The 70602-nt window shown below is 43.8% G+C and overlaps 5 protein-coding genes across 12 annotated transcripts in view; 3 read left to right on the forward strand and 2 right to left on the reverse strand.

Annotated features, from left to right (window-relative positions):
• Nucleotides 1–2158, forward strand: part of lfng (LFNG O-fucosylpeptide 3-beta-N-acetylglucosaminyltransferase) — an 8041-nt gene extending 5883 nt beyond the window's left edge. The window contains exons 6-8 of the mRNA XM_084678515.1: nt 28–193; nt 317–402; nt 543–2158. Of these exons, the coding sequence (XP_084534641.1) occupies nt 28–193; nt 317–402; nt 543–609 (319 nt within the window). The 3' untranslated portion in view covers nt 610–2158. The remainder of the gene's footprint in view (nt 1–27; nt 194–316; nt 403–542) is intronic.
• A 7802-nt stretch (nt 2159–9960) lies between these two features.
• On the reverse strand, nt 9961–38098 carry ttyh3a (tweety family member 3a). Of its 4 annotated transcripts, none has more exons than XM_084678190.1 (14): nt 37146–38098; nt 32577–32746; nt 25829–25940; nt 25446–25666; nt 24884–24979; nt 24183–24255; nt 23834–23909; nt 20576–20631; nt 19381–19473; nt 18587–18679; nt 15913–16049; nt 14276–14449; nt 13633–13708; nt 9961–10756 (listed from the first exon to the last, which is right to left on the reverse strand). In XM_084678190.1, exons 1-14 carry the CDS (start codon nt 37269–37271, stop codon nt 10670–10672), a joined length of 1590 nt encoding a protein of 529 aa, XP_084534316.1. In that variant the 5' UTR covers nt 37272–38098; the 3' UTR covers nt 9961–10669. The 4 variants fall into 4 exon arrangements, with proteins under 4 accessions (XP_084534316.1, XP_084534317.1, XP_084534315.1 ...); XM_084678191.1 differs by lacking the exon at nt 9961–10756 and adding an exon at nt 12399–12503; XM_084678189.1 differs by lacking the exon at nt 9961–10756 and having other exon boundaries at nt 12730–13708; nt 37146–37301; nt 37682–38098.
• Nucleotides 38099–38543: 445 nt separating this feature from the next.
• Nucleotides 38544–44720, forward strand: snx8a (sorting nexin 8a). 2 transcript variants are annotated; one of them, XM_084677921.1, is made up of 13 exons: nt 38544–38608; nt 39310–39437; nt 39920–40049; nt 41007–41197; nt 41586–41706; nt 41908–42044; nt 42162–42242; nt 42387–42547; nt 42731–42860; nt 42938–43006; nt 43116–43265; nt 43511–43660; nt 43776–44720. In XM_084677921.1, the coding sequence occupies exons 1-13, from the start codon at nt 38587–38589 to the stop codon at nt 43866–43868; spliced, it is 1563 nt and encodes a 520-aa protein (XP_084534047.1). In that variant the 5' UTR covers nt 38544–38586; the 3' UTR covers nt 43869–44720. The 2 variants fall into 2 exon arrangements, with proteins under 2 accessions (XP_084534047.1, XP_084534048.1); XM_084677922.1 differs by lacking the exon at nt 39310–39437 and having other exon boundaries at nt 38590–38608.
• A 580-nt stretch (nt 44721–45300) lies between these two features.
• Nucleotides 45301–46510, reverse strand: nudt1 (nudix (nucleoside diphosphate linked moiety X)-type motif 1). Of its 4 annotated transcripts, none has more exons than XM_084678867.1 (4): nt 46492–46510; nt 46030–46189; nt 45804–45949; nt 45301–45712 (listed from the first exon to the last, which is right to left on the reverse strand). In XM_084678867.1, exons 2-4 carry the CDS (start codon nt 46179–46181, stop codon nt 45540–45542), a joined length of 471 nt encoding a protein of 156 aa, XP_084534993.1. In that variant the 5' UTR covers nt 46182–46189; nt 46492–46510; the 3' UTR covers nt 45301–45539. The 4 variants fall into 4 exon arrangements, with proteins under 4 accessions (XP_084534993.1, XP_084534990.1, XP_084534991.1 ...); XM_084678864.1 differs by lacking the exon at nt 46492–46510 and adding an exon at nt 46339–46484; XM_084678865.1 differs by lacking the exon at nt 46492–46510 and adding an exon at nt 46331–46463.
• A 184-nt stretch (nt 46511–46694) lies between these two features.
• On the forward strand, nt 46695–48738 carry mrm2 (mitochondrial rRNA methyltransferase 2). Its single transcript, XM_084678862.1, has 2 exons — nt 46695–47071; nt 47264–48738. Exons 1-2 carry the CDS (start codon nt 46771–46773, stop codon nt 47692–47694), a joined length of 732 nt encoding a protein of 243 aa, XP_084534988.1. The 5' UTR covers nt 46695–46770; the 3' UTR covers nt 47695–48738.
• The last annotated feature ends 21864 nt before the right edge of the window (nt 48739–70602 follow it).

Consider the following 70602-nt stretch of genomic DNA (forward strand, 5'->3'; position numbering starts at 1 on the left):
ATTGACCGTGCGCTCTCATGTGCTCAGTGGTGGTCACTTCATGAACACTGCAGAGAAGATCCGTCTGCCGGACGACTGCACCATCGGCTACATCATCGAGTCTGTGCTGGGGGTTCCTCTCACCCGCAGCAGCCTGTTCCACTCGCACCTCGAGAACCTCCAACAGGTGTCCAAAACGGAACTTCACAAACAGGTGTGTGTGTGTTTTCGTTCGTAGATGTGTGTGTGTGTGTGTGTGTCCTTGACCTTACTTTGAAGAAGCATTGTCGTTTTTTTACCGATGGTGCTGAATTGCTTTTTCTGCTCTCCCTTTCAGATTACATTGAGTTATGGAATGTTTGAGAACAAAAGGAACATCATTAATATGAAAGGGGCATTTCCTGTCGAAGAGGACCCATCAAGGTGAGAGATGACATCATTTTACAGGATCACAATGGCGCTCCAGAGTATGGAACAGTGTATAGCTTGATAGCAAAAACTCATGCCAACCTTTCCAACAGCGAATCTGACCTTTCTTCTTCTTCTTCTCTGTTTTCTTTCAGGTTTAAGTCAGTGCACTGTTTGCTGTACCCTGACACTCCCTGGTGCCCGACCCAGGTTGCCTACTAGGGTGACCGGCTCCTTTCGTATCCTCGTCCCCATTATGCCTCGGTATCTGAAAGGCTCATGGGGACCATTGTTTGGTATTAGACCGTCGCGCCACTGTGTTGTTGCTGCAGTGGCACACGGCCTTTTCTAGTTTTACTGGGCTGCTGTGCGGCCCGCTTTGGGACACTTCCTTCCTGTCTGGTGACTGAGCTTCCTGTCCCGTTATACGGACTGAGGAGCCAGCCAATCAGAGGGCAAGGAGCTTTCAGCATTGAGCTTTGCAGGCAATCAGTTGTGCTTTGTGTTGTAAATGTTGCTTGTAAATGTATTTGCAATTCTCATAGAATGTACACTTATATATCAAGCCTTTTGCCAGCTTTACACAAATGATTAGAATTGTATGATTAATTGTTGGTTCTTTTTGTTCAATTTCTTTTTTAGAGTCTTGAAAGCCATGCAGGATTTTATAGACTGTATGAGTAAACACATATGTTCAGGATTGTAGAGATTGGGGAGTAACATTTTCATTGTGACTTTTTTGTTGTATTCCTTTTGATTATTTTCCTTAAAAGACTCCGGACAAAATTACCAATATGAAGATATTAATGTGCTTTTCGTTATGGTTATGTCAGTGTTATTACTACTATGATTTGAGCTGGCAGTTGGTTTACCGAATGTACCCTCAGGTCAGGTTATCTAACCTGAAGTATATCGGGATTAAGCACTTTTCCCTTTTTGATAGTTTAAATGAGTGATATGACAGATTTTATGACCACTGATATGTTTCACAGCTGTGTCCATGCCAACTGATGTAACAGTATAACCCCCCAAAAATGTCAATATCTCTAGATTTAATTGTATTTAAAAACATTCCTTGCATTTGATACAATCAGGGAAACTAATATATAGTGGAGATATTGAATTAATGTTACAATCAAATGCTGATTTGCATGTAGATTCAATTGTTCGTTTTTTTTTCTTTGCACAGCTGGGTTTCAAATAAGCTGTCGCTTGCTCTGGTAAAGTAGTTCAATGATCTGCAACCATTTGGACTTCCTCCACCTTGAATGATAAACCAACAGAACCAATAGAATCAGCCTTATTTAGAATCACAAGTGTCAATTGACTCATCTCCTTGCAGTACACGCTACAGTGTAAATGGTTGCTTTGTTGAGAACCTTACCAGAGCAATAGCAGTGTTTTCACAGAGAAGTGTTACCTCTCTGTTTCTGTCCCATATTGGGTACAACTGTATATCCCTATTATAAAGCAGTATTTCTGTACTGTGCTGTTGTTAAAATGCTGTCTTGGTATAACTATTTTTAGAATGTAAAAAAGATGCACGTCCCCTTGTGGTTTAAACATGCTTTTGATGACCTGGACATGATTTTGTACTTGTTTTAACTGTTCTAATTGCTGTAATTTATCCTCCAGTATCTGGATGGTTTTAATAGTCTATTCAAATATTTGCTTCTCAGGAATTATGTTCTATTCCTGATATTATCATCACAGGAAACACTGTGGTGCCCCAACTTCAGCTTTTGAATAAAGTTGCATAACCACTGAGAAACTTCCTTTTTGTATTTTTTTGTAATATCATTCATTTGGTATGGTAATCTTAGATTGCAGTTCATCTACCACAACATCATGGTTTAAATGGGATAAGTGAACGTAATCCTATTTACATAAACACTGACATTATGGCCATTTACAGTAGATTGGTATCCCACAGAACACTATGCATCACATTCAACATCAGTGTGAAGAGAAGGGGTTAAATAGAAATGCTAATGCCCAAACACTTGTGTCCACTACTCTCCTCATGCTTTCAACAGTGCATTTTGGCATACACAGTCTCCACATGAGGCAGGCTGAGATATTGGCCTGGGTCCAGGAGCTAAATTGTAATGCTAATAGCGCACACTTAAAACCGTCAGCTCAGTCAGACTGTATTTATTATTCTACAACATTGGGTATGGGAAAGGACATTGTTGCAATAGCAAATCGTTAGAGAAAATAAATAGTCAGGAACCACAGCATGCAACAGAAATAGCTTGTGTAACAATCCTCATTCAATTGAAGTTGTTATCTCTGTGTGACATGTCATTAGTCTGACGGAAATGCCCACCCATCCACACCCACACTCTTACACACACTAACAAACACAGGACCAGTGGAAGATGATATTGGCTGTACTGTATGTGCTATAGACCACGATACTGCACTTGAGTTTGGTCCTATCTGAGATACTAGGCCCAGTCATCCAGAACATCTGTCTCTCTGACAGTTAAATCCTAGACTCGTCTGGATTGAGTCACAGACAAGTCCAAGCCAGATTAGATCTCATTACCCAACACACTCATGGTTTATCATGCATGTAAAACCTTTGTTGTCCATGAGAAGATATCAAAGTGGTCTTGATCCTAATGTATCACTGGTATGATGTGGGTACATCCGTGTCTTACCACAAAATTGTTCAAGAGTTTATATACTTAAAACCTTGTATTCGTTTTCCCATGGGTGCAGTGCCAAAGAGGAATACTGTTCTTCCTCTGGTTTGCAGGTTGAGTAAAAACTGAGACCGCTAAACCATCAGTCGTCAGTGACATGGATTAGGTTTCCATTTGGATTGTTTGAACAGGTCTGTGTAACATTTCCCGTCCATTTCAAGTCTGTAGAAAGATTTTGGACGCAAGTTGCCATTTCTCTACACATGCCACAACATAACAGGACATAAAAAGGTTATGATGACTGATGTGTGTGTTTCAGACTAAACTTCTGGCACATTGCTGACTGTAAGTTTTCCCACAACATCTTACCAGTCAAAAACTATGATTATGGTTTGTGGTTTCGATGTTTTTTTTACTAATTTGTTTCAGCTGCTAAGAAGCTTCAGTGACAGTCCCCCAGCTCAGATAATCAGCCTCCCACACAAATCTTATCGAAATAAACTTTGAATTACGACAGGAAATAGCAACAGACAAAAGTGTGAAAATGTGGAGCAGGTGACAGATAACAGTCAAACATCTAACTGGTGAGATGGTTATCAGTGAGCAACAACAGGATGCCACGCCACGTAAACCGCCCTGTGTCACTATCTCCAGACAGCAGCAGGACATGTTGTAGTATAAACTGCAGGGGGCTGTTGTGTGTCGAATGACCAACTAGAAAGACTTCATAAGGAGCCAACATTTTTCAAATGTGATGATCACCATCCTTTTTTTTTCACACCGTTGCCAGTCTTTGATTCCAGCTGTCTACGGAATGACCATTCTTACCAGACTTGTGGTTATATATAATGAAGTATCTTGCTTGCCACCCTTTTAATGACAGTCAGCAGTACAAACTCCCATGAAGTTGACATAAATTCATGAGTACTTTAAACACACACATAGTTGGAGCTTTTATATGTTTTGACTGGTTCTCCTCCACTTCAGAGGGACAAGAGAGTGCATGTTTAGTCGTTTCCCAGACAGTCCTTCCTGTCATACATGCGGTAAGATCCTACTTGAGGATGTGTATGATAGGGCCACCAAAACATAAACATTAAGTTATGCTAAAAGAGTTCATGAATCAACTAAATCTAAATCATATGAAAGATATACAAATTTCTTCCAAAGGCAATTTTAAGGCACAAATTTCAACTAAAACCTCCAGTTGTTTTTATCTGGTAGGGTAGGCCATTGTTTCCATTCGCTGATGAAACTTCCAGGCCATAGAAAGGGTTTCCATGCTGTCACAGACAAAGGAAACTCTTCTGATTGGTGATGTACCAGGTCTGTGTCCTGCTGATAAGAAAAACCAACATCGAGGTGTTTCTTCGTCCACCTCACTTCACACTGCTAGCTCAAACGTGTCAAATTCCACACTGGAACTAGAATAGGGGCTTCCTGACCAATCTTAGGCCCTGAAAATCCTGAATGGAGCTCTGTGTCTGTATCTGTATCTGTAACATGATGATGCTCTGCTGAAGGAATGCATGGAGCAGGAAGGGAGGTGGTGGGGATTAAGAGACTTTCAGTGAAGATGAATCCCGGCACAATCTGGTGAGGTATGGCCGGCTCCCAACGAGGACCGATTGCCAGAGACGAACATTCCACAGAGCGCGGGGGGATTACAGAGATGGCGGTGACTTGCACGCTGTCACTATGGCTTTCCTTGCCATATCAGCCAGTCTCCAATTAACAGGCCATGTTGTCTGTGGGATTAGCAGCGGCGAGACAATCCTGCAGCCCCAGTGGGAGCTTTCACAGCAACTGGCTGAAACTCCTAATCCTCAACATGTGCTCTAAAGGGGTTGAGAAGAGAGAGTTTAGCATAATCCAGGTATCATATATCGGAACAATAGAGAGTTGAACTTCAGTGTTACCATATTTGCTCAGGCTTTGTCCTGGCTTTTACATCTCTCGTCTTGGAGAAGTGCCACAGCGAGTTTGAGAGAGCACCAGTCCACTTCATCTAAACTGAACATGTCTCTTCAACTTCTTCATTTTCCAGCCCTGTATCACAGTAAGCACTCCCAATAGGAGTCAAGTGGCTGAGCGGTTAGGGAATCGGGCTAGTTATCTGAACGTTGCCGGTACGATTCCGACAGTGCAAAATGACGCTGTGTCCCTGGGCAAGGCACTTTGCCCTACTTGCCTCAGGGAATGTCCCTGTACTTACTGTAAGTCGCCCTGGATAAGAGCGTCTGCTAAATGTAAATGTAATAGTGAAAAGAAAACTCTGCAAATACCTTCAGTTAATTTGTGTATCTAGCATGTGATCTTATTCATCCTCTCATTCTTCCACCAGATGCTGCTGGTGTTGCATGGCCCCTCAATAATAGGCCCAGTTACAGTAGAGATCGGTATCTGGATGCTATCATTGCTGTAGGGTTCATATGCCATGGATTTATGGGAGAGGAAACCTTTTGACAGGTGTCCTGGATGGCCTATGGTGCTAACGTGCACAAAACTGCCTCCAGATAAACTGGTTTCCATTAAAAAAAAGAATGGCAAGTGAGACGTAAGTCAGTTCATGGGATGCAAAGCATATGCAAATGATGGCTTTTTTGGCCTCACTTTTGCCAGTCTGCTAGATGTTGATCCACAAAACAGGTGCTGTATTTAATTGACAGTCTGTTCAAAACCCATGCAAATCTCTTGGCAATGACACGTCATCATATGTGCATCAAAATATAAACACATTGCGCAATTCAGTTTAACCTAGTACATTGATTTATACCAGTTACCATTTAAGTGGTCGCTGTTACTGTACATGTGCAATGTGGAAACATGATTGGGTTTTTGAAATGCCTCTGAGTTCTACCTTTCACGCTGTTACCATGGAGGTGGTGAGCAACCAGTGGATCATGACATTGGGTTGCCAAGGATGTAAGAAGCCCCTAACTGGAGCAAAGAAAAGGGATGTGCTTTCTATCATTGTGAAAAGTCTGAATAGTGCAGGCAGGAACTGTGGGAGGAGATGGGGGGGGGGGGGGGGGGGCTCTGGAAAAGTTAACAGCCCCACATCAATGTGGATGCTTGTTCTGAAATGACTGGTTTTCGATATAACCATGAAGTAAAAAAAAAAAAAAGAAGAAAATAGGTGAGGGCGGGGGTGTTCCCCCCCCTGACTGGTGTGAGTAAAGGAGCTGCTGGGGTGTGAATAACACGGACACACACCCAGGATACAGCTGCCTCTCCTTTGAGCCCTACCACAAAGGAGACAAGCTACATGTCCTGTCTCCTTGACACCCCCCCCCCCTCCCCTTCCCCCCCCCCCCCCCCTTACACAAAAGCCTTGCAGGACAATGTGCCTGGCAGGAGTCTCCAAAGACCTGGAAAACAATGACGACCGCAAGCCTGCGTTCACTGCTCACTTCAAGAAATCAGTCACCACGCGCTGACGGACTGAACGAAAGATAAGAGGAGCCGCGGTGTGAGCGCACGCCGACATTGATTTGCAATTTCCTCCCTCACTTTTCATGGATCAAGCGAGTAACCTCCATCGCCGGAGCTTCTGTTCTTCTGTCATGCAGCTGCTTAGAATTCAAGAGAGAATCCAGGGTCAGCGTCCTCCAGGGTCCGGCCATGGCACCAGGGCTTGGCAGCGTGCCCGGCCAGACTCAGGAAGTGTCTGCTGGGGGTCAGAGGGCCCTGGCACCGTCTCACCCGGCTATTCAGCCTTCCACCTCAAAGAATTAGCAATGCATTCCTTCAGACCAAGAATGGGGAGTAATTCATTTCCTCAGGAGTAAGACTGTGAAATTGTATTAGCACCCTGTTTTGCGGAATACATGTCCGGTCCATTTATAAAAACCTGTCTGCCTCATTGGGTGAAACAGGAGTCTGTTTATCCACAGTAAAAACGTTTAAATTGTTTAGTAGTTAACTATACCTGATAGCTAGGGAGTCAGGTGGCTGAGCGGGTAGAGCATCGGGCTAGTAATCTGAAGGTGGCCAGTTTGATTCTCGGTGCATGATATTGTACCCTTGGGCAAGGCACTTCACCCTACTTGCCTCTGGAAGAATGTCCCTGTACTTACTGTAAGTCACTCTGGATAAGAGCGTCTGCTAAATGTAGGAGACCATATCAATTGGATCTAAAAGGGTATATTCATTGGTTTAGATGTTATGTAGTTATAATGGAATGGCATACCATATTGTATGAACACACAGCTATGTTGTGCAAAGGAAGACAGGGTCATGCTCCAACCCATCCTTCCAATTCCCTTGAGCAGACGGCCAGTCTTGGCAGCAGCAGCTGGCCGGCGGTCCACAAGAGCGAGACAATATGAGACTTCTGGCCTGATGGTGACACTGACCTCTCTCCTGCAGTGAACCCAGTGAGGTCAAACACAACACAAGCCTTCTCCTCCAGAACCCATCCTAGCCTAAGGTCCTAGCAGACTCCAAGCAAAGTGATTTTTCGGTAAAAGTATATGTAAAAATGTGCAATTACAAAATGTAATCTTCAAAAATGCTGTCAGTCATCTATAGTTACACAACCATGATGACCGCATAGATAAGAGCAGCATGTAGGGCAGAGCGGTGTAGCTGTGCTGCTACCTAGTGTTCCTCAGCAGCACGTCAGCTAACTGTGCAGCCCGCTTGTTGAAATACCTCTGAACCCTGTCCACTGTACTTACCCCATAACAGTAATCTTTGAATTAACTACTCAGAAGAAAATGTAAACAAGTTTTCAACAGTTAAGATTGGTTTATTTCAAAACAATGAGTTCAAGCTCAATAAAACCACAGGTTTAACATGTACAATATTTTAGTTATTGCCAAAAATAATATATATAAAAACAATGAGCAAACCTATAATTAGATTTTATCAAAACAAAGCAATGAAAGACCAAAACTATTTACTTGTATTCACATAAAGTAAACAACATTGTGCTTGCTAGAAAGTCTATAAGCAATAAAAGATGCAATGAAACTTCAAGACAAATCAATGAAAAGTATTTAAAACGTAAGCAAAATGTAATTGCAATGTGATTGCAAAAAGGAAAAGTCAAAAACGCCTTTTGTTTTAGTCTACATTGGTCTTGCATAACAGTATTAACAGAGAAAATATGACTACTAAAAAACAGTAAATTGCATCACTATAATAAATGGTCTTTTACACAGAGCATAAAACAAGTATCATTTAAAAAAAATGTTGGGCTCATTTCCTCGTTTGATTGCTCAGGCAACCCAGTGCTGTGAACTGTACAAACAGGCCTAAGTGAAGACATTGAAAAAGTAGATCTAGTGAAAGGTATGGTGTTGTTTGGTTATTGGCACAGTCTGAAAACACACCTCTCGTACGGATCACGAAACAGGACTAAGAGAAGCCAAGAGAAGCGGCAGTAGTACAGACAACAAGAGATCACTCCACGTATGAAGGGTCGTCATCCTTTAGGAGGAGGGAGACGAAACGCCCCCCTGAGAGCACGTCGCTCTCACAGGAGAAAAGTGGTCAAAATCAGTCTGGCATCACCGTCCTCTGCTTCAAGCCTGCTAGAACCCACTCTCCATGGGCCTCCTATGGACAGCTCTGACACGTGTCATCTTCTTTAGAGGAGAATTTCCCAGACGAACATTGTCTGGGCGGGCAAACGCACCGAAAAACTGGTACACCTGGCAAATGGAGAACAGAACAGCAACTGATCTCCAACAGGGCAAGAAATGGGCTCACCACAGAAACACCGAGCTTATTCTTCTCTTCGTCTGTGGTTTAACGTCGAAGTAATCAGGAACCATACCTCGCTCGTATATAGAAAGGTTTGTGCTTCCATTGGTAAAAAAAAACTCAAATAAAGAAAGTGTCCTTTGTCCCCCAAAAAACAAACAAGTCTCGAAATGAGAGGAATTGGTCCATCATATAAGCCCCGTGTCTAAATTAATCTTGGAAGGGAAGTTCCCAGTCCTGACAGCTTGTGGTATTCAGCAGGGGGCCAGTGAGTCACCATGGAGGCCACCTTCTCTCTTCACTTCACATCATCCAAAAGCAGACACTAGAATTGCAAACCAGCTCCAGTTTCACCGCAATCGCTCCAGTTAAAAATCCATGCAGTAAATCATGTGGAATGGTGGCGTAACAACTGCAACAGTAAAAGGCCTCTCAGAGGAGAGACCGCCACAGGGACAGATCTAACTAGTACATGGGTTAAGAGGTCCCAGACACTACAAGTCACAACCCTGTAAGGCTTTGCTATGCTAAAAGATTAGTGGTCCCACATACAGTCAGACTGACTGAAGACAAAAACATGATGACAAGCAAACATCTGTCAAGGTAGATGACAGACCGGTGTGCGATGTAGAAAGGATTATCCAAGTGATATGGTACAATTCAGACACGATGCAATACAAGAGAGTGGAGGAGGCTACTCATAGCCGTGTTGTTGTCACCGAGCGGGTACTCTACCGGCTGGTACTCTACCGGCTGGTACTCTACCGGCTGGTACTCTACCGGCTGTGTCCCAGGTCCTCCAGAGACCAGGAGGACGTGAGGAACCGCAATGCTGCAGCAGTCAACACACGGAACGCTTCGTAAACACTGGATGAGGTCGGATAGACCACATCTGATAGTTTTGTTGCGGTACAACCATCACCTGAGGAACAGTGCTTGGAGCTTACCTTACTATTCCAGTTGGTTTTAAAGTGATAGGGAACAATAGGTTCCTAGGCCTTTCCCTAGCTTTGTGTAAGGCTTTGTCTTACACCATCCCCACAGCAATAGAAGAGTACAGTACTTTGCAACATATTTCATCTGACCCCAACCTATACTAATCAGTGCTAGTCTAGTTGATCTAAGGGGCACTTCCATGGTCATCATCTCAACCATGGCAGTTTAAATGACACGTTCACCGTCTGTTGAATAAGACTCAGAATTAATCAACTCGGAAAGAAAACAGGTCATTAATTGGAATTTGAGTCCAGGGTACGTACAATAAACCCAGTGAGTAGTCTCCTTCACTACTTTCACTGCATCCAAAACAGTGGTTTGCAGGCATGAACATTGACAAGATCAAACCATGTCAAACTGAACAAGACCCCAGAGTTGGCAGACGATAAGAAGAATAAAAAATGATGTTGTTATAAAGAATAGTGACACATGCAACGTTACAATGTTCAAAATGAATGTTTGTGTACTGAGGAAGAAGACCTAGATTCCATTAGGCTTCTTCACTGTTCCCAGCACCAGAGAGTGGATGTCCTTGCTAGGAGGCCAGGCGGTGATGGTAGCCAGCCAGTCTCCCAGCCTCACGTCAGAGGACAGCCTCACGCAGAGAGACGAGCTGCTCAGGTCTGAGGCGGAGGCCCGTCATCTGAACACGCTTATGACGACAGCGCTATTTACAGTACATGAAAATGTTCTGTTTCAACTCTGCTATCACTCACACACAAAAACGACAGATTTGGTTGTCTGGTTGAAGCTGGTGGGGGGGGTTAGGGTGGGGGGGGGGCAGTGGTATAGAGAGAAGCAGATCTAGGCAGTGGATTGGAGGAGGGATGCTGTGATGTCACAAAGGCGGGGTTTTAAAGGGGGGGGGGGGGTCCAGTGGTTCCATGTTGCTGGTCTGTGGGTGGCTGAAGCTGCCCAGGGTCTCAGTGTGTGGAGGGGTTGCTGGGGTCAGGGCGGCTGGGGTCAGGCCGGCTGTTGGCCAGGTACTTTGCCCTCATGCTGGAAGTGTACTGTTGAGACAAAACAAGAAAGGAGCTTTAACGACCCACGATGGAATCAAGTTCAGAGTCATATCAGTTCCATATCGACACACTAAAACGTTCCTAATGCACGTAGGTTCAAGTGCAAACTAAATCTCAGAAAAACACACAGACAAAAGCAAGAGTCGAGCTGTGAGGACTGGAAAAGCTCCTCACGGCTAGACTGCCGCCACAGACGGAACACACCCCTTTAGGACGGTGTCAAATTAAGCAGTGCTAGTTTCAAAAGCTCCAACAGGACTTTTGAATCTTGAACTTTGCAGTGCAGTGTGCATTCAGGGTGGCAGTCATTCATGCCGAGTTGCAACATACTGTATGCTAGCATGTTTCTAATGTACATAGGATGGATACAGTTCCAGTTTGATCATGGCACTTGCATCACTGTGTTGCGATCCAAGTCACCCTCAGTCATTTGGCCAGCCTGTTGTGGACAGTAAGGATCAACTTGTTCTATGATTATCTTTAGAAAACTTTACTCACCTCAGGTTGGCTTTAAATGCAACTTGAAGAATAATATGATGCTCAAGCCAACATAATTTTGGATTAACAATGGAAGAAAAACAAATGATGGCTAATGTCGGATTGTATAAAATAATAAAATCTTCGATGTATATAAAAGTGGCTTAAAATGTTTCAATGAAACAAAATATGTAATACTTACCAGTAATGATTAAATGATTACTGATGATGGTTATGCCTAGTGCTGTGCTATGCAGGCCTGGTTTGGGATTTTGCTAGGAATACATACAATCCAGTCCCAGTGGTCTAAGAATGAACCTGGTCTTCAGACATAGACCTACTGGGCTTGGCTGTCCAGTCACATCTGTGTACAGCACCATATAGTTGTTGCAAGGGGAGGAGCACACACACAAACCCACGTGCATTTACAGTCCATGTGCTGTGAGAGGATATGTGAGCAAAATGACTACAACGCTAACACTAAAGCACTAAAACACGACTAGCCAATATGTGGTGTGGACTCCTTGCCAGAGATCATAATCCAGATCGGTAAAAGTTTAGGCTGCCGATTCCATATTACTGATGACAGGCCTCGTACTAAGGGGTTGTGGACACGCTCCAACTGGTCTACAGTACCGTCTGACTGACTACAGTACACTCTCAAAGCCAAGAGATGAGGAAAGCGATCGGCCCATGACAGAGCTAGCCCTGGTAAACACACAAACTACACAATGGTCTGTACAAACTGGCCCGAGAACTAATCTCTGACCACCTAAAGAGGTCACCTGCTACCATGTCCATCCACGCCAGAACTTTTGGAGTATTATTTTTGCATATTACACTCTTTTCGAGAGCATGTTCATTACAAATGGATACCACCAAAACCGTGGCGAGGTTGAAGGCTTTACAGAGTCAGTAATCATGGAGCAGAAGGCAAGACTACATCTTCCAGCTGAAACATCTGCAGTGCTAGGGGGGGACGGGGGAGGAGAGCATGCTGGCCTGGGCTTCAGGGACAAACGAGAGAGAGAAGGGGAATTGGGAGGAAGCGTTGGTTTGCTGTGGGTGGGTGGGAGGCAGGGAGGGAGGGGGGGAGCAGAGTCGGTTCAGGGGTTTACACAAGCCAGTAGGTGGAGGTGTGGGGCATGTTCTGTACCTGTTAGCATAGCGGACGAGGTTACCAAAACGATCTTGAACTCTCCGAGGGCTTTAACTGCCAGCTGTGATGGCCGTGACTGTCCGTGGCAGTCAAATACAACTGTGTGGGTTTGGCAGAGAAGAACACAACGACAAGAGAGAGTATAGAGAAGATACACAGAGCAGCGTCTAGGTCCAGGCAGACACACGGACACCAGGGGAGGGTGGGGAGCAGGGGGGGAAGGGGTGGGGGCGGGAGGAAGGGGGGCTCTAAGTTGGGCCTGAGGATGGAACAGGATCCACGCACAGAGGAACTGGGTCATGGAGGAACTGAGGTCCAACACGCAGCCTGCCTGCTTATTGTTATACAGCTACCTAGCCCTTCTACAGCTACCTCGCGCTTCTACAGCTACCTAGCGCTTCTACAGCTACCTAGGGCTTCTACAGCTACCGAGGGCTTCTACAGCTACCTAGCGCCTCTACAGCTACCTAGCGCCTCTACAGCTTCCTAGCGCTTCTACAGCTACCTAGCGCCTCTACAGCTACCTAGGGCTTCTACAGCTACCTAGCGCTTCTACAGCTACCTAGCGCTTCTACAGCTACCTAGCGCTTCTACAGCTAAATAGCGCTTCTACAGCTACCTAGCGCTTCCACGCAACCACACTTGACTTGCAAACGGTCATACCAATTCTATGCGCGCTGACATAGAATTTCATCAAACATCCTTTTCTCCACATCAATCACTTTGCGTCGAGGAATACTAAGAACCCGGCTAACATACCTAACACTACAATAAAGACACAAGTCTGGTTTAAGATGGCCGACTGTTTACTTGAGAACAACAAGCAGTCATAGAACGCAGGTTTCCAAGAGGAAGGACGGCTCCTTATCAACCCATAGTGAGGTGAAACTCAACAAAACAATGAAAGAAAAGAAAATGGACAGTGTCTGTACTCTGAGGTAAAACAATGACAGTGCTCTTCCTCAACGATAAAAAGACAAAGAAGAGTCCGTGAAAGACGCATTGGCAGACATTCCAGGTTTACGCCTGGCCTTGTTGACAGATAACACCGCACGAAACATACAGGAGCGGATTCCCAACGACACATAGCGTTTAGCACAGCCAAGCTGGACTCGCGGCGTCAGTCATGACCCCTTCCTCACGAGAGGTTGACATATGACTCCTCAGGGGAGGAGATCGGTGGATCAGAGTGTGTACTGAGTCTGTGCTCTGTCGAGTTGAAACCTACCGAGGGAGGAGGAGACTCCCGCCCAATCAGGGGAGTGTTCTCACAGCGGGGGTTCTGGAAGTTGGCATTCTGGGTCCTGTCAAAACAAACAGGGAAAGTGAGGTCAGGCGATGGAGGTGGTCCTCGTTCCAAACACACCCCTCACCGAGAGACGATCAGAGCTGCTCACCGCATGAGCGCATCAAAACCCCGACATCCACTTCTCTTCTGAGAGTGTCTAAAAACCCTTGAGGGCTCATGCAAAAACACTGATCCCACCATTCATGGCTGCCCCCCCCCCCCCCCCAAATCTGAGTTGCTACCACCCCCTCCCCTGCCCTCTCCCCTAATCCCGAGAGGTCCATTCATAAGGCTGAGGTCCTTGGGTTTCAAAGGAGCCACAGCTGGACGGGAACAGCTGCAGTTGTCCGGCAGAACTCAACCCTCTCTGGGAGAGCACGGCTCGCCCCCCCCCCTACCCCCCCCCCCTCCCTGGTGGAGCGCGGCGCCTTGGTCACATGGTCTCTCGCATTCCTCTCTCCGCAGCACTGGCCTCGCTCTGTCAACACCATCTCAGGCACTGGGTGGTGGCACTAACAGAGCGCCCCGCATCTCCGCCTGTCTCCTCCCCACGGGAGGAGGTGAGATGTTAGTGCTGACGTACATGTACTCGGTGACGGGGGCATTGCTGACGGTGTGCGTGGCGGCGGGGATGCTGGTCTCGCTGCCGTAGCTGCTGCCGCAGCTGTACAGGCTGGGCATGTGCACCCGGTACAGGTTGTCGTGGTTCTGACGGCCTCCGTGGGCCATGGACTCCTCCTCGCTTTCCTCCTCGGCCCTGAGAAAACACAAGTGGGCCGCACCGTGAGACTTGTCCACCAGGGGGAGCCCTGTTCCCTGCCGCCGCTGAGGAAGTGGCACGGAGCGAGCCAAACCACGGTCACGTTTTCTATTCATTCGCGGTCACGTTTCTATTCTATTTCTTCTGTGCCCTGTGGGTGAAAAACGGATGGAATTATCTCCTTTTTGATGTGTGAGCTTCTGTGTCTGGTAAGGTAGAAGGAATAAAACAGGGTTCTGATCAAATGGTAATTGATTCTGTTTCCACAAGAGAATGAAAATAATTGACTTTGGCACCAGAGGCACCGGCTCACCGACTTTCATGTAACAGCAGTGTTTAGTGCTTAATAAGGTCTAAATGAAATATTTGACATTATAGGCTCAGTGAGTTATTGCACCCAAACCACTAGGCTTGAGAAATTCGGTATAAAACAAAGACAGTCAAAAGTGGCACACAAAAACTCAGTGGAGCCTGTCTCCCCCTAGTGGTCATCCAGAGGACTTCCCTGTGCAAAACGATGACATCATTGATTTCCATCCTGTGCAGCTAAGCACACATCAGATGAGCAACAGAGCGAAGCGACCATGATCGGTAACAAACCGACGACACGAACGAGACGGACCAACAACACCAGTGAAACGCGACTCTCCTACGCGTCTAAAAGGAGCACGTCTAGCACTTCTCGGGAGGTATCCTCACACCAACACTCAAATATTCATCTGACGCTGTAATACCAACCTCCTCTGACTTCCTCTGCGTTTCAGAGCGGGTTGGGGCTGTGTTAGCAGGGAGTCTAGCTGAGTGCAACCCAGGTCCGTCTCAGAGCGGTGCTGGTCACACACCCAGACGAGCCCGAGGCCCCTGCGCGGGGAGGTCTCTCTCCTGCTCTCTCCCACGGCATCCTAACCCTTTCTGACAGCACGGGGGAAAGCGAGAGAGGAGACCGATCCCAAACACCACCCCTCCAGAAGCCCTCCAGCTCGCGCCGCAGTGGCCTCGCTCGACCGAGCGTGGCACGATACAGGAGAGGGATAACAGGAAGTGATTTGGGGGGGGGAAACAGCTGGAGCCGCCGTTGCTGTGGCCCAGAGAGGACTTCTGCCTTCCAGCCTTCTGACAGCTACAATATGGCCCAAACTGGCTGTGCTCGACACAGTCATCGGCAGATTAACAACAGCTTCATAGAAACACCACGGGGCCAGAGCGCCTACAGGCTGTTCCACCAGCGCCTCTGAGTCATCCTCCCAACGTGTGAAGAGCGCAAGCGGAAGCTACGGTGAAATCGGCACTCTCTCTCTACCCCCGATGTCACCTCCGAGCTTTCGAAAATAACGGCTCCTGCTTTTCTGTTGACGTCTTTCGACCAGCTGTCGGCTGGCGTGGCGCCCCTACGGGCCTGGTGCTGTCTGGGCGGGGGGCCGGGCGGGGGGCCGGGCGGGGGGACGGAGGGCGAGGCTCACCTCTTGCCGTGCCATGTGTGGGGCACACTGCAGATGATGGAGCTGAACATCAGGGCTGTGACGAAGGAGAACAGCACCAGGTAGATGAGGCCCTCCAGCCCGTCGTAACACAGGCCTGTCATGGCCTGGACCAAGTCCTGCAACACACACACACAGAGAGAGAGAGAGTACACATCAGTACGCCATCAGCCCCCAGTACAATGAACCTGCAAAAGTCTACACAATGTAGTTCCACTAGAGCGTTCCATGACTCCAACCGCCAAAATACTGTTGGGACTTTACAATCCCTAACTATGCAAACTATCCGATCCTTGATTTTCTGCTGTACTGTCCGTTAGCCCCATTTGTGCGTCGCTTTGGATGAATGCATCTGTTAAATGGGTTTAAGGTCCTGTTGTACAGAGCATCTTTATGCAATCATGGGAAACCGAGAAAGGCGGTATGACGGTATGTCTGACAAACCCTAAATATGTCAGCGGACACAAACATCGCTGTTGAGCCCGAAGCCAACCGCGGCCAGAGGAAGTTGTGTACAAACGTGGGAAAGCAAACAGCTGCTTCCTGAGGCTCGAATGTTCCACAGGGCCCGGCAGTGCAGCGATACCTATGCTCCACAAGCTGGCAGAGACATGACTATTTAATGATACAGCTCTCCCAATCCCTGTCTTATCTTAGAGGGGGGGGGGGGGGGGGAGAACAGGCTGAGTCTTCCTGTAACTTCAGAGCCAAGCAAATTACGGTAATTATTCAGAGCAGAACAGCGGCACACATGCATGAACCCAGTGGGCCACTCTACATAACAAAAGCCTGAGAGAGGAATAATGCAGTAGCTGCTCAGAGACAGGCTGTCTGCGGTGCTGGAGCAGGGATGACAGGAGAACACAGCATCTCTGTATTATTATCTCCATCCGGACGAGAAAAGACCTCCTGTCAGATCACTGGAAGATCAGTGTCTGTGTGTCACTGAGCACTGAGAGGGGTGGGGGGTGGGGGTGGGGGGGTGAGTCAGACTGACGGCTATGACGGTGGCTCGGGTCCCACTGAGGCAGACGGCAGACGTGGCCAGGAATCCAGGAGAGGGGGAGGTCGAGAGCTGGGGCTGCTGGGTGGCTGGCAGGCTGATGACTCAGACTGAGAGAGCTGCTGAGGAGCCCAGGGTGGAGGGTGGAGCCCAGGGTGGAGGGCTCAGCCCAGGGTGGAGGATGGAGCCCAGGGTGGAGGGCTCAGCCCAGGGTGGAGGATGGAGCCCAGGGTGGAGGGCTCAGCCCAGGGTGGAGGGCTCAGCCCAGGGTGGAGGGTTCAGCCCAGGGTGGAGGGCTCAGCCCAGGGTGGAGGGCTCAGCCCAGGGTGGAGGGTGGAGCCCATGGTGGAGGGCTCAGCCCAGGGTGGAGGGTGGAGCCCAGGGTGGAGGGTTCAGCCCAGGGTGGAGGGCTCAGCCCAGGGTGGAGGGTGGAGCCCATGGTGGAGGGCTCAGCCCAGGGTGGAGGGTGGAGCCCAGGGTGGAGGGTTCAGCCCAGGGTGGAGGGTGGAGCCCAGGGTGGAGGGCTCAGCCCAGGGTGGAGGATGGAGCCCAGGGTGGAGGATGGAGCCCAGGGTGGAGGGCTCAGCCCAGGGTGGAGGGTGGAGCCCAGGGTGGAGGGCTCAGCCCAGGGTGGAGGGCTCAGCCCAGGGTGGAGGGTTCAGCCCAGGGTGGAGGGCTCAGCCCAGGGTGGAGGGTTCAGCCCAGGGTGGAGGGTTCAGCCCAGGGTGGAGGGCTCAGCCCAGGGTGGAGGGCTCAGCCCAGGGTGGAGGGTGGAGCCCAGGGTGGAGGGTTCAGCCCAGGGTGGAGGGCTCAGCCCAGGGTGGAGGGCTCAGCCCAGGGTGGAGGGTTCAGCCCAGGGTGGAGGGCTCAGCCCAGGGTGGAGGGTGGAGCCCATGGTGGAGGGCTCAGCCCAGGGTGGAAGGCTCAGCCCAGGGTGGAGGGTTCAGCCCAGGGTGGAGGGCTCAGCCCAGGGTGGAGGGTGGAGCCCAGGGTGGAGGGTTCAGCCCAGGGTGGAGGGCTCAGCCCAGGGTGGAGGGTTCAGCCCAGGGTGGAGGGCTCAGCCCAGGGTGGAGGGTGGAGCCCATGGTGGAGGGCTCAGCCCAGGGTGGAAGGCTCAGCCCAGGGTGGAGGGTTCAGCCCAGGGTGGAGGGCTCAGCCCAGGGTGGAGGGTGGAGCCCAGGGTGGAGGGTTCAGCCCAGGGTGGAGGGCTCAGCCCAGGGTGGAGGGCTCAGCCCAGGGTGGAGGGTTCAGCCCAGGGTGGAGGGTGGAGCCCAGGGTGGAGGGTTCAGCCCAGGGTGGAGGGCTCAGCCCAGGGTGGAGGGCTCAGCCCAGGGTGGAGGGCTCAGCCCAGGGTGGAGGGTTCAGCCCAGGGTGGAGGATTTCAGGGATAGTTCTGAGGGCTGAGCAGCTTAGCCCAGCTGAGCGGGCTCCAGATGCACGTGTGCAGGAATGTAATGGTCCTCTCCACACAGGGTCGTCATATCCCAGCTGAAATGTGGAGTCCGTGCACTCTGGGGCCTATGGTAAACACCAACAGTCCACACTACAGACAGGAGTCACACACAGACAAACAAACAGCACAGTAGCCACACGCGTGTTCACACACAAGCATCCCCCATCGCAAGGCGGGGCTTTCGGTGTGGTCGGGCTCACCATGTGCAGGCTGCGACAGTCCACCAGGGCGGTGAGCTGGTGCAGGCCGATCTCCGTGGTGTTCAGCACCCCCTGGATCTGCTCCAGATTCCCCTGCAACACAGACGCACACACAGGCTCAAAAACAGGGTCAGGCCTTCATTTAACACCCCAAATTAGACCATGCCTGTGTCTCAGTGCGAGAGAATGCACGACAGGGAGAGTTATGGGAGTAAGTACTTAGTGTCCTACTTAAAAGCATAAACCGAGCTTGTGCTTTGGCTAAAAGTACAAATAAGCGCAGGTGAAGCTTGGTGACATCTCCAGTAACACTGTTTTCAAGCACTCTTATCCCACGGACTGCAATGGCAGCAAACAAAGATGGCCGTGGCGTGCCTCAGGTGAATGAATACTGTATGAAGGCTGCGTGCGCTGGCCAGAGGTCAGACGTGTCGGGTCGTCCTACAACGTGAATGTTTCCATGAACTCAGCACATTTTCTCTTTCTCTCGCAGAGGCCCGGGCTACTGAAGTGTGCCTCTCTATTTTCCAGCCATTCCCCAAACGTCAGCCCTCGTTTGTGCCTCTGTGCACACTGTGGAATAGCCAGCTCTGGACAATAACACGGGGGGGCTCTATAGAGAAAGCTCAAAGAAAGAGCAGGCCAGTGTCCTGTGGGGACCAGGTGGAGTGTGTTGGTAGGAGGTACGGTGGCGTATGGAGATGGGGAGGGTGTGGCTAAGCCGGAAGGGAGCCCCATGCTGCCACATCGGCCCTGTGAGCTGTCTTTATTCCGCGGGCGGTCTCAGGACACACCTTGGTTTGAGGGTATTCTCTGGTAGCCGAGCGGAGGAGTTCAGACACGTCATCTTGCATCTCCACCAAGGCCTTGTGGCTCCCCGAGAGCTTCTGCGAACACAGGAAAACAAGAGACGGGAGTCAGTCCAAACGATCCATCCGAGATGACGAACCCTTGTCATACCTCCCAGAGAGGGTGATAGCTCTCCCCTGAGCACCTCTACTGGAAGGACACTCGTATCCTGTGTCTGTGACGTACAGTAGCTGGCTGCATTATGGATCTGTCACTCTCTTCTGCTCACCGACGGAGCAACAATGGCTGGTCTGCACTCGGGCAGCACTCCAACCATTTGAGAAATTCATAAGCCGGGAGAATAAATATACAGGCCTTTAAAAGGCAGGCCACGTGTTGCGTCTTTGGGTCTTCAGAACACATGAATATTTGAGACGGAGAGTTAAAATGGACTAGGTAACAATTGCGCAGTCCTATTTTTAGATCTCCCTAAAAAGCTAGGAAAGCTGATGATCCATCTGACTGGAAATGTACAACTTCTGCCGGTCTCTCTCTTGCCTATCACGGAATCTCTTCTCTCTCTCGTGCTGGATAAAAGGGGCCATCCTTATTCTGTGACCCCTAAAACTATACTAATCAGCATTATCTTTTAGACTCTTTAACAAAATCTAAAAAGAGCATTGTCATAAAGTCAGTATCCAACACATTAAGACAGGCAGATGTTTGTAGGCCAGTTGAACTATTACCGATGAACAACATGTCAGACATGGGGCTTTGCAGAGCCTTGTGGTTGGTTCCTATTGGTAGTCTGAGATAGCAGCCTGCAGATGCACATTTACATGAGCTGCTAATCACCAACATGACTCCAGACCAAAGGGTGCATTTAATTAGCCTGTTTAGTCTGGCAGGCACTCCTGTGACCAATTATGAGGTTATGAATGAGAATATTTGCATAAAAAAATATATATTACACATTGACAACATTGCATTCCTCTCTAACTCATTACACATACTGAATTATTTATTTATTTACTCTAATCTAGTCATGTGGGATCAACCAATTCATCTCAAGGGGAGATGCATCAAATACTGTGAGAAAGAACCGAACATGTACAAAACAAGCCTAATTAGCGCTAATCCTGCTGCCCAAAGTGAAGAAGGTATGTGCCATTTGAAACCCTGGGTGTGTGCACGAGGTACCTGCTGGAAGGGGTTGGTCTGACCCACGCTGCACCTCAGATAGTACTGCAGGATATCTGGAGGGAGAAGACAAAACCAGAGGACCAGGTTATGGGAGCGGTCTCACGCTTATCTGGTGACATCCCCCCCCCCCACCACCACCATTCCAGCTACGAAAACAAACAAAGCCTGTGGGGCCCTGTGCTGTACACGAGCACTTGTCATTGGGATGACCCACAGTGCTGGATGATATTCAACCCCCGCTGACTTTGGCGTGTGGTGTGGTGCTGACAGCACTACAGCCCGAGGCTGAGCCCAGCTTACGAGCGGATGTCAGGTCTCGACCTCTCCCGCCTCTCCCGCCACTCCCCCCCCCCCCCCCCCACTGACCACAGCAGTGCTGGTCAGAGGTGCTGAGACATCGCCACGGAGACGCAGGGTCAATTATGGGCTGGCTCAAGTGTAGGAAGAACGAATGTTTGAGGGGGGACTGCCGCGTCATCATTGCTGGCTGATTATCTTGTTAAGGAGGACCTGCCGATATGATGACCGGTGTGTGTGATGGAAGGTGGGATTGGATTGCTGGGTTCAGATCAGAGACCAGTGCTAATGGACTTGCACTTGATTGCACACTTGATTCATGTTGTTTAATTGTAAATTGTTTAACAACATGCTTTTATGGTTCTTCCCTTTGGCACTTATTTTGGTTGTTCACAATATGTGCTTCGTGTTGAGGCTACCCCGCAATGTTTTTGGGGCTATCTTGTTGTTATTATCAGTGACCTATGCACTTTGTAAAGCTCTCTCTTGGAAGTCGCTTTGGATAAAAGCGTCTGCTAAATGAATACATGTAAATGTAATGTGTCAGGGCAGTCTAACGGTGTGCAGTTATCCGTGCAGTCCTATCCCAACGGGACCGAGGCCAGTGGGAGAAGCAGGGACGAGAATCCCCACCCACGCGCACACGCAGGGTAATAAATAAGGCTATTTGGAGTGCGTGACTCAAACAGACCACGCAACCGTCTTTGGCACGGCCTTAAATCAGAATGGCAAGGTGCCGGGTCCTTCGGGTCCCTAAACTCCGGCTGGGAGAGTTCCAGCACCGACACGACACATGGCACGGTGACGCGCCACTGCGCTGACGTGCAGCGATGCCCACGCCGCGACCAGGGGAACAGCAGCCGTGTCCGTGTGCGAGATGATGGGTACAAAGGATTCAGCGGCCTGGGAAGGACGCCCACAATTAGGTTATATCCACTCTGACATCGCCGATTCATCCTATTAAACCACACACACACAAACACGCGTGCACCCACACACACCATTTCCAGTCTGACCTGGTTACGGATGGGCCAGATCATTGCTGTAGCACCAGAGGGTCCCAGTGAGATTCATAAACAGTGTAATTATGGCCCTGACAAGGGCAATTAACTGCTCATTCAATTATATTCTCAGGCCGCTGTATACAGTAGCTGAAGACCCCTCATGAATGACTTGTAACCGTGCTTACAGAACCACTGTCTGACATGACAAGCTCATAACTTATCTTGCCACAGCGATAAGTGGGTTCAGGTTTTTTTTTTACCTTGACAATGTCAGGATTTAATAGAGCAACCATAGCTGGACCATAAAGCAATGCTGGGAAAAATACTGCCCTTCCGTATGACAGGGTAGTAAAGATGAAGGCTTCTGGGCAGTTAAAACGAGAGACAAACATAAAAAACAGCCTTTTGAAGGGCTTGAGGTGAGCACACTGCCTCAGAGTGAGATATATAGTCAAATATTGGCCCATCATGAAAACTAAACTACATTCAGAGCATTAATAAAACCAGTCATAAATTGCATACCAAAATAAAAGACTTTATGCAGTTCTGCTCCAGTTTTGAGCGGCAGGTATAAAATTGGATGAAATAAAACAGAGATAACAGAAATGAAAGCAGTGCCCTTTCTGAGGCTGTCATTTGAAGATAAGATACAACCCTAAGGCTGGAAGGCAGGGTCATTCCTTGGGGTCACAAGAATGTGCTAAGTTGACAGTGGGGTCCTAATCTTTCTAGCATAGCCTGCCGCAGCCTAAACTGGCTAACTCGTCTCCGTCGAGACTGGCCAAGATTCTTATGGAACGGTGTTCCTTCCAGACCATAATCCACACAGGCATGTTGAGGACTGAGGAGAAAGTGGAACAGACAGGGCGACCCTGACTGCATGCTGCCAGCCTCGGGGGCAGAGGGGGAGGGGAATGCGCGCTGCAGCACGGCGCAGCACGGAGACGATGCTCAAAGGGTCTACCACAGCTCCATCCCTCCACCCTGCTCTACCCTGGATTAGGCTTACTATACCTCACGGTTCCAACATGATCCTCATCGAGAGACAAAAGGTCCATTTATTTCCACGTGGACAAACCAGAGCTGGGGAAGTATTCGCTGACGACTGGTTTCTCAGTGCCGTGTCAACAAACCATGTTGTGCGGCTTGGCCCGCCTGCCGCGCTGGCCTTATCTCCTTCACACACTCAGCTTCACACACAGTCCCCAGGCTCGATCTGTCCTATCCACACACACACACACACACACACTTCTCATCATGGGGACCAGATTGGCCAATTACTCCACGGGCCACACCGGACCTGCTCCTGCGACACTTAAGATGCAGCATGTTGCCACTTGTCAGCCAGACAACAGATGTGGTAGGAGGTCATTTATTGAGTTCTATTATTGAGACGAGGACCAGCACGCCTCCATGAAGCACTGTCATCCCAGGACCGCCCCGCAACAGAAGCAGCAGTCTCCAATCTCACCCCCGGGTGGTACGATGACTGGGCTTGGCTGCAGTTAGTAAACTCTTTTCGTCCTTGCATCATTTGGCCGTCATCCTTCCGGCCTCGTGTCTTTTTACTCTCTTCTTTTTATAACTGTCGTATTTTTCTGTCACGCTGAAGAGAGCGTATAGAGTGCCTGCAGATGCTCTCACCCAAAAGCAAACAGGAAACAAAAGCTTCCAGGACTAAGGTTGTGAAACTCCACTCCAAAGTCAGCAGAGAGGCCAAAGTACTGACAGCATTGCTTAACGACTCTCAAATGACTGTACATGGAAAATCATTGATTGGATGGATCATCCAGGTAAACTGCCTCGATGCAAAACACAGCAGAGTATAGATCCCCCATTCAGGGGAATATCCAGAGCTCTTTGTATCATCGATCTCAGGATAAACGGACAGGCACACATTCGGAATTCCATCCCATAATGTAGACAGTCAAAGCCTGTTGTGAGTCGTCTGTACCTTTATTGATCAGTCCATATTTCTCTGTCACTTCAGTGACAAACATGTCAGGAGCCACGCAGAAGTCACTGGCCGTCTGGAAGAAGAGGAAACAACACAAGTTGCACAACAGCTCACAAAACCATCATGCAGCTGTTTGCTTTCAGGGAATAACAAAAACATCGGTACAGCGGGGAAAACTAATGGAAGTCATTTGCGACTATCTTCAGGGGAGGAGACGGCATTGGCGCAGCAGGGGATCGCATGAAATATGAATACGATATGCATGCAAACTAGACTGACTCCGCGGACCGACTCGGTGCAGAAACAGAGTCGTCTCTTCATGTCACGTTCCCATGGAGACACTCACCGCAGAAACAGCCAGCTCCAGGCCGAGGCTTCCCCAGCTGATGACAAGAGCCAGCACGCCCAGCAAACACACCCTGGGGGACAGAAGACAGGAAGGGTTCAAAGGGAATCTGCAGCTGCTTTAAACAGCATTCAAACAGCCATTACACCAGCTATCTACCCTTAATACCAGGGAGGTAAACGTTGGATTAAGACAAAAACGAAGCCTCAATGCCTAACTGTCAATTTTGGCTCATGTTCCTTCCCCTCCTCTCTCAAGGAGAGTTTGTGTTAATGGTGTCAGCCAGACTGGCCAGGACTCCCCAGGCACAGCTGGGACAGGGGGAGGACGGCTGAGATGAGAGGACAGGGCCATGCTGCTGGGAGTGCACAAGGACCAGGCCTGGGGGGCCTGGGGGGCCTGAGGGACCTGGGGGGCCTGGGGGATCTGGGGGGCCTGGGGAGCGGAACGCTCTGGAACCGACGCCAGTGCAAATGAAACGGCTCAAACTAGTCTCTGCATGTACACTGCACAGTAAAGCCACCCACGCCGACACGGCGCGACTGTATACATTACAGTTGACGGAGCAATGTTGACAAACCGGGGCGGTGCTATATGGACGGCATACAAAAACACTGTGATGTAATAATGTTCACTGAGCAGAATCATCTCCACTCACATCTTCCTTGTTGCCGTGCGCATGGTCATGTGACCAGACTCACCCAATCAGCAGTGCCTTGGAGTTGCGAATGAGGCCAAACAGCACCAGCAGGCAGATGAGGACATCGAAGAGCAGGAGACCCAAGTAGCCCTGCCACCTGAGGGCAACAACGACCACTGGGTGAGAAACAGCCCCATGCAATACCACAGCCCCATGCAATACCACAGCACCGTACAGTGAATATGGGAGGCATTCTGGTATTGTCATCTGCACTATAATCATGGGTCCATTTCCTTGTTATTGTCGGAGGATTATGATGTTGCAGACGATTGACATTTCAAGTGACTGTGAGGCTCCTTTGAGCTCCATTAGTATGCAAATAAGGCTCCCCAAAATAGCTTGTGCAATAGGCCTGATCAAGCCCGAGTGAAGAGGACAAATGGATCAAACAGAACTACCACACAAGGAAAAGATATCAGAACTCATTTCCATCTCCAAAAGTCTTAAATTAAAAAAAAAGTAAAATCTTGACGTTCTCTCAGTTCTTCTCATCACAGTTTCTCCGGAGTATGGTTTTGCCCCTTGGGTGTCCATCCCAGCCCATCTCAGGCCTAGCCTCTCACCTGTACCAGTCATACAGCTCTATCTGCACGGCCAGCGCCTCGAGGGAGACCTTGGCGTTGCCCCAGAAGGGGATCTCCACCATCTGTCGGACCAGCTCGTCCAGCTGGCCCTGCAGCTTCTGAACGATGGACAGGTAGTCTGTGTGAGAGGCGTACTGGCCCTCCAGCTGCAGCAGGCTGTCGTCCACCGTCTGGTTCAGGGAGGTTGTGCTGTCCGTTACCTGGAGAACGAGAGGACAAACCGGGTGACTCTCTTCTAAATGGGTTTACCGGGGATTTCCATCTCCTACGGATCACGCTGGAGGTCTTCTGTGTCCTGTCTGGGGTTATTTCTGGCCCTGTAAGGCTGGGGAGGGGAGGGGGGGGGGTGGGGGGAGTCTTACCAGTTTCTGTATGCCTGCCATAGTGCGGTTGGCATGGCGGAGAGAATACGTCAGCCGGTTCACGCCATCGCAGGTTTCGCCGTTCCCATAGAAACCCACAGCAATGCCGGCGCTGAGGGGACACAAAGGGAGGAGAGGGGAAGCGGTGAGGAGGAGGGAGGAAAGAAAAGAAGGGAGGGGCTCGTCGTGTAAACCCGGGGTCTGCGCTGCCGGGGCAGATCCCTGTGAACAGGCAGCATTGAGGCCCCTGCAGAAAGACTCTTTAGAGAGCCCTAGCAACTCCTGAGGAATGGGCCGACTCTGCCCAGAGCACGGCCCCCTTACACCACAGATGACAAAACCTGCTCTGAGAGAGGAGCTCAGCCTTCATCCATTCATCCACGCGGGCCTGAAGATCCACACACTGCCAAACGTGCTCGCGCTGCGCGGCCATGGGAACCCGCAGGCAACCGACAACACCTAGCGCTGTCATCTGAGACAACCGTGTTCAGACCTTTTTAACTTTGAAGGCTTTTAGCCTTTGATGACAAACCTCGCTCAGGGTCTGATATGAATGGGCACGGCGCTTGTTCACTTTGATGCTCAGTATGAAACGCGCGGGGGTGGGGGGGAGAACCAGATCAATTGAACAAACAATTTTCATCCACACAGTTCCTCAGAGGAGCAGGTCTTTCTCCAGGATTCAGCCGGACATCTTGCTTCTCAGCTTACACTCGAACAGAGCACGTTGCAATCTCGGAAGACAAACGCGGCTTTTGGAGAAACCAAATGAAGTCAAAAGGAGACCGCAGGGAACCGTTTGCCTGAAGATAGGTACCACACCACCAGGGGTCACTGTCACACATGCCTCTGAACCTCCGCCCCCCCCCCCCTCTCTCTCTTTTTTCAGTCTGTCTATAGTGTCACCAAAGTCCATTGTGAACGCTTCAATAGCCGCCACAACCAGTGCCTCCCTGCTGACTGAGGGACTGCCAGCCAGGCCAAACAATGGCCTATTGACCATGTGGCCACTCTCAGCTGGAAGCATATAAAGTGAAGGGGCATTCCATGTGCAGACCTGCTTGTTGGACAGTCCATTATCACATCTGACATCACATGAAGAACAGACACCATGGAGAGAGAGAGAGAGAGAGAGAGATTCCTGCCTGGGACCAGTCTTGCTTTTTACTCATATGGCTTGTAAATTATTTAAGGCAGTATGTGGATAACAAAAAACAGACTAATGCATGATGATGGTTGGGGCTGGGTCACATGACCATGAAGGCTACAGCTAAAGCACTGTGCGTCCACAAAGTGGATGGGGTTAGAAAAACAGATCACCCCAGTCATCTTCTAGGCACCTTAAAACAGGGTCATGTGTCTTATTATTGGCCACAGCGGTTTCCATCATTCCTGTACGTGAGGAAACAAAGAGTTCCTCTGCAGACGTAACTGACTCACCTCTTATCAGACCAAAGCACCCTCCGCCACGATGCCAACCGCTTCTACATAAGAGTACACGCAAAGTAACCCCAACCTGAAGGCCATGAACCCGAAGGGGGTTTTTCCAGAACGTCAACATTCCACAGAGATGTTTATGGCTTCCACTTACAGCAGCTGAAGATACGAACGCACGACGCTCGCTCATGCAACCTCTCTGTATGCCGACGATACGACAGGGCTGAAACAGCATATGCCTGGCTGTGATTGGAACTGATATCCATACAGTCACAGCTACAATAATGTTACCTTTTGATTAATCTCCTATGGACTTGGCAACCATGGCAACCCTTTGAAAGCTAAGTGAGAGGAAAGCGTGACGCCCACCCCCCCCCCCCCCCCCCCCCCCGGGGCGACAAACACACTGAGTCACAACCATCACAGACGTCACACTGGATAAAATGCTTTAAAAGACTGTGAAACATTAAATCAGTCCCAGCCGAAAAAATCCATCAGATCAAGGCAAGGAAATGACTTCAAGTACAGCCTGGAGACTGAAGGCTGTAAAGGGTGTTCCAGTTGTTCACCCAAACAGCTCCGTCGGTTCCTGAGACAGCCTCGTCCTCATGGACACAGAGGAACACAGGCTGGACTCATGGGTTGCAGCCATCTGGACAGATGGACTAATGGACACGAGCCTACTTGAACAAGGTCTGAGACTGTTAGGCTCATGGAGACATCATACTCACGCCAAACCTAAGGTTCATCTTCCTAGGAATAACGGTGTGAAAATCACATTAGGATTTGACTTATTTGTCATATTACAACAGCAGCTATGCAATAAAGCCAGCCTGGGTTAGGATGTGGTGAGAACATGTGTTTTTGTCTCGCGCTGAAAGTGGTAAATAGGTTATGAATGACCCCATTACCACATCTTAGAATCACACATGAACCAGAGTATCGGGTTCAAACAATCACAACAAAGTAGCATGATCCTTTTGGACTTATCTGTTGACCTTGCTAAAACTCAGAACAATGACAATGGGCCAACGGTGAGAGAAATGCTTCCCCCGCCACCATAATACAGAACAGTGACATAATAGCAACTACTGTGTCAGCCATTGTTACGGTTGCCTTCCTTCGTGGCAGACTTCACACCCTTAGAGGACTTCCCAAGCCCTCTTTACACTGGGAGATCACCTAGCGTCACGGTGGGTTGGATCCAGTCCTGGCTTGCTGAAAAAGGGAAACCTTCCACTTCGATGGGCGCCCTGTCTTGTCTGTATCCTACAGCCAGTGAGTGGATGGCACTTCTCATTTCCTTTGGTGGCTCTAATCTCTCCGGCTCACACTCTGAAGGGTGACAAAGGTGAACAGGAGTGGGGTCTGTGCTCAGGGGAAACAAAGCCAGCCTCCACCTTTGGGAAGGCTATCCAATGGAAACGTGTTAGGGGGGAGTCGGGTGGCTGAGCGGTTAGGGAATCGGGCTAGTAATCTGAAGGTTGCCAGTTCGATCCCCGGCCATGCCAAATGACGTTGTGTCCTTGGGCAAGGCACTTCCCCCTATTTGCCTTGGGGGAATGTCCCTGTGCTTACTGTAAGTCGCTCTGGATAAGAGCTCTGGATAAGAGCGACTGCTAAATAACTACATGTAAATGTGTTAAGACACGGACACATTATTTAGCCCTAACAACAAGCTTTCACTTGGATACGAATGAAAATGGCAGACAGTAGACAAATTAACCAGCTTAGATGATACCTTCTAATAATCATATTTTACAGTGCTATAATATAGGTTAAGTGTGCCATTGACATCACAATGAAAATGACTGGTAGGGGAATGTACTGTATTGCTGGGGGTTAGGCATGTAGACCTTTGACAACACGTGTTTGAAGATTAATTAAAATCCTTCTGTTCTGTAAATCATCTATCAAATTCCCACAAACAGAAACTCAATCCAGTCATTGGTGTGGTTCGTCCCAAACAAACCACATATTGCTTTCTTTACTGTGTACTTTAATCTCTTCTCGCCTTCTCTTCCTTCCCATTCTCTCACACACATACAGACTAACGCATTGGGACAGCCATGCAGCCCACGTGCTCATCAAGCCTCCATGCTCCTGTGTTCCACTCGCTCTAAACTGGCCCCAGCTGAATCATCCAAGATAGCTCTTGACTGACTCCACCACAGCCAAGTGGAAACAGGAAATGGAAAGAAACCCAGTGTTAAAAGTGAATTGTACAAAAGCAGGAAGACAGATTCCACAATTGAATGAGTCTGAATGTCCTGTTTGGTTACACAAAGGACCTTCAGATAAATTAATAATGGGAATGTTGGACTTTTTAGAGTGTCTTGGTCGTCCTGCATTTGTAAGAGATGTTCCTCTCTCAGAAGTCGTGTGGGAGTTCTTTGTGGTCCTGTGATATCCTTGCATCTCGCACGCCTCCTGAGAAGCTGCACGCAAGGCTTCTAACATAAAGAGTTCAGCCCTCATGGATTACCATCACACTGCAGTTCAGTGCAGCTCAGCTTTTTGGGGGGGTTCTTATTTCAGAGACCACCTGAAGTTGCACACAAACGATATGGAAATATGCGTATGCTGTTGGGCTTTTCCTGCTGCATGTAACACATGTCATACATTATGGTACAGATACTGACACCAACATCCTAACATTGCACTCAAGACAATGTCAAAATAAAATAAATACAGACTCCTAATTTCTATACCATATGGTTCACAGACAGACCGGATTACACATGAAAATATGGGGTGGGGGAGTCTTCAATTTACTCTTTGTCCTTCTGTTGCAGAGTAAGAATAAGCAGAGATCTTAAAGCTGGCAGACACAGTACGTAGTATAGATATAGTATATCCATCTGTCTATACTTGCCAAGGGCTGCGCAGATGAAGAAAGCGTAATCTCAAAAGTACAAGCATACTGAGGAAACAGCTTGAGAAGATTAAAAAGTGTTTACTTGTTTGGGTGGGCTGGGCAGGAGCTGACTGTGCAACACAGCTCACGTTTACTGAATTCCAGCTCTTTGGCTCAGACTCTGAGGGGGCAGATTAGATGAATGACTAAAGGCAGCAGACTCGTTGGACGAAGTCTCATAAGAACGCGGGTCCCTGTTACCAAACCCTCTCCGCTACCATGACAGCCTATGGAGTGGTCACTAACAACAGACTGAGTTCACCCCTGCCTTCACGACACTCACCAGAACCCAGAGAGCCGAGCACAAAGACGTCATTGTAAATTCATGACATCCCTCTCGTTGAAATGGTCAGCCCGCCTTGCCTACGAAGAGGTCCGCTCATCGTCGATGAGAGGAGAGCAGTGAGCATCAACACTCCCTACGAACACCCATGGGAGAAGGAGAGATCCTTGAGGGAGGCGGTCTCTCCTTCGGAAATGCGGGTTGATGGATTCCTCCGGGAGGGCTGGGGTGGAGAGGAACTCCAGGAGGGTTATCTGGATGGCAGCAGGTGCTAGGCTCTTATCATGACTCACGGGGGACAGCGGAGACAGACAGAGCTCCATCAGGCACATCATTACCGATCATTTATATCTATGTCGGGGTTACTTGAAGGAGCTGCAGGAAGTGCAAGACATCCCTCCCGGATGAGATGGATGGATAGACGGATGGGAGGAGACTGTGCCAGTCTCCTGAGTCCCAGGTTGGCCTTTGAGATGGCATGTTTCCATGGAGACTGAGTGAGAAATGTGTGTCTGTGCCACACACAGTTGTGGTGCGTCGTGTGGGCATGTTTGGTCCGTCAGTTTTTCTGTGTTCTTTTCAACCGCAGAGCACATTTTTTGTGTTTTCAAAATTACTGTGTAAAGTGTCGATGCATGAATTTAAAGAGCGGAAATGTTTTGAAATGGGCATGTTCCTTAATTAAACAAACAGATGTTCACCATACAAATGATTTCACATTTTCACAACCATCTTTGCAACAAAACCCTTGTTCAACTGTGTTGGGTATCAATTCACTGTCTAAACAGAATCGATTGTACTATGAGCTCTCAGTCATAACAGAGCTCTTCCACTTTTATGGCTTTCATAAACAAATCAATCCCACTCCCAGCGCAATTAACTAACCTGAATGTAATCATCCATTATTCAATAAGTCACTGGTAAGTCTGAAGGGTCACCATGTATCCTCATGAGGTATCACTATACATTTAGGATGTAGAACAGCAGTCTAGGCCCTCCTGCAGTAGATTTAGAAGAAGTCGAGAGGTATCACACCAGGAAGAGTTATTAAAAGATGCTGCTTTCAGCCACACCAACTGAAAGCTCCAATGAAGTTTAGAGAAGATTAGTTCTAAAAATACTACCATCTTACTCCAGGACGTCTTACATTCAGACTGCGGACTCATTCTAATGCAGCCCACTGGTTACTGTCACACCAAAGGCTACACTTTGCCTTTCCCTGCTTCGTAACGACAACAAAGAGAATAAACCTTTTTTATCGTACAATCAAATAAGAAGACATAAAAAAAGAGTTCTAAAATATTAGACCTTCAAACATCTCAAATATGACTATAGACTGTTAAAATAAAATGAGGCACTACGATTCTTTATGTATCCCCATCCCCTCCCCCACCCCCACAAACCCAACAGTAATATTGTGAACCACCACATAATATATACCACCCCTAGGAGGGGAAGTGAACCAGGCTGCGTCAGTCTGTTTGTGTGTCTAACAGCGCTCCCTTCAGAACTCAGCCGGCAGCAGAGTCAACAGCTCATAAACCTCCCCCCCGCCCACCCAGGCAGATGGGCACAACAACGTCTGCCGGCCAGTCACCTGTGACACTGTGGGTGGTGCTCGTCTATTTCTGAGGAGCCCTGCTGACCAACCCAGCACCCCACTGGGTGAAGATCCCCCTGGCACACACCAGGAAGGCCTATTAAGCAAAGCTAATCAGGGAGGTTAAAGTGGGATGGGGGGGGGGGGTGGTGGGGGCCGCCTCGAGCCATTAATTAGAGCAGTGGTTCTCAACCCTGGTCCTCAAGTACCCCCCGTCCTGCACGTTATAGATGTTTCCCTGTTCCAACACACCTGATTCAAATGAATGGTCGTTAACAGGCTTCTGCATAACTACATAACGACCCATTCATTTGAATCAGGTGTGTTGGAACAGGGGAACATCTAAAACGTGCAGGACGGGGGGTACTTGAGGACCAGGGTTGAGAACCACTGACGTAGAGAATCCATGAAGGGATGCTCCACTCATATCCAGCTGTGTTTCTGGAGTACTGGACACACACACACACACAGAGACAGAGACACACACAGACCCGGGTGCATGGGGTCTCACCTGCAGACCAGCGTGGCGATGATGACACACCAGGCCGTGCAGCAGCAGTCTGCGTTGGGCTGCTCCTCGCTCTTCCTCCGCCTGCAGCACAGCCAGAAGGAGTAGAAGAGGAGGAAGAGCAGGTCCAGGGCCAGGCAAGCGAGGGCCACTCCTCCCAGGAGCAGGATGGACTGGGGGGGGGGGGGAGGAGGAGGAAGGAGAATACTGGAGGTTACAGTGACATGAAGCTTTCAGCAAGAGACATCAAACTTTCGAAACAGATGGATGCTCTATGAGAAATTAGGAAAGTGGGATCAAACAAATAAAACGGTAAAGACGGGAAAGGCTAGAGGTTATAGGCAGTATAGAATAGGTGTGTCTTAACCTCTTGTACACCGCAGGAGCAAAAACAACATATTGTTTCAACACACTGTTTAATAACCTCTGTTTCTTCACACAAAGATGTGCATCTAAGCTAGTGCTAACCATACTGACTGTATAAATTCACAGAGGACAAGCCCTTCATAGCTGAGAAAAACACTTTGTGAGTGTCCTCCTGTCAACCATGAGCTTCAACCACTGAGCTTTCTCTCAGGTCAAAGGAGCAGCGTGGAACCACTGGGACTGCTAAGTGGTGACTTAATCTCCAGGTTCACAGACAGTCACTGCATTAATCTCCTTTACATCCCCAGGCAAATCTCTACAAGGCTATCTCAGAAGTCCCATTGCCGTTGACGAGCCGCAACTTTGGATGGAGTTATATATATATATTATATATTATATATTATATTATATATTTAGTCATTTAGCAGACGCTCTTATCCAGAGCGACTTACAGTAAGTACAGGGACATTCCCCCCGAGGCAAGTAGGGTGAAGTGCCTTGCCCAAGGACACAACGTCATTTGGCACGGCAGGGAATCGATCCGGCAACCTTCTTATTACTAGCCCGACTCCCTCACCGCTCAGCCATCTGACTCCATCTGAGTTAAAATCACTTCCTCCCAAGCGAGTTAATGCTTTCTTGAAGTCAATGTAAGCTTAGCATGATGCCACATATTCTCATGTGTGCATACCCAGTGAACTCCTGAACAGAGTTTCCCTGCGAGCATTTTCAAAACAAATGCAATCCTGAAACTCAAAAGGGGACATTTCCTTTCAATGAGTGCCAAGCCTGTCTTACCTGCTTTATGTGGGCCTAGGGGGTGTGGAGAGAGCCTGTGTTCGCCTAATAGGCCAGAGCAGAGGGCTCGGGGGTTCTTTAGGTAGAAAGTCAGAATGCCAGGGTTTGTGCGAGGAACACATTTTTTCCAACTGAAGTGGAGAGTCTCTCTATGGCGCTCTGAGACCAGGGCACCTTCTGCAGTGCGTGTGGGTGGGCCTTTTGAAGAGCGTTGGCTCCACTTAATACATTAGTCACCATCCGCCATGTAGACCATCATTTGCATCACACATTATTATCTTGTGTAATAAACTGCTCATAATCTGCCTTAACTTTCCAGGCATGACGCATGATTCAAAAACGTTTTGATCTCTGATGGCTCAATGAAAATACATCCAGTGCGCAAGAGAAGAATGTTCCTGAACAACAGCCCCTCTACTCCTATGCAATACCGAAAAGGAAACTGTTATCCAAAATGCAAGACAGCCCAGTTCCCTTCAGGCAAATGCTAAATAAGGATCTAATATTAGATGCCGAGTGGCAGTCTTCTGTTCCGCTTGTGGACTGCTGAAAGAGAACAAAGGCTTCAGTTTAAGAAGCGCTGTAGATAAAGGGACATGAAGGATCTATTTACCCAAACCTCAGACACTTTTAACTGACTGCATTTTTCTTCTTCTCTATTTAGCTGAAATAATGGAAAATAAATCTGCCCTGGCAGAAAGGCAGATGTCATGGGCCCAGATACAATGTAGGCATCTGCCCAGTAAACCGTGAGGGCAATGAAACACCAACCTGACAACTGTAAGAGAAAACTATGCTGCTCCACGTAGGCCTAAACAAATCCAGACAAACAAAATATAACACAAGTCTATTGCATAGTTGGGCTGGGCCAGCGGGTAATATGTAGGTCAAACAGAGCCCTCTCACGTTTGTACTCCTTTGGGGAGAGTGGGGAGGGGAGTTGACTGTAATTACACAGATTTTGATCCAGGTTCTTTTGTTTTGCAGACTGGTATATTAAACAGGAAAATGCCAGGGCTCTGGTTCTCTAAACACAGCAGCATCTCAGTAAAAGATCAACCAAGCGGTTGGCCTTTGGTGAATGGAGGGGTTCCTCATTGAACTTTCTATAGTTCTCTGCCCTGGAGGAACACCTGACCTGAATTACAGAATCTGACTAAAGCTTCATCCAAAGCAAACCATCCAGTTATAATCTGTTACATGTGCCATTGAACATGCCTCGAATATGCTCCGTCCAGTTGACTGAATACAGAGGGCTCGGCATGTCATATGCTACTTTTAGACAAAAGAGGCCTGAATGGAAATGGTTTATAATTCGAAAAAAGTAGCATTGCTGAAAGGAGCCGTCAGTTTCATCTATCCTGGAATAACAATCCCTTTGGTGTCACTCTGAGGCTACGGCTCCCAACTTAAAAGAACAAATAAGCTTAACCTAGTTTCTCTTCCTCTTTCCATTAAACGCCAAAGCATGTCTTTACTGGACACTAAAGCAGCCCTAATTAAGGCGTCAGTTGAAAATGGTGCTCTGCAACGGGAAGGTCTCCTGCTTCAGTCTGACCACCACACAAGAGACGGGAGGGGGTGCCCCCAAAAAATCTCATGTGAATCACATGGGAGCCTGTCAATTATTCAAAATGCCTGATGTTACTCCTTGGACCTTGTCTCTTGAATGGAGGACCGGAAGGGTTAACTTATCAGCCATCTCATTAAGGTTGTATGGTATCTGGATGATTCCAAGTTCTTCCAAAGCACATTCAGAATGATTTTATACTAATTCTGGGCCCTGGCCTAGCTATGCCTAGGTGGATTGATAGGTTAGAGTTGATAGGTTAGAATTTATCAAATTTACATTTAGTCATTTAGCAGACGCTCTTATCCAGAGTGACTTAGAGTAAGTACAGGGACAAGTAGGGTGAAGTGCCTTGCTCAAGGACACAACGTCATTTGGCTCAGCCGGGAATTGATCTGGCAACCTTCAGATTACTAGCCCAATTCCCTCACCATTCAGCCACCTGACTGTTGTAGTTTGATGTGGTGATAAAAGTCTGAACGGTTTCATTTGAACACAAGGAAACATCCTGACACCTAAATAGCAAGAACCAAACTGGTAAATTCATCCCCTTTCAATTGACCACCGTCAAAGTAATTTAACTTCAAAAACCTGCAAAAAAATCCCAAACGATCCCAATAGACTCGGGCGATGGTTGTTAAAAAGAGAAATGGGGCAAAGTTTTAACGGATAAGGGCATCAAAGACACATTGGATTTAGTGTAAGGTTGAGCTAAACCCCTTCACCAAACGTGCTGACAACTCCTCTTCGTTCTGACCCTGTGCCGAGCTATGGGAGGCAGGGGGGACCCCTCCCCCATCCTCCGCTGTGCAGAGCGCCCTGCACTCATCTACTACGCACTAACAGGCTTAACCCCTTTCAGGCTATGGCAATGCCCGATGATAGCCAATGGTCTGAGCTTTCATGCAAATGGCTCTACAGTGGCAAATTACCGCTGCTATGACCAGCTCCTTAAGACTTAATCTAGTTGACGAAACATAACAGGTGAATTAAGTGAGGCTGAGGGTGAATTGATGAGGTCTCCCTGACGCTGAAGACAATAGAAAATACTTTGTTACTGCTCTAGGGGTCACAACCTAAAGGTTAAGGTCTTTACCCCAAGGTCTTGTGACCATGAAAACAGGCTTTGTCATGTGAAGGCCTCAGGAAGATGGACAGAATGTCTGTCCGAAACAAGCACAGCATATTCTTTCTCTTTTCTGTCTGATACTGACTGATTATCCTGTGCCAATGAATGAGTAATTCTGTTGATTTCCTTTTTTCTTCCCACGTTAACCTAATCCAAATCAGGCAATTTTATAGTCAACACAAGCCGTCAGGGCCATATTGGTGGCTTCAGGCCACCTGTTCCAAATTGTGTCCCTTCACACAGTCACCCTCTGGTGAGAGAATCCAGCAAGGATTTAGGCCTACGGATTTCCTCGGGAGACATACTGTATTTTTCTTCAAGTTGGCCATTGCTAATTTCTGGGTTCTGCTTTAGTTCTCAGCTAGTCCGTTGACTTGTTGCTTCGGGGCCTATTAGTACACTAACAGCCTTTTCATTTACTTAGTACAAAAAATGTATGACAAAAGACTGGCAGGAAGCAGCATGCATTTTGTGCAGTCCACAGGTATGAGTTTGAGAAATGCCACAGGATATAGGTTTATCACGATACCAAAAGTTTTTCATCCTCAAGACTTAAATAGATGTAACCAAAGTTCAAAACAATGGTGGACTCTCCTCTAAAGCACAGCAAGTTATAAACTCACCTGTGGTAGGTCTGTCTCACAAATGACTGTGCCCAATATAAAGCTGTTCAACTGCTATAAGAAACAGTGCAAATGTCCGGACTTACCTGTTGATACGCTGAGTCCTCGGGGCGAAAGTCACTGCTTGTCTGTTCGAATTGCAGGTTAAAGTGGGGCAGTCTGTGCAGCAGGTTCACCCACCATGGTGGGGAATAGTTGACCACCGCTGCCATATTTAACAGTCTGTGAAAGCTTCTGGAAAGCTGTTGACAGTAATAACCAGTGTAGAATAGTCGGAGTCCAATTCTTTAAGTTCTTGTAAACAGAGTGGGCAAGAACCAAAAGGAGTAGCAATCCAGCTAGCTAGTTACTCGACTATCTTTTAGATGTGCACTGCTATGTTCTACTCAGGTAAGATTATGCTATTCGCAGACAGTCCAAGTTCCACTTCCATTTTCACTTGCCTATGGTAATTGATTTTATCAGAAGTTTATAGATTATACATATTGTAGGTGGCAACACATCCTAGCAGCACTATCTATCCATGTCTGCCTTCCGATTGCTCTGCGGATGACGTATGACAACTGACTTCCCAACCCATCAACCAACTCGCTATTGCTCGCTGTATTGTTTTTCTACTCACAGATCTACTCGAATATCTTCCATTGCTTTGCGTTTCCGTAACTTTATTTGAATGGGTAAAAGGCACTCAAGCCTTGTGCGTGTTGTTATTCGTTCTCCTGAGTTCTACTGATGATGTCCTTGTACTGTTCTCGTGCAGTTCCTCCTGGGCTGTTAGCCAGCAGGCTAGCTAGCCATCCGCGAGTTTTTTTTCTTGTTCCACACTGGAGCTTCTTTTATTTTATCCACATGATTGGTAAACGGCTGCTTCTTCTTCACTGTAGTTTTAGAGTTAATGTGTTGTTTTCTGATGAAAGTACCCAAATAAGAGATCAGAATCCAGCTAACCGTAGAGAAACAAGGACGCTGAACCTCACCATGAACTAGCCAGCGGTCTCTTACATCCTCCACAACACAAGAAACTCGGCTCCTCCTCACTCCGAGGCTGCCCTGAGCACTTCTGCTACCATGGTTGTGTAATACTGCCCCCTGGTGGATAGTTTTGGAAGTCACAATTTCAGACACAAAATGAAGAAGTCCTGTCCAAGTTAGACTATCTGGTGAATACAAAATATAGGAAGAGTAAGTGAAAACAAACCCATTTAAAGCACAAATTCTGTTTAGAAGTAATAACCTCATTATTAATTAGTCAAGCACACACAAACACGCGCGCACATTTTTGTAATTTGTTACTAAGTGTTGAAGGGTAGTCTACTATTCGGCCTCAATAACAAAAAAACATGTTGGTTGTTCAAATGTTTTGTATGTAGCCTACTGTTTCACAAAACATAATATTTGTAAAATGAGTAAAATGCTTCCTGCTACTTTAAGAGGTAAGAAATTCCACGTTTTTTTTTTTTTTTTTTTTTACATTTTCTTCAGGAAATCACATGGAGGTGCTGTCGTGCTCACATGACAATCTGAACTATGGCAGGCGAGATCAATGAAGGTAACTTGAATGCCAAATATACACTTATAACATGCCTGTACATATGTTTGTGTTATGTATTTTGTTCATCCTGTATTCTGACATAGTCAAGCTGTCAAGATAATCTTGGTTTTTTAAGACTAGAGATAGGACATCGAAAACGCACAGCGCGTCCTCATCCTAATGTCTTGAGAACGGAACACTTCAACTTGGCGGTTCAAATAAAACTTGGTTAAGCAGAATGATCCAAAACAGTGGTTTCAACCTGACATAACCATAATTGGTGTATTTTACTAATGTTGTCGTTTATTATGCACACCTGTCAAACGTTTAGCCTACCATGGTACTAGTGAAAATGAAGAAAGTGGAGACCAATATGCACTTACTATATCATCTGTAAATGTTCACGGGCCAGCAATGGCAAAATATTATCAGAATATACACTTTTTTTTCCCTTGCCCTGATGCATGACAATCATATTAAGGTGAATTTATAGTTGGACACGATCCCTTCGCGTAGCATTCCTTAAGTAGGCTAATTAATTTACAATCGACCAATGCATCACTTAGTTATTGTAACGCTTTGATACTGTGCACATTACGTATCAATTTACATAGGAACATAAGGTTTTATTTGTAAACCTTTTGCCGTTTTGGGGGAGACCACTTGTATGGGGTATGGGTTTGTAACTGTCATAACAGACTGTGTTGATCCTCTCCCAGGATCAGTCCCTCCGTACTACAGGGAGGTGTATGAGGCTATTTGCTGTAAAACAGACGAGCGAGTGCAGTCTGAGGTGTTCCAACGGTTGCTGAACAGGACAGAGTTACCCAAAGCTGTGCTTGCCCAGGTGGGTAGTGAGTTAACCCAGAAGGAACCTTGTCAAACTTGCATTGTGCCAAGGTTCTTGCATAAAATTGTTGGAGAAGCATAATTTGATAAGAAATAACAAGTGACATTGAATATCAAGTTCCTCTTTAGGAGCTATCTGTTAGTAACAAATTGAGTTAGGTGTTAGAAAATGGCACTATTGATCACATTTAGCCTCAGAGTAATTCTATGGCATAATTATCATCTTAGATTAGATGGACAGAGCAGGTGTTATAGCTATGTGAGTTATGGAAACCATGTATGGTGCACATTATTAATTGAAAGTCTTTGATGTATTTCAGGTGTGAATTTGTGGTTCAATTTCATCCACTCACTCTGCTCTAACTGTGCACATTGTTGTGTTCTGAATTTGTCATGAATTCCTTCACTGAATGTAGAAAACAGTTGAATTCAGACCTTGTTTTGACAAATCAAGTTATGTATGTTCTGTGTTGGTTCTAGATTGCTGAACGTATTGAGTACACTGAAGGATTCATAAACAAATTGTCCCTGTATAAAGCTCTGGCACTAATTGCTCTTGCTCAGCAAGGAAAGCAACCTAGCCTGAAACTCTTGGAGAATTGCATTCAAGGTAAGACACCATTTCTTTTTTAAATTGCACACTGTCATAAACATGTTGCTTAATGAGTAGTTTAAACATCTATAAGGATGTGAGAAGTGCAAACCTTGTGACCTCTATAAACTTCAAGTCTGCCATCTTTTTAGTAGACTGTTTTTCTTGTGATTTGATTTGTTTCTTATTTCAGATGCTATTCTACGAACAAAGTGTAGCCTAATATTTTAATGAATATGACTCAATACATTTGGCCTTGCATGAGGAATGACATAAACAAAGATTTGCTGCTTTTATTAAAACATTTTACCCCAAGACCTAAGAGTGTTGTATGTTTTGGGCCCGATTCCCAGAGCACTGCTTCCGGGAATATTCCACCTCCTGTTACTTTTAAAGACATGGCTCAGCACTTCTGTAGCACACTTCTCTCTGGATGAAAGTTCATTTGCGTGTCTAGATTATACGTAACCACTTTTCCCATTCTTTGGCATGGTTTTGTGGGGAGAAGCATGTTAGCCTACAGCCCTGTATGTTTCACTGTTTGGGCCCAAAGGTCCTCTGTTATTGTGTTAGAGAATAGTAAAGGAGTCTTGAGGATACGGAGGTAGCCATTACCCTGAATATAGCTCTGACTGGGGGCTCTGTTCCAAACCTCTGATTATTTAAGGCCCTTGTGTTATTTCAGGTGATGCCAATATGGCAGCTAACTGTACAGATTTGAACTGATGTGTCACATTTCAAGATGATTTCCCCTTTTGTCAGGTTTGGACTGAAGAAGGATCCCATGTACTGCAATCAGTTATCATTTTATATGGGCACTTACATTTACTGCCAACAACAATAAAAATAAAAACAGTGTCAAGCGAAAAGCATTGATTGTAAGATAACTGTTGATTGCCATAACAATCACTGCTTTAAATACAAATGATATCCATCTTATGTGTTATCTACCTTATGTCACGTTGTACTTCACAGAGCTACCAAAGCCCCAGCTTGGAGAGCCGAAAGACTTGCAGACTTTGAGGATGCAGCCGGTTCAGGAGAACCCTCTCACGGTGTCCCAGACCCTGAGCAAACTGCTGGCCACAGACAGTGTAAAGGTGGAGCTCATCCCTGAGAAGAAGGGGCTATTTCTTAAACATGTGGAGTACCAGATCACAAGCCAGGTAAGAAGAAACTCTTAACTGGTATGTGTGAGACCATCATGTGTGTGTTCGATTATATCAGTAGCAGTGAGTTGTTTAGTTTTTTTTTTTAATATATTTTTTATGTTAAGCTAAAATCCAGCAGATGGACGTATTTTATCAATCCCGTTTCCGAGGGTTGTAATGGGTTGTAATGCTTGTCATAGAAGGTCCCAGAGAGAAAGTATACAACCATTACATTGATTACCCAGGAACCCTCACAGGAACAGAAGCTGTGTTGTTTCTGTGCAGTGAGCGTTCACAATCAACTACACATACCCATTGTGTATATTTCAGTTGGCTTTCCAACCAAAAGCGTTGTACACATTTGATTTATAAACATTTTATGTCCGTTGTTTCTTATACGTAGCGTTTCAAGATATCAGTTTACCGAAGATACAGTGATTTCGATGTCTTCCATGAGCTTCTGCTGCAGAGGTTTGCCTACAGAATGGTGCCTGCACTTCCACCTAAAAGGATGCTCAAAGGAGGTAGGACCTTTTGACTTACTGGTTATCCACTTCCTATTGAAGATGGGGCATCTGCTTGGTTTGTTACGTGCAATGACAGTACGTTCTTTGGCATAGCCCAGTTGTAGTTGGCAAAGCAGCAGTCTAAAATGATAACATCTGTAACATCCGTCCAAATGATGCCATTTAATGGTGTGTTTAATGCTGACCTTTTGTCCACAGTCCTGAACTCCATGTCTGAGCGCGAGTTCATTGAAGGAAGGCGGCGTGCTCTGTGCCGTTTCATTAACCTGGTGGCCCGACACCCCTTCTTCTCCGAGGACGAGCTGGTGAAGACCTTCCTCACCTTTAATGGCTCGGTATGTGCCCGCTCTTCTTCCCCTTGTCTGGTTCTACAGGAGGTCTTGGGCCATGGAAGTCTCTGCTAGGTAGTGTGATGGTACTTAGTTGCGTCAAACTTCTCCCTCTTCCCACAGGAGGTTCAATCGAAACTACGTGACGCTTCCAAGAAAATGGGCGATGAATTCATGACGAATAGAATTTCAACCCAGGCAAAGGTTTGACACAATATGACGTTTACATTTATGCATTTAGCATAACATGTGCTTACAGAGTGTTCTGCAACAACAATGAATACAATGTGTAGCTAGTGCCGGTAATGGATCTCCTGGCTGAGTGGTTGGATGACATCTGTGCCACAGGAGTATCTCCCCACGGATATTCAGGCCCAGTTTTCAGCAAGCAGGGAGTTGATCAGAAACATTCACAACAGCTTCGTCAAGCTCCGTGACAGGGCAGAGAGAATGGCTGAGCGCTCCAAAGAGAACGCAACAGACCTACTCATGTTTGGCAGAGAGCTCAGGTAATGTACAACAGCTTTGTTTGGTTCACCGTAAACTGTGTTGCACAAAAACAGACCTGCTCCTTTTTAACACCTACCACTCCTGTTGTATAACCAGTTTTGGTTGTCTGTGCTTTTATGCACCCTTTTGAGATTGTAATTTTCAGCTAATTAAGCTTTTTCAATCATGGGTTTTTGTTGTAGTACATTGGGCTCAGACGGTTCACCCATCCCTTCCATGGCCTCCTCCCAAAGCACCTGGGGTACCCTGCGTCAGTCTCTGAAAGGCCTGTCTGTGGAGTTTGCTCTGCTCGCTGACAAAGCTGCTCAACAGGTGAGGACCACATCCCTGAACTGGGCCACGCTTGATCTATGATTGGTTTTGTAAAACGGTCCCTTTATTTCCTTTAGGGGAGAAGAGAGGAGGATGATGTGGTGGAAAAACTCAATCTGTTTTTGGATCTACTGCAATCATACAGAGTGAGTTTGTAAATCAAGTGAAAAGTGGTCAATTTTGTTTACTACAGAAGGCTATGTGGTACACAGCTACGTACAGTGGATTTGTAAGCCTCAGTGTTGCCTCCTTTAGGACCTGTGTGAGCGCCATGAGAAGGGAGTGCTGCATGAGCACCAGAGAGCCCTGCAGAAGTACAGTGTGATGAAGAGGCAGATGATGAGTGCCACAGTGCAGCCCAAGGAGCAAGTGTCTGTGGAGCAGCTGGAGTCACGCATTGTACAGGTACACATGATCCGCACAATTAGGGAGCTTTGCACTTAGTTTTTTTTTTTTTCTCAAATGGCCTTTTCGTCCCTCAATAAATCTGTACCAGGTCATATACTGCATGTAACTTGTCAGACTGTATCCTCTGTGACATAGTGAAGAGAGAGCATTCCCCATGACCAATATGTTGGAATAAACCAATTTATGACATGATATCTTTGAGAGTGGTTGATATATAAGTAATCTGGATCTACCATGAACAGCAAGAGAATGCCATTCAGACCATGGAACTTCGGAACTACTTCTCCCTCTTCTGCCTTCATCAAGAGACCCAGCTTATCTTCACCTACCTCCCTATCACGTCGCATATCCTGGGAGCTTTTGTGAACTCCCAGGTCCAAGGACACAAAGAGGTGAGACTGTGCCCTCGCTTAATATCTTAAAGTCTTACTGCCCATAATGTCCTTTGAGTATGTGTTTATACATTATGTCTGTGTATAAATAACGTTTTTGTGTGTGTGTGTGTAGATGGGTGAGGTGTGGAATGATCTCCAGCCAAAGCTTGGATGTCTTTTTGGAGCAAATAATGGAATTCAATCTCTTCCTCTAACACCCCAGTAGAGTTATTATACTGGAACTCCAAAACATTTCTTGAAGTAGTTGATAATGAAGATATCCTTTTTGCTTTGGCTATCTGCACATCCTTGACACGTACAGGTGTTAAACCTCTCAAGTAACTGCTATGTAACAGTTTTTCGTAGCATAGTGTGCCTTATGAAACTGTTTCTTGCATCATCACTGGCGTTCCATTCAATGGCCTGTCACCACACTAAATGTAAAGAAGATGGCTTCTAGGGGCATTTGACAGCACATGAACGTGCTTTGATCTTTTGACTTTTGTAAAAGTATTCAATACTGTGGTTGATAAATCCACAAGAAAGCTGGTTTTGCCTGTTTAAATATTATACCTGTATTTTGATACTGTATCTTATTACTTTGTAATAGCTCACTGTTAAATGAGGGATTTTGTAATAGTTTTTTTTTTTTTTTACATAATTTTGTAAACTAAAGTGTTAAAACAAGAAGATAAAGGTAAATGTAGGCTACTTTTAAATTCAAGTAATTGAGCTAAATGAAGATATTCCTACTGACAGTGTTTTATTTTTCTTATAGATAAAGCTGTAATCTTCCATTTTGTTATAATATAAATGCTATTGAATCATAACAGGGCATGGTGTTTATGAAATTTACAAGAATTTCTCAAATATATCTAAACCATTATATTTTTGATACACATGCAACGATAAGATCTTGCTCTTGTCTATAGATCATTTTCTGTCTTGAGTATAAGTGTTCTGCACTACATAATGCTGACCGTCTGTTAATTGTGTCTTCACATTAGGGATTGACTGCTTTTGTAAATGGTGTTGTTTGTCATGTATAGCCTAAACAATAAGAATAATCTTCAAATTCCTGGTTGAAACTGAACTGAATTATTTAATATGTTGTGATCTCAATTCCATGCTTGCACCTCGAACACAAGACTAACTACAGAAATGTAACTAATTAGCTTTTTTAATGATTAATGACTGTATTTACACTATCTAGCATTGATTAACACACCAAAGACACACAATGTAATAATCTAAAAGTCATTAGTGTAAGAAATCTTATGTTTGGATCAAATTAAGTGTAGTTATTTATCAGGTAGACAATGTTATGGTGTTTTGCAATGATTCTCTCTAAAATCTCCAGTGTTTACCTGTAGGTATGTAATATAAAAACTAGCAACAAGGTTTTTTTAAGATGTGTATAATATTCATAATATATATTCAGTTATTTTGGATTCTATTAAAACAAAATGCAATCAACAAAAGATGACTATTTCTTCAACAATAAACATCATTGACCTATGCACCTTTTGTAAAGCTCTTTTATATCAGTCGCTTTAGATAAAAGCGCCTGCTAAATAAATAAATGTAACTAGATCTATCTAATCTAACAGAACTAAGAGGCTGTTCAATCGAGTGCTTCATAAAAGTATTGCAGACTGTTGACAACTGTTGAACATATTTTAATTGACATATTAGTTATTGTTGATCGCTTGTTTTACAGTTTTTAATATGTTATACATTGTACAGGATTCCTTTTTAGATTATTATAGACAGTCCTATTCTCAAATGGCACCAAACTTCATAAAATGACCAAACTATAGTGGGTACACTGCAAAACCTCAATAGGGTGTCCTTCAGAAAGAACATCTGTTTGACCTAACATGAATGACCCTGTCTGTCATATGTTCTCCACTTCCTCCAGCTTGTGGTCGATGATCCTGTCATGACCCTGGAATTTGAAATACCCCAAGAATTTCTTCTTTTGCAGCATCAGCGGAAACCACATAATATCATCAGCCCACATTTTAGAGAAAGGTATTTTGTCAAAGTCAAACCATTGAGGCCTCATCTCTACAAAGAAAAAAACAATACATAGTTAACATGGTCTAGCTAACAATAAAGCACAACTTCTAAAAAAAGGAAATGCTATACCAATCCTTACCATCTGACTCGGTCGGTTCTCCATTGTAAGTGTCAGTCCTGAAAACATGGACATCAAGCAACTCTGTTTCTCCAATGAATTCAAATTTGATATTGCCAATCTTTTCCAGCACATCCACAGTGAGGCCACTTTCCTCCAGCAGTTCTCTGTCAACAAGAATAAAGCAGAACAGTTAAAATACAGTACTCAGAGAATTTATTATCCAAGTGACACCTACTCCACACACCTCCTGGCCGCCTCTTCAATCGTCTCTCCAGACTGAACCTTGCCTCCAAAACCGTTCCATTTCCCTTCTCCAAAACCTCTTTTCTTCATGCCGAGCAGCACCCTTCCAGGTTGTACCACCATCACAAGAGTCAGCAGCTTGGAGGTAAACATTTCACCACCTAAAAAGTAGTAAGCATTACCATGTAACATACGTGATTATGTACACTAGCCTACACAGCAAATTATGAATTGCATAGCTTGCATTTGAAAATTGATTTGTGTTTCATGATGTTTCAAACACTCATTTTGAATGAAACTACATAATTACTCCCGTCTCCCGCGTTCCCGGTCGAGCATGTGATGTTTCCATGCGAGGACGTAAAGCTAACAGTAGATTTAACAAACAAAACGATTGGGAGACGTGGTTAAGATTAGAAATGATTTGCCCTATCCGCATTCTTTACAGTTTGCAGAAACCTACCACCAATGTGTTACTTTCTAATATGCTCGACTCTGAAATCATACAAAACTGGATGAGAAAATTCCCTTCAATTTCGTTTCAGTATGATACCCACTGTTTCAAAGGTTGAGCTTAAGCAATTAAGTTGATGGAATCACACACATACAATTTAAAGTGTCAAAGTACAATGGAATTTGCACCTCACTTGCAGACGGAACGTTGTTTTTTGGAGGACGTGGAATCTGGATACACGAGGGTGCGGAAGCGAATTATTGTGGTAGAAGTTATCACAACATCGTAATGTGGTACTCACATCTTCAAAAGTCGTATTTACATACCACTATAAATATCCTAAAAAACACACCACATAATCTGAAAGGCAAGAGTACCTCTGAACAACGTTGGATAGTTCGGCAGCTCAAGGATCCTTTTGTCAAAGCAGCCCATGTGCACAACTACCGGTGTAGGAGCGCTTTCAAGCTCTTGGAGATCGATGACAAATTTAACATATTAAAACCTGGACTAAATGTCATAGATTGCGGTGCTGCACCAGGCGCCTGGAGCCAGATAGCAGTTCAAAGGGTCAATTCTGCTGGGACTAGTGAGTGAAATTAATGTCCATTGATTGTGTGACATGCCCTTTCATGACAGCTAACAGTGGCATCGTTAATTGGGAAATAGCCTATTGTATTTTACAAGGAGATGCCGCTGGTGAGAAATATTTTCTCACTGGTCGGCAAGATCATGTTTTCAAAAAGATTGCCACTGATCATTTTCATTCACTTTATTTCAGATCAAGAATTACCACGCGGCACTGTGTTTGGTGTTGACCTACTCCGTGTGTCACCTCTAGACGGAGCCCACTTTCTGTCCAACCATGACATTACTGACCCCAGCACACATGCCAAGCTACTTGAGCTCCTCCCTGGTGGTCAGGCTCATGTCATTCTGAGTGACATGGCGCCCAATGCCAGTGGTTTTAAAGAGATGGACCACGAGCAACTTGTCTCCATGTGTGCATCATTGATTGATTTGGCTAAGAAGGTTTTGATTCCTGGAGGCTCTCTGATTTGTAAATACTGGGATGGGGCTCTCACACAACAGCTTCATGATAAACTGTTAGCTGTCTTCCGTGAAATCCGGACTATTAAACCAAAAGCCTGCCGAAAAGAATCTGCTGAAAAGTTTTTCCTCGCTAAAATGTATAGAGGAATAGATTCCTGAATTTTCTGTATATAAAACACCTCTTCACAATATTTGGAGCAGTTGACTTTGATGGCTTGAATTTATTATTATTTTAAACTAGTGTTTTAAATCTAGGGTTATGGCGACTTGATTCTGAATTCTTGAAAAGCAAGATTCGCCACCAGGAGATGGCACTCTTAAGGTGTCCATAAACTGTGGAAGCGTTGTCCATTTTTTCAGTTTCTCCCTTGTCAAAACATTATGTTATGAAGTGCACACATTATTTCTTTGAACACATTTCTCTAGTTTGGTATTTGTAATGCACATAATCTGCTCTACTAGCCATGTAGAAGTATGTAATAATTCCCTCATTATAGGCTTATAAAAGTAAAATGATGTGGATAAAAGAATCATGGACAGCATGACTAATGGAAAGCCTCAGTCTACTAAAGCTATTATAAACAGTCACAGGCTATCTTTTGAGACTGAAGAGTCTATATTCCTTGAAATTATGTTTGCCCAGTAAACTGCTAGTCCGATTGCAGCTATTCACAATATGAGTGAGCTCAATACTTTGGAATGCAATGTTCTGGTTGCATTTTCACTATGCCTTATTTCTCCGTTGGCTTGAATGCTTCTGTGATGATACTGCTCTCAGTGTTTGAAATCATCCTGTCGTTTATGAATGGAACAAATGTATTAGAAGAGATTGCACAATGAGATGTTGGGATATGATGGATGGATCTAAGCTGGGTCTTAATAAAACATAAAAAATAACTGTTCACTGAACTATGTAACCAGGGGCGGTTCTACACGGGGGCCTACAGGGGCCAGTGCCCCTGTAAAAATGTCCCTGGCCCCCCCGAGCTGACTGAATAAAAAAATATATTTAAAAAAAACGATATATTTTTACACGTTTTTCTTCCAGTAGTCATCATAAACCGAAGAAGGGACATTGCAGCCTTTTTTTGCCCCAGTAAAAAAAAAAAAGTCAGAGAAACATCAAGGTATTGAGAGAGCTGAGTCAGAGCCGTTTGTATGATTTCAATGTAAAGCAAAATTAAAGTATTTAATGTTTACACATCAGTTGTTTCCGTTTTTTAATGTGCCCCTCTGATTAAACACTGGACCCACTTGCCCCCCCCAGTCAAATGTGTCTTGAACCACCACTGTATGTAGCATGCTTGGTTGTCACAGATCATATACTGTGATCTGCACAAGATGTTGCAAAGTCCTCTATATAGTAGATTAACGGGTGATTGCAATCCACCGAATATAATCCACATCCATATTTAGTAGATGAGCTGTTCATGTATGCTTAAAAGACACTGCTGCATTTCTATGTTGCTTGTGATGATATCTTAAAAGTGATTCTATAAAAAAAATCTGGGTTGTCTTTAGCTAATTGGTGTTACAAAACATTTCCTTTATACAATGCACAATAATGTATTAACATCACTGAATATATGCTTTTTACGGGTTAATTGTATTCAATTAATCAACTGTTGAGGCTTACCCTGAAAATACTCTACATGAATAAATGCCCTTCAAATTACAAATGAGTTAATTTCCTTGTTGAAATCAGATTAAACCTGAAATTGAGTTTTTTGAAGTCCAATTATCCCATGAAATGGAATCTTTTAAACCTAATTAAGACTAAATTTGCATGCATTTTTGGCACCAATGAAAGAGATAGTTAATGTTAGTGTACTAATGGAATCTGCTTATTTGCTTTGCTTGGGGGCAACCTGTCGCTAAGAAAGTGATGAGTAATATGAGTATGATCACTTCAATTAAATAATTCTGTACTTTGTTGAAATTAACCTAATAAGAGAAGAAAAGCACATGGTTTGATTAGATAGCAGCAACCATTGTGGTAAAGATGTGAACAGATGACCCATTTTTCCTGCTTATTTCTTGCTGATCATCACTCTTTGATATTTAAATCACATTTTGATGTTATTCAAACACTGTGTCCAGATGATACTCGATGAAATTCAATAATGAGTCATACATTTCCTTCAAAGGTACTTTAGGGCTTGGAAAAAGACAACGAATTGCAGGTTACATCTCTCGTCTGGACAGCTGGTGGTTTGTATGTAAATATTATTCTATTAAGCCCCAATAAAAAGGTCATGAGTTGAAGGGGTAAAAAAGGTTTAGTCAGATGTAATTATTGACATTTTGAGTTTACTTCTTTAATCTGAAACAAACCTGTCATCTGGACCAATGTTAGGTAACTTTCAAAAAGATATACATGGGAGGCACTAGGGCTTTGCAAACAAACTGTTCCCATGTATTATCAACTGAAATGTACTCTTTCATGGCTTCTAATACATGTACCTCCTTTTACCAGCATTGACTGGTTGCAATCATTTTCTCTTGTGCAACAAGCCTGCAGCTTGGAGATTACAAACCTTTTTCAGAGGTTGAATTCAGGAAGACTTGGTTGAGGCCAGATGTGATGCTGTTTCATGTTAATGCTGAGTTGAATGATGAACAGGGAGTCAGGTGGCCGAGTGGGTAGAGCGTCGGGCTAGTAATCTGAAGGTTGCCAGTTTGATTCCTGGTGCACATGTCCTTGGGCAAGGCACTTCACCCTACTTTCCTCTGGGAGAATGTCCCTGTACTTACTGTAAGGCACTCTGGATAAGAGCGTTGACTAAATATACATGTAATGTACATTTAGTCAAGTGGCTGAGCGGTGAGGGACTCGGACCTGTAATCTGAAGGTTGCCAGTTCGATTCCCGGCCGAGCAAAATGACGTTGTGTCCTTGGGCAAGACACTTCACCATACTTGCCTCGGGGGAATGTCCCTGTACTTACTGTAAGTCGCTCTGGATAAGAGCGTCTGCTAAATGACTAAATGTAAATGTAATGTAAATGAATTAACCCTGACGTGTTCTATGTGCATGCTTTACATGCACCACAAACAAATCACTGTTTATTTTTTTTATTTTACTATAATGGTTTTGTCCAAATGTCCTCGTGGTCATATTTTGTAGGGCCAATACCTTAATGGCTCCACACTGCAGTTTACTAAGTTTTGGGACTGTCGAAGAGGAAATGAAAGGAATGGAGAAATCTCTCCTAACCATCTCACCATTCTTTCCCTTGCTTGCATGCTGAATATGGCCTTTGTTGCCAGAATGATCCTCTTCACTGATACGTTTCAAATCTTGGGGTTTACTGGGACATTGATGCATTCACAGAAGCCATGGATAATACCTCACACTCATTAAATGAAGTGAAATCTCTGGGTGAGTTTAGTCTTTTTGTCATCAATACCACATTCAGTTGAGAATATGGTTTGGTTTTAGCAAGGCAAATTACTCAGTGACACTGAGACCTTTGTCTTGTGGAAGGGTAGGGTGAAGCATGCCACTGCATATTTATGCCTGGTCAGACATTATGATTTCAAGTGTTCAAGTCATACGTTTATCATGAAATGATAATAAAGAAAGATTTTAGTGAAATTCTTCTGTAATTTCATGTTTCTTTTTTGGTATTAATGTACAAAATCAGTAAGGTCCAAGAATATTTAAGTGTTATTCTCATCTATGGCTGAGTCACGTAGAAGTTATGGACACACCTATCGATCTATACTTCCTTCTTCATTTGAGTAATATCAGCATTTGAAAGTTCATCAATGCATTTTACATAACTATAACCTATGTTGTCATCCATGCAACACGTTTCATGAACTCTTTCATTACCCTTTTTTAATTGCATGACAATTTGACAGAATAGGCCTTTAACAAAGGCTTTTAGAACCAACTCCAATATGGACCAATTATTCCTTTCATTTAATTATCTTGTCAAGACACAGGTGTGGAACTGGTTCCTGGGGTCTAGGGGCTCTGCGGCTGGCTGGTAGACAGATAAATTAGAAGTTACAGCAGGGATCGAACTGTAAATGTGAGACAGATGGCACAGGACCTAAGATGTCTGGAACATCTCACTTCATTCAACCAGTTACTTGTCAGACAGGGGAAATTATTTGTATCTCACAACAGAAAAACATGGACATGGCCTGACTGTTTCTTTACATCAGTGATTCATTGAGAAGAGTGTGTTTCACTTACTGTCATATTTTAATAGGGACTTTGAAGAGCCTTCATTAGACTGTTCAGATTTCTTGATTAAGTGTGTTCTAATTTTCTCCTGGTTTGAATCTAACTCTTTAACCTAACTCTCTTTTGGATGTCGCTTTGGATAAAAGCGTCTGCTAAATGCATAAATGTAAATGAAACTGCTGGGTGAGGAACAAGTTATTTTTCAAGACATGTTATTGACACCTCACTTTAGAATACACAAGTTTAGCCACCTACATGCCTCCATGGCAGGTCTTAATTGCTATACATGAGCCTTGAATATCAAATACCTTTTGAAGTCCAATTCATCCACTTAGCATTTTTAGGTATGGTTGGATGCCTCTTTGGATTACTTAGAAACAGAAAGTGGAGGCCAGAAAGTCTTCTAGAGTTAATATCGTCATTAATCTCTCTAAAGATGCTGATGGCAGAATTTGACACACTGCTACCGTTAGAGTAACAACCCCAAGGCCCCATGTACTGGTTAAAGAGGGGTCCTGTATCACAACTGCAGTGGCTGTCTTTCGGTAAGATGTTGATAGACAGGTCTGACTGGCTGTTTGAAGAACCTGGAGGGCACCCACAGTGTTCTGCCGATCATTCGGTTGACTGCTTTCATTCCTTCAAGGTGCAAAGACTCACCAATTCCAAGAATTCACATGCAACCAGCAGGAACATAATACTTCTGCCAAATAATCTTAAAAGTTTTGTCAAAAGGAGAAACAGAAACAAGAGAGCTTGCATCTTGAACTTGTTGAAAGTGTCATGATAAAGAATTCCCCTTTATCTTTACTATTTTTACTTATTTCATTAAAAGATTGTCTATTCAGTACCTATTACTGTGTTTTAAAAACAAACCCATGTGGGTTGGTAAGTTTCACAGCACTTAATCTATCCAACGTGACCGAATACGCTCTTTTTTTGTTAGCATTTAAAAGAGGCAAGAGTATATTATTCTGCTTTTAAGAGGGCGAGAGTAAGATCTGACATAAATTACTCTTCACAACACATTTTCTATAAAATAAATAAAACATAGCTTTGATCCTCTGGGTAAGTCAACTGGTGTTTAATAAGATATTCTGAGAGTGTTTACAGGGAAGTGGCATAAACATGATTTGCTCAGGGATGTTTCTTGTTTTGTCTAATTGCCACAAGACAATACAAAAAGGCAATCACATTGCCTTTGAAGTCAGCTTGCTAAGAATCTCAGGCATAATCTTAATGTTTTCTGGACAAACACAAAAACTTTTCCCCATCAAAAATATACAATATGGGGTTGATCTCCCAAAATAAGTTCACGCTTGCTGGTCATTGAAAAATATAATTTTTTTTCTCAAAGAATGTGATCAACAAAATCAGGATATCAATTAAGTAATTTAACCAGGACAGTGAACAACAGCTGTAACACCTTTGAAGGCAGTTGACACAAAAATTGTCATTGCACAATGAGACAACAAAAATAAGAAGATGGTCAGAGCCCAATGTAGGTTCATCCAGTCTCTAATACCCCTCAAAGCAAATCAGCCCGGCAATTGGACTATCTTGATTGTAGTCAATGATTTCAGACATAAAAAGGAAGACATTTTGTGTTATTATAGCAAGACAAAGTTAAAATGAAAAATTATTCTTTCCTTTTATCTTCCATTAGAGAGAATGACACATGTATAACATTCACCAGTTTAGGCAGATTGTCGGAGATGGCTCATTTTTCAATTAGCATTATGATTAACTATTATGTTAATCTGAAATGTAAAGGGTTATTCTATTTTCAACATTGCATAAATGCATGAAATGAACTTCAAAGCATGCAATTTCCTGACATGAGAGAAAATACTTGTGATGATGAGTTGAAAAAGACAGCCATAAAAAGATTAATGCTCTCAGATATACAAGACACAAAGCTGCTGAATCAAGTCAAACCGTAGCCTTCCACACAGGCTTCCTCCTGGGCTTGTCACCCTGCTTAGGGTGAACCAATAACTTGTGTTGTGTCAGAGTTACATCTTTATTAGGAAAACATTTGTTTTCAATAATAAATCGGTTACACAAATATTGTGTAGCCTATTGATGTCAGACAGCCGTTGGTTTGTTTTCCAAGTTGTGAAAGGTGTCTTCAGAAAGATGTTCTGATGAGACAAAGGTTTGAGTTCCAGTGTGTGATGCGTTCATAGACCTTTTTACACTTTCTTCTATGTGGATGAATGATCAAAGTGGATCCATTGTTGAACTTCAGTTAGAGACCCGGCAAACTAGAATTCAGCACAGCACCGTGAACATGCTGGTAAGACTGTTGAAAAATTTCAAAAATGACCCTCTTATACCTAACTGCTCGATGAAGGTAAGTGTACCAATGGGAATGCTATTTAACATTATACATTGAATAGGACATCCTGCACAGGAAGGAAGATATGTGAAAATGTCACTTTATTTGATCCCCACAATGAAAATCAACCAAATGGTGGAAAACATACTATTTCCAGATAGTGCTCAGCTTCCTCAACATCTTGAAGGACAAATTGGACTTGGAGAACCTCTTCTTTCAGCATTGTTCTCATCATTTAACATGAAGTTTCAGTTCCCTAAAAAACTTTTGTCTTTGTATTGCAGGTTTCATTTGAAATAGTAGTGAAGTAAAAAAGTAGACTCAAGTAAAAAAGTTAAAAAAATGGCTACACAGAATCTCTACCAAAATTGTTCAAAGAAGAGATTTATTTTATTCTTCCCCTTGCTGTCTGCAGCTTATGCTTATTTTTTCTCTCCCTAGACAGGGGTGCCATGGTAACCCAGCCTTTAGTGGAAGTCAGCACAATGCAGTCTTAAGTTCTTCAAAATCATATGGCTGTTAATGGTAGGTTGAGGCTGATCACAGAAAACATGTTGTGTGCCTACACAAAAAGGTTTAAAATATGTCCAGGGCTATGAAGCATTTGTATGGACTTAGTAGGAAGCCTATTTTGATACCCGTAGAAACACTCAAGTTGGTGTTATGTTAGAAGATCAGTGATGAATGACTACAGCTCAGTTATGTAGATTGATTTAGATATCAGAGCACTAGTCATGGTTGTTGATGTGTTTTAGAGGAAGCACAGGGAGTTCTGTGGAGATGAATTATGCATCTTGTTGCTTCTTGATAGACCAAGCTTGACAAGAGTAGAACTTGTAATTCAAAGGTTCTCTACCTGTTGATGCATGAAAGAAAAAGATAATTAGTGCCAGTGTCTGGCATAAAGATGATACAGTTGAATAAGGAGACAGGGCTGGTATTTGTGAAATCTACAATCTTCAGTCTACTTTGAAATTGACAATAGTCAACAGTGTATCAATAAAGTGTGTGGTTCTTTTCTTTAAGGTGACTATTTAAATATTGGAACTACCTCAGAGTAATTACTGTATTCTTTTTCAGAAGATTCTTGCTCATGTGGACATAAACCAGATTGTAAACAAATACAGATTGGAACATTGGTGACTATTTCTGTATTTCGTTCCTTCAAGTAAATCATTGTGAATGAAGAGCTGATTTGTTAATGCAGTGTTATAAGACCTTGTGTGACACTGCCTGATCAAAAATAGCAGAACTGAACTCACCTAAACCTGAGTCTTATGAGATCTGTGTTGTCTTTTATTGTTAATGTCTAAGTGGCCACAGCTGAACATACACTTTGAAACAGGCAGGGGTATGATACTTTAACAGTGCTCCTCTGACCAATTGTGTTGTAAAACGTTGTACAGTGCATTAGGCTTTTTACGACACAATCCAGAATACTACTGGCAGAACCATAAATTCCAATGCTGCTGGGTTAAAAAGGTCAGTGACTAGGTTATGAAAGAACTAGAAGAAGGAAAAAAAAAATTATGTAACTATATTACAAGCTGTGACCCTGAAGATTGAAGCAGGAGTAGAGGGCAAACCCAAGAGAGAACCAAATGAAGTGAGTTAATCACGGGGCCAAGTTGCGGACAGAACATCCATATTATTGATGATCCGTAAATAAGAGACATATATTTAATGTTTTGACAGGTCTCCTTCAGATGTTGTGGACAAGTTTCCATTATTATTCCATGTAGCTTTGTTTATATTTTCATTGTTTATCATTATGTATGTTTATCATTTTTCTCTATATATTAATTCTTATTTAAAATCAACACCGTAATGAAGAATCATTTTCTTTACGGTGATGTTCACACAGGGGTTCCATAGTTGTCTCCTTGTTTTTGTTGATTACCATCGGACAACAGAGAAAGCTGGGTAGAAGTGAATAGTGTTGTTTGTTTGAGCAGGATCATAGGTTGATTCAAGGGGTCAATTTAAGTGATAGAATGGAGGTAATTATTCCACGATGGGAAGCTAATTATATACATTTAGCTTTTAGGATGTCCATTATTGATATTTACGGGATCAAGAGAGAGGGAAAGAAAATTGTATTGCTGTTATTACTTGGTGGAGGGAGAAAATGAGGTACGAGAAGATAAGAGCTAAGAGTCTGTTGGAGCAGTGATAGCAAATCCACAGCAGTCCACAGCCCTGGCTTCAGGGTGAAGTCACATGCATTTTCACACTTTAATGAAGGCTAAATCCACATTTTTTTTGATAGAGATTTGGATTAGAAAAGTAGATTTTTTTTATTGTTATTGTTTTATTGTAACAGGATGTGATGCCCGACAAAATTTCTTGAAATCCGTAACTAATAGAATAATGAATTTCTCAATAAACCGATTTCTTTATGTTGCGAGACATGAGGCAGTGAACTGCTTCCTCACCAACAGGATGTTGGCATCATTCCAAGTCATTCAGGTTTATTCAAGGCGATGATGTTTGAGCAGACGTATTGATTTGTGCTTGCTCTAAGGCCTAGCTTTTTGAGACATTAAGCAAAGGAAATCTGCCTGCAAGCATTGGGTGCATCATTGAAACTATGATTCTGTATTCACCCTAAAATCATTCATACAGCAGAAGGTTTCTCTAAACAAGGATTTTTGGTATTGCCTTTTTGTAGTGAAAATTCTTTTTCCAAGGCACCTCAAGTCAAGTTTATAGTTTTGTCACATGCCACATATAAATGTAGTTAAAAGCACACACAGACACACACAGCCATGTATAAATAATGCAATTACCATTTTGTTAGTGTGTCTTACTGTGTTAAATTATGTTAAATTATTTTGGACTGAAGCAATCACAAAAAAATACTTTCTTTTAATTAAATGTCACTTCCAATAAGCATACATTTGGGCAATGATAGAAATGACTTGCAGAAGACCAGATACTGAGTGGTACTAAAAGTCAGGTGCACCACCAAAGCATTATATTTGTACAAGCACAGAGTCTTTGTGCTTCAATATGTATTTGTTTTTAAATGCCCTGTCAGGGATGATATTATGAGGATAGCTTGATGGATGTTTTGTTGTGATTCAGCTGCAGAAAATGAAGTGGCACTATCCATGACAAAATTGAAATTAGCTCAGTCTCCATTATGGCCCAGGATAAGCAATCACGGTGGAAATGGATGAATAACGAATCATCAAGATGATGGTTTAGAATAGGCAGGAAGACACAAACAATTCCTTTCCGGTTGGTTGAGTTGTACACATACTGCAGGCCTACCCTTTCGCTGCAAAACAGTTGAGGCCTACTCTTGCTCACACATTATATGTTCACAGCAATATTAGGAGGCCAGAGTGTTACAAAATGTTACAGGCATAAAATACACTCAGATCACAGTGTTCTGGTAAGATGAATTTAACCCATGTTGATTGACCCATGGTCTGCAGACCTGAGAAAATACCGTCTAAATGTGAAGGATCTATATCGACACTCACATCGAATCTTGTCAAATGTATCATGTGGCGTGGTGTTTCATTTTCACTTCCTTCGCTCAATCTGGACGTATTTTCTTCACCCAGTATGTATGTATCTGATTTTGCCAAGGATTGAAGACTATGTCAACTGTACATACTTTACCTGTTTTTTGCTTTTTTTTACAGCTGTAAATATAAGCTTTGGTTTAGGAGAAGAAAATGAGTGTCAATATAGTGTGCACTATAAACAACAATCAGTGTCCTGTTGCATGCATGCATTGTAGTTTACACAAATGCATAAACTGTCTGACGAATTGCGAACCAAGTGTTTCAAAAAGCACAGCATGTCATTTTTGTCACAGAATGTCTGTTCCATTCAGTAAATTTACTATATCATTGTACAAAGTGCCCCACTGTACACCACATTATCACACATACTAATGAGTAAAGTTTGGGTTGGATCTAGAATCTAGCATCAAAGACAACACAAATTATGCTTAAATTTGGTCCAGGCTTTAACTCATCAAACTTGTAGATGAAATCTAATTAATTCCATATCACCCACCAACAGGATCTCCTAGCATGAAATTGGTTGATAGTTGCACGAATTATGCCGTTAGTATACCTTATTTGGTGGTTTAAATCTGTAAATCAAATAAAATACACCATATTGATGCAAATAGAATGCAATAATATATTTATTTTAAGGTAATTGTCTTGGAGATCCTAAGAAACTAAGAAACTAATTAAGATAAGTAATAAGTAATAAGGAAAATAGTGTTTGCCTTAAGCTTATCCTTATGGTTAAACATCAGTATACAGTGACCCTGAACACATCTTTTTGATGGCTTTGTCACATAACAATGAATGCTAGGCTGGATGATAACATGGTAGATAAACTGCAGTGGCTGCATCAACAACAGCTATTTAGTCCTCCTAAATTTTTTTCATTGACACGTGGCCAATAGTGTGCAGTCTCAATCTATACATCGGTGTAATATAGGGTGATTTTAGCATGTTAAAGGCCCATTACTCAGGGTTCAGGAGGAGTGCATTTGAGACTAAAGAATAGTTTCAGGTACTGTATAACTCTCCAGGTATAACTGAAATACTTTTTGGTCTTTTATTTGCTCACACAATTTATCTGGAAGTCGGTGAGACCAGCCCGCCATGTGGGTGGAATAATTGAATGATTGAGTAATTTACCTGGTCATTATTACCAATCAGTCCTCAACACTACCAACAGGGTTTGTGTGAAAATACATGAATAATGCAATGACTGAGAAAAGCTCAATTCACGAAGCTAAGATGAAAGTTCACTGACATAAAACATAGAGAAGGTTTATGGAGTTGCTCAACATTCCCAATGAACGGAACAATTTAACAGCGGCTGTCACTGCATCTTTGTCTGGAGTCTCAAGAACACCTGAGCAATGCAAAACCAGGTTCAATGACCTCAGACAGAGTTTGGAGGGATAGAGGTGTGTACTGTATGCACAATATATTCTCCTCCAGCGGGGCCAGGAGGAGAATGCAGCCTTCCTCTGAATCCAGCCGACTGGGTTCAACTCAGGACCACCGGTGAGCCTCCATCCTGTGGCACCGTGATCTCTTCTCAACTATCCATGGGGAAGAAGACAATGTTAATTTCAATCTTTTCATGTTCATGAATGTTTTGACATACCTTGCTGACGTGTTTTTCCGGTAGCGACTTGAATAGACATTCACTTACTAAGTAGGAAACAGATGGTCGCTAATTGCAATGCCCTGGTGTTCGCCATCGGCTCATCGAGCTCTCCATCATGTTGCCTACATCCTTGAAATATCTCTTTCGTAACATCCAAGTGGCATTCATTGCACATGGCAATAGTGTGCAGAACATAACATTTCACAAAGGAAACACTGGATGATCGATGACCGTATTATAATGCCCCTTACACAATCCATCCCAACATCTGAAAGGCATTTTCATACAACAAAATGCATTTCTATTACAACACGGGCATCGACAGCTTTGATTGCATCGATTGTATTGTCTCAGAGATGTGGGAACTGTGTACTCTGAAAACGTGATGATGTAGGACTTTACTGGGTAATCATTGTCTCCTATTAGCCACATGTCCAGAGTTTTGCTCTGGAAGACTGAAAGTTAAGAATTATGTAATATAAAATAATCCTGTGCTGAGTCATGGTTAACGAATACACTAGACACAAGTGACTTAACCTTGCATCGTAAACAACCTGATCAGTTACAGAATGGAAACCCTTGCGATTTACATAGATGGCATAGTACTTTAGAAATAAAATACTTGATTGATTAATTGATGGTCTTTTTTCAATTTTTTGGTTTTGTACATAAATTGCGTTGCTTAAGAAATCTCAGAAAAAGAGGAGCCTTTTCCGGAGGGACAGCTCCGCTCTCATGCTGCGCTCATGCGCCGCTCTTCCTCCTAACACCTCCATCTGACACAGCCATCACCTGCTCCTCCTACTCTGTGGAATACAAACAAAACCCACCTGATGTGGCATGAAAAACATCAAACGCCTGGGGTATTACCCATGTGACAGCAGCATGGTCGGGCGGCCCAAAGTCTTTAAACAGGGAATTTAGAAGTTACATAGAGTACACGCAAACCATATAAATAAAAAAGGTTTGAAACACATATGGCCTGCAAGTAATATGTTTTTGCTGTAGAGCATGAATCATCGTAATTCATATTTGTAGGCTTGCCTATGAGCAGGCTGTACCAGACTTTTTGCAGGCTGAGCATAGCAGGTCTAAAGCGGATTAGAGGTAATTAAAGGGATGTTTCTGCTTGTCAAAGTCTTGGTTCCTCTCACTATTTACATACTAAGGCATACGCAGGGAAGGAGAGGGGGTGTAATGACACCAATGTACTGTCGTAGAGCATTAGAAAAACAGGACTTTTATTCTGTTCTCATTATTATATGAAAGGTATGTCTAATGTAGGGAAGCATAAATGGAGCGTTCACAATTGCTTGTGTTACGTGATTTTAATTTCGAACTTTGCAAGGTGTTTACTACACAATGAAGAAAAGTGGAGGAGGGTGTAAAAGTGCTCTATTTGTAGCATAAGCATGTATTTGTAACGTACTTCCTGTACAAAACGTACACTATTTAACAGTGTAAGAGTGACTTCTACATTGAATAGGATCATTATTTCAGAGAGATTTGCAGTTATTGTGTGTCCATAACGTATCATAGCAACCTGCCCTATTCATGCAACTGTCTGAGGTAGATTTGGCTCACTGTTTACTCTAATTGTCAACCAATTTCACACATTTAGTTTTCATAATTCTTCAGACTCCTCTCCTCTGATGTTTTGGACTTCATTCATCACTTCAAGTCCAACTGGCTTCAAATGAAAGCCATAAAAGAAAAATCATGTGATCAATTGGACACTCAACAGACTCCTGCCAATGCCATCTCTTTCCCTGTGCTGGTGGTCTTGGTGTTAAATGGATACCACCATTCCTATTGGCATGGCTATACATAGGAATTTAGCAGCAAATAAGATTTGTCTGAGTAGGCCTATTATTAAAGTGATTTTTATTTATTTGAATGGACGTGAATGGATTTTTATCATTTAGCCTATAAAACTCAACCATTTTTTAAATTAATTTGACACGTATAATCTGGTAACTAATAGATCTAAAAGCGCAGTATGATACATGCAGTACAGTTGCTGTGAAAAAAACTGCCTGAAGGGTTTGTTTCCTTAATTGCCACCCAATTAATGAGATGACCGAAACAAAGTCTCCTACAGCACTTTTCTGCTGCTTTGGTCTTAAATTAGGCCCACATTAAGTGCCTTAACTCAAATGTATCATGTCCTTTAGCAGATAAACATTTTCATAGCCAAGGGCACATAGTTGCCATTTTGGATGGTGAGATGCAACCCATAATAAATGATCTTTTGTTATACAGAGGATATTGTGTTTGAAACACATCCAGGCAAGACAAAACCAGACGTATCATTTAAACGTCCTGTAATGACATTGGTGAATTATTTGAAAGACAAATCGGTAGTCTTAACTTTCAGGTGAGGCAGTGAATCTGTCCCAGGTGCACTGATACATTGTAATCTAGACTATACATTATCGGGTCCATGTGGTTTGGATTCAAGAAAAATGAATGCTGGTGGAAATCCAGACGCTGTTGAAGAGGGATACATTTATATTACTACGATTCACATTTTTGAGCTAATGCTGTAAAGAAGCAGGTAGGAGACTTGTTGCTTTCAATTACTTGGCCACTGTTATTGTTGGAAATGCAACTGATGCAATATAGCTGAAACATGTGACAAAACAGTCTCGCCTCCGCCTCCACATTATTATGGTTGTTTGAGTCTTTCTTCTGGAGTGTTGCGAGATTTTGTCTTCCTCTCAAAGACTAGCAGGTTAGATAGGAAGGCAATCTTGATCCCCAGTATATAGTCATTAGTTTAATAATTAGTGGCTATTAGTGGCTACCCCCTTCAGGTTTCCACAAAAAATGATGTCTTGAAGAGGATGTCACACAGTGAGAAAAGAACCTGCAATCAGCATCAGTCTACCTGAAATACAACTGGTCAAGTTTTATTTGAGAGCTGTTCTAATAATGGCTTATCCACCCCATGCTCTAACTCTCTGTCTGGCAACGATTTCCCTTGGTGATGAAACATCACATCTTATGAAGAATAATAACAGGTGTGCAGTGAGTAAATTGAATGGGAACCGAAACGAAAGGCTATTTTTCTTCTTTATGGTTTTTACGTAGCCAATGTCCAATCAGACGAGTAGAACCAGCTACTGGTCCACGCTGCCTTACTATTTCAGACTTTTCTCATGCGTAGGAGTGTTCACAGTACCACAAAAATGTCAGCTTCTGTAAAGGTGGTGGGAGAACATCTGCTTGTTGAAAGATTTGTCCTCAGGCCTGCCAACTACTATAAAACTAAGTTTGACATTCAAATCCCCTTCCCCATCTCTTCCTTCAAATAAACAAAGCAAAATAGAAGAGATCTGAAAGAAAGGATTAATGCTGAACCATGCACTCATACTGCATATTAGATCTACCCTTTAAATATTCTGGCCTTACAGTAAATGCAGTGAAAACAATTCCAAAGAAGGTCATATTCATAAATATGGGGACACATTGTACACATACATAACTCCATATTAATGTTGCAAATCTGGCATACTTTAGACAAATACAACCTTAAATATTTACGTGAATGTTTAGGAGGGAGGCATTTTGTACATTTCTATAGAAGTAAATATAGATATAATCAATTTTAATTAGATAATCAACCTGCTTTTCTATCTTTCTAAAAAGCGATGCTACATTATTCTGCCAAGGATAATGTTTCAGCGCCTACATTGATACATTTATTTGCCAGAACTCTCACCTTGCCGATATTACGTTTTGTGTAACCATATGTCACAATACTTCCTTGTTGAACATACTATGCGTCTGTCTTGCTGCAAGATACAAATAAAAACCTTGCAAGGTTTCATAACCTGTGAGACCATGGACTGTATAGTAGTAACAGACACCACTTTAGAATTTAGAGTTGCTGAAGTCACAAACAATTTAATCCTAATTATTTGATGCCATCACGCAAAGTACAGAAGCCGTGATCTGGGTAATTCATCTTAAAAATTAGCTGCAAATTTATGAATGTATCTAACCAAAAGTATTACATACTCAAATCCTTTAAGTATTTACACAATTAGCAACACTGCATGATAGCACAAGACATATTATTATAATTTGTCAGGATTTGAAGGTAAGTCTCAGTGGGATGTTTTGTAGATAGGAGGTGCCTCTTCCACTCAGACTTTAGCTAATGAACAAGAGCATTCATAATAAGTGGGCATATTTTTCCTTAAACATGATAGGCCTACATTTCTTAAGAGGCCTATTGCAGTTTCTAAATGTAAAGCATGAAATTCGGAAAGTTACAGCACATTATTCTTTAAGACTGTTAACTTCTGAAGTTTGGTTGTGGTATTCACTTCTTCACAAGAATCGATTAGCCCTAACCCTGATTCCCGGCCGTGCAAAATAACGTTGTGTCCATGGGCAAGGTACTTCACCCTACTTGCCTCACCCTGTACTTACTGTAGGGTGCTCTGGATAAGAGCGTCTTGCTAAATGACTAAATGTAAATGTCACAATAGGTGGCGAAGCTGACAGTTGATAGACAAGACAGACCGCAAGCCATTGGTCAATACAGAACTGCCCATGACTTTGTAGGCTATCTGGTGTGCTTGTGTGAGGTAATCCCTCTGTCAGTAGAGGTGTGTCCACTGTGTTGCGTTTTTGATATTTGTGCTCCACTGACACATGTATGCATGGGGCTTAAGGTTGTTACTCGCACCACCATCTATATATCTCCTTACAATCACCCACTGCCACTCCAGCCCACATCTTTCCCATGCTTCTTCCTACATGGTTTTCATTCTAATGAGAAGGGCTTATTGTAATGCACCTGCAAAACAACCAGACACTCATATCTGTTTGTTTATGTCGCCATGGGCATTTCTTGTCCGTGCACATATCCAAAGGACTAAAAAGGGATTGCCATAAGCCACTGAATGAAATTCAAAAGCATTGTTTCATCATTGTTGTCAAATATTCTGGAGGTTTGTACTGTTCAGAATAAATTATTGCTCTTTCTTCAAGATATAAAGAGACAATTTGCCTTTCGTAACATACTGTACAATGAATCTCCACACATCCAAAATGTAGTCGGTATAGGTGTGAAAATAAACCTAGTACATTCTAGGTGTTAAAAGACAACGTGTCAGCACTAGAATATAGGCTTTGGATTGGTGTAGTGTTCACACCTTGCATGTCATTGTTGTTGGCAGGATAACAAGTATGTAGTGCTGTTCCTGCGAGAGTGCTTCCAAATGGAAAATAAATCTGGCCTCAAAGAAAGATGAACCAAAGGCAGGCTAAATGAAGATTCTTTTCAACACAATCACTCTTACCTTAACAGACCAATGAAGCATCTGTAAATAGATACAGCATTAGCTTTCTCTCTATTGAATGGACAGAGTCACAGTCCTGAGAGCATTAGAGACATTTGCTTTGACGTCTTCCTATTTCATGTGTCTTAAGAAGAATAGAGAGCTCTCATGGTCCAGAGTGTAACATGTAACCAACAGTGGTTTTCACCACTCCATATTGCTGCCTTTCATCTTCACCATAACAATATATGGTGTCTAGAAAGATGGAAGAAGGAAATCTTCAATCCATATCCTCTCCATTTCAGGTCTGGCTGTCCAATTCTACAGAATGAGAATGAGTGTCATTCTGTGGCCTCACAAGTATAAAGATGCATAGTACATTGTAAACATGCACTTTTCTCTAATCAAAGATTGTGAATTTAAATAGCAACCGTGTAAAAACGAGTCTTCCTTCTTTGAGGGCCTGGAAATGTCAAACTTAGGCGATTCCGTTGGCACACTGGCAACACTACAATATTGTCAAGAGACGGAATCACATTTTATTACTTCAAATCATGTGAGGTGTGCAAAGACGCCCATTGTATTTTTCAATTGAAATTAAGTGGAAATAAACTACACGTAGCTACTTTAAATACACTCTGTTTGGAAAAATGGTGCCAAATTACTCTTCCTGGCTTTAGGAAGAGACTACCTTGGAATGCAATGCATCAACACAATAGTAATCAGATGACAGGAGTCTTGATTGAAACAGAACCCTGGGATGTAATTGACTGCTCTTGATTGCTGTACTTTGACACCCTGAGCTGCTGAAGACACAAGCAGGCCCTGGCTCCATGCAGGTGCCAGACAAAGGAACTTCGGAAGAAAATCTCATCAAGAACTGTGTAAAGTGAATTCAAAGACAGCAATCGCTTATGTTTTTTAAGCTTAATAATTCGAAATGTAACACCCTCAACCAAGTCAGGAATATTTATTGATATACTATTTACCTTAACACAGATTCAGTTTCCTCTTAGTCACTCAATTGTACACTGTACAATCATGTTCCAAGTGTACAACACAGACGATTACATATGTTGACAATGAATATCTGCATTATCTTGGTAACAATGCCAGAACCTGGCATGGTCATGTATAGTGAGATAATAACTATGTCAGATAGAGATAATAATGTCAGAATATGACAAATCTACAGGGCAGTGTATTGAGTCACTCAAGTTCCTAGAAAAAAAAATACGCAATCAGCCTCTGTTTGACCTAGAAGTATTATCTGTGGGTAGTGAGTACAATATGCAGGGCTGAGAAATAAATATAGATTTCCAGAGAAGCAGACAATAGTAATTCCCATTGTAGTGGTGTGGGATCTTAGATTGCATGGTTGGATCTAACAAAGATTAACTTGAGGAAAAATATTTGTTTGGTTTTGACCTGTACCTCAGTTTTTCATGTTTCCGTTTTCTTGCAGCAACACCAACAACAATTACGACAAGAATCAGTGATCTGTTTACCCATTTAGACAATGTATCGATTGGTACAGACTGGAGCCTGGAGGTTCAATTAAGTAAATCTATTTCTTGTTCTAAATGAAAGCATCAGTTAAATTGAGGTTTATGCAAGGATACTGGGATGTCCTCATTTATGTTGTTCTCTCTCTTGAGAGAGATGAGTCTTGACCTTTGCTTGCATTTAAAAGGATTATTTTCCAGATAGGTTTTAAATACTTGACTCAGAGGCGGAGCTAAAAAGACATATCGCATCTACCCGCCTAGTCTTTTAAGTCTCTTGTAAACACATAAAGACATACATATTCATCTGGGATGTCTTACACTTTACTGCAAATTGGAGAAGAGCTCACATCGGAATACGCCAAATTAGCATTCAGCTCCTGGTTTTACATTTCTGCACTGTGGAGTAGTGAACAATTTATATTGCTGGTTATATTTTTGAATGTGGTTTTGAGAACAAATTGCTTTTTGAGACTGCAGATCATGCACGAGCTCTGCGGTTCTGCTGTTGTTATCGGGATTCTGAGAGACAATAAAGGAAAGGCAGTGTCTGTCGGGCCTACAGCTAGACTTGCTTCACTATTAGGGGCCACACGCTAGCAGAGGGGTCCTGAGTTTTGACTGGTAGGTAGCAGCTGAAAGCAAACGTAGAAGTAAGAGTAGACCCAGACCACCTCACATCTCCGGGCTCACAAGGGGAGCTTAATCATCCCTTTCACTCGCTTGCTTGTGTACTGAAAAGATTCATCACACAGACCGTATTTCTTGAAGGTTGTTTTCTGAAAGATGAGGTGAAAGAGGTGCAGGTGAAAAGTTGTGCAGGCTCCCTGAAGGCTCAGGGATGTCCCCACACCTCCACACAATGTTTTGGTTTGTGAAGATTCATGATTCCGTACCAGCCCTGGGAGCAAGGAGATGGCTGTTTGATTGATTGGCTCCAAATCCAATTCATAAGCTGGTGCAACAACAGTTGAAGTTGAAGAAACAATATTTAACCACTATAGAACACGTTCAATGAAGAAATTGTTTTTGCATTTCAGATCGATTGTTGTGTACAGTATGTTGAATGTGCTTATTCCAGTTTCAGAAGGATTTGTCCCTAAGATATTGTTCTCATGCATGTCTGACACTATTGTATTTCCATTCCTCATGGACATCTATTTGCAGAAAGCTAGCGGTCTGCAAAAAGAAACTTACTGCGTTAAAACTAATTGGATGGGAGTTCCTGGATGAGGTTGAGAGGCAAAATATAGATTATTTTGTGTATTTCAAATAAATCAATGCAAACAATCACAGCACATTACACATTAATGACAACAATGTTGTTCACGGTATCTCGTCAAAAATGTATGAAGGTAAGTCACAATTGAGGGACAAAGCTGTTTTAAAACTCACATACCACAAAAAGAGTGAACAGTTTGGGATATAACGTACTTCATGAGCATTTAGGAAGGAGGGATACCATAGAGAGAATAAACATTGTATACTACAGTGCATATTGTGAATACTAATAGTGAACATGGCCTCTAATTCAAATTGTTCTCTTGTTAATCAACAAGACTGACAACAGGCAGAGCAAGCTCTAGAGGACTGGGAAGAAATCTATTAACATACACTAGGCTTTTGTGCTTGTTAAAATAATGGAAAGGCTTTAGGGGGTAGGCTGACCTGAGTAGGTGCATTGTTCTCCTGGCTGTCGCTTAAGTTAATTGCAATTTTGAACCCTTAAAAACCTTATGAAAGTTTCCGCAGTTCGACAAGCTTCACCAATATTCAAACTCAATGAATTGTTTCCTCTGGATAATCCTAATTGAGCTTGTTTTTTTTTTTGCCAGGCAGCTTACGTTGTTTTGTCACTTATTAATCAAACATCAAAGACGATTTTTAATGATGTCAGGGAAGCTGCATTTGACATAAGAGATAAACCATGTCCAGGAGATGTCTTTGGCCTCAGTGGAGCCCAGTAATGCAAGACCTGTCACTAAAGCTCCCCTAATTGGGGAGCTGGCTCCAGATTTGAAAGGGGTTTGGGGACTGCTGTCTGATAGCTTTCAGATACTGGAAAGCAATTCACAAGTCATGCTGAATGTCTGAGACAAGATTTTATTTTGTTCTTTACGCAAAGCATTGTGTTTTCAGAACTTGCAAGTCAAAACTGTGAATCACAGCAACCAATGTTTTGTTGAAGTTGCTGTATATTTTTTTCAGTTGAGAACAGCAGTTTATGCTTTTGTGAAGGTGCTAAAGTTGTCTTGCCATAGTGACGTTGCACAATTATCTTTTCCATGTGTTCTATTTGAATGAGGGCAACAGATTTGGGAACGTAAGAAGACGAATATAACAACAGCCAGCATACTGTAAGATATGGAAGAAATGCATGCATTCATTAACGGTCCTGGTTACTGGAAAGTGTTAGAGATGTGTTGGTGAGGACCTGGGTGCTCCGTTCTTGTGACAGGTTGTTCACAGGCCCCAGTCCCAGGGGAGGTGTGCACAGAGGCGTCACCAGCGTGCCTAATCCTCTCAGCAGCAGACCTGGACAGAATAGACTGGCAGCCCCCAGGGAAGCCTTCTGCTGTGCTCGGTCCTGTCTGCTTGCTGGGCATCTCTCTCTCTCTGTCTCTCTCTGTCTCTCTCTGTCTCTCTCTGTCTCTCTCTGTCTCTCTCTATCTTTCTTTCTCTCTCTCTCTCTCTCTCTCTCTCTCTCTCTCTCTCTCTCTCTCTCTCACACACACACACACACACACACACACACACACACACACACACACATACACACACACACACACACACACTGTCAGATATGTCTTTACGAAGAACATTCAAACTTTTAAACTTCTGCAACGGTTAGTTCCTTTGGTTGAATTGAAAGCTTCCAGATTGCTTGCCTGAATGTGTAGTGGTTTTTTTTTTTCCAGATGGAAAGCAGTTTTCCATTACACCACAATGCAAAAAGCCATGAATAGTTTAAACTCCCAGGTGGTTAAGTATTGAGTACAAAGTAAACTATCTGGAGATGCAAGTGTATGGTAAATGTAAGGCCACTGTCTGACCCCACATCAGATTTACTTTACATAAAATATTCAGTCAGATGAGTCATGTTCTAAATGTGCTAAGGTATACAACCTTTTGATTACGCTTGTCTTGAAATAGACATGGTGGGATTTGTTTCTTTAATGATTCTGATCTATCATCTATGTTACCTGATGTCAATCAAAATATCACTAACAGGCAATCATGCCAAAACCAAACACACTCCACTAAATCTGTCCGTTAAAAATTCCTACATAAATTTAAAGCTCTCTTTTGAGACGCTTGACAGAAGGACTGTAGAGTTACAGTAATTAAACCTTGCAATCAGAGGTCCAATGAAATGAAAGCTAAGCATTGCTCCTCCCCAGACAGCTGTTAACAAGGCGTCTCTGTAGTGATTAGTACTGAAAAGTGCTGATCTGACAGCTAAAACTTTGCATCCCATTGCAAAGTTTTCCATCCAACCTGAAATTAGGCCTGCTCTGGATGTTACTGGGGTTGTTTGGGATCTCTCTGGTGGCCCATTGATTTGAGATTTGAGTCTTCTGAGATGAGATAGACCAGAGAAACCACCCTCTGAGGGACAAATAGGCAAAACGGGTTCTCTGTTTATGTGTGCAGGTTTGCTTATTTTATCCTCCAGTTTCCTTCCCCTGATGCCACATTGATTAATTGATGTTGCTACACTTCACAGCATGTCTCTTTGCCACAGCAGTATCATTGTGTGGCACATAACAAGACTACCAAGCCAGAGTGAGCCTGGACATCAAAACAATTCTACAACAGTTTGCTATTTGCAATTGCTCCTACATGTAAGAGACAAGGACAGAAGGTCTAAATGTGATGAACTTAGAGTACCATCAGAGTGCCAGGATGGACTACAGTCCAGGCAGGCATTTTGGAATGTTCACTCTGTCAGATTAAGGGATTGGTTTAAGAATGTATTATACCAACAAAAACACTTTGACAGCATTGTTCTGCTTCAGACTCTGCATGACAATGGGTTTAATAAATTGACACAGCAAACTAAAAAATACATGTTCGGAAATATATTGCTTTAGGGACACATTTGAAATACCCTATGTGACTTCATGAAATACTTTGCAGAAAAGGATGCAATTCAAAAAATAAAATAAAAGTTTATACGATATATCGTCCGTATTAGGTGACTTAATACTACTGCTGTTATCTACGTACACTAAATGGAGACATACTACAGAGAGACAATGCAATGACATATGACCCTTTTTATTATTTTGCTCTTACACAAGAAAATGAAACCGCTCACATTTCTCCGGTAGAAAGTGTCTGGAACTGCAGAAGCAATTATCTGATAGCCTTATCAAAACATCCCAATTGAAGAGGGCATTACATTAACACACTATACAGTGTGCTGGCATGCAGTAGCAGCCTCCTTTTGCTAAACTTTTTCAAGAAAAACCTTATCATCATCTGACAACTGGTTTGCTCCTGTATCTTATTGAGTGATGCAGGTTACACCATGCTGTTTTATCAATTGGCATACCCATTTACTGTTCAT

The sequence above is a fragment of the Hypomesus nipponensis genome, chromosome 17 (genome assembly GCF_054491055.1).
Source record: "Hypomesus nipponensis isolate SF chromosome 17, ASM5449105v1, whole genome shotgun sequence".
Taxonomy (NCBI): Eukaryota; Metazoa; Chordata; class Actinopteri; order Osmeriformes; family Osmeridae; genus Hypomesus; species Hypomesus nipponensis.

What these genes read in the sequence shown, in the direction of transcription:
- mrm2 (XM_084678862.1), top strand. Translation starts at nt 46,771, where the DNA reads ATGTGGTACTCACATCTTCAAAAGTCGTATTTACATACCACTATAAAT. An exon ending in GGTCAATTCTGCTGGGACTA is followed by an intron (nt 47,072 to 47,263) that starts GTGAGTGAAATT and finishes ACTTTATTTCAG; the next exon opens with ATCAAGAATTACCACGCGGC.
- ttyh3a (XM_084678189.1), bottom strand. Translation starts at nt 37,271, where the DNA reads ATGGCAGCGGTGGTCAACTATTCCCCACCATGGTGGGTGAACCTGCTG. An exon ending in GAGCTGTATGACTGGTACAG is followed by an intron (nt 24,980 to 25,445) that starts GTGAGAGGCTAG and finishes TGTTGCCCTCAG; the next exon opens with GTGGCAGGGCTACTTGGGTC. An exon ending in CACACATGGCACGGCAAGAG is followed by an intron (nt 14,450 to 15,912) that starts GTGAGCCTCGCC and finishes GTGTTTTCTCAG; the next exon opens with GGCCGAGGAGGAAAGCGAGG.
- nudt1 (XM_084678863.1), bottom strand. Translation starts at nt 46,220, where the DNA reads ATGTTACATGGTAATGCTTACTACTTTTTAGGTGGTGAAATGTTTACC. An exon ending in ATTGAAGAGGCGGCCAGGAG is followed by an intron (nt 45,950 to 46,029) that starts GTGTGTGGAGTA and finishes TCTTGTTGACAG; the next exon opens with AGAACTGCTGGAGGAAAGTG. An exon ending in AGAACCGACCGAGTCAGATG is followed by an intron (nt 45,713 to 45,803) that starts GTAAGGATTGGT and finishes TTTTCTTTGTAG; the next exon opens with AGATGAGGCCTCAATGGTTT.
- snx8a (XM_084677921.1), top strand. Translation starts at nt 38,587, where the DNA reads ATGGCAGGCGAGATCAATGAAG. An exon ending in CTGACAAAGCTGCTCAACAG is followed by an intron (nt 42,861 to 42,937) that starts GTGAGGACCACA and finishes TATTTCCTTTAG; the next exon opens with GGGAGAAGAGAGGAGGATGA. An exon ending in AGGTCCAAGGACACAAAGAG is followed by an intron (nt 43,661 to 43,775) that starts GTGAGACTGTGC and finishes GTGTGTGTGTAG; the next exon opens with ATGGGTGAGGTGTGGAATGA.